The following is a 69,617-nucleotide window of genomic DNA, read 5'->3' as shown; positions in this document are numbered from 1 at the left end:
TTGGGTGCCCACCAGCGTGATGAAGTGCAGTGAACGCAGGTCCACCTGGAGATACTCTTTGAGGCCGTCCGGCTCTGACATGATGTCAGGACACCAGGCCCCGTCACCGTCTCCGTTGTCTAAGTCAAGTCTGAAGAGGGGGAGGAAATAAGAGAGGAGGCAGTGAAAGAAAAGAGGGGCAAAGAGTTCAAGTAGAGAGGAGAGCAGCAATTAAGAGGTGGAACAAAATGTTGCAAGGCATGAATAGAGGAGGAAGAGGTGGTGAAGAAAAGACAATTAAAAAGTGAGTTAATATATTTGCTGTGCATGGTTCATATTTGCATGAGAACATCTTTGACTACTCTATATTGCCACGGGACATGTTGTACAAAGGCACTATAATTATAAAACAACTAGTATGCAACTTTCACATATGCAGAGTCTCAAACTGGATTCTTGACCTTGGAAAAAGCAGTTGTCCAAACAATCTGACGTCACAGTCTAGTAGTTTAGAATAAACAGAAGAAGAATTTTGCATAATTAGCGATGGGGTACCAGTGAAGGAAAAGTTTCACTTAAAAAGAAACAGAAGTTTACAGATTATCACCAAAGAGGTGGACTGTAATATGTTGCTTAAATTAGAACTAAAGATAAGGAAACACCCTGCATGCTGTGTCATGACATGTTAAAGTAGAAACAGACAACTTTCCGCCCCTAGCGTCCGGAGTGGTAGTATTGTCGGCGCCACTGTCGCAAAGACGGCTGGATTACTTTCTGTTTTACTCAGAGCCAAGCAGCTACCACAGCTTTCACAGATAAGGCCTTTAGACACTGAGCCCGAAACTGTCATCTGTCATTAAAATTTTCTTAACAGGTTTGATTTTCTGTGTTTTTCGCATCCGTCAGAACCTTTTTAGAGACGTTTAACTAAGAATCAATGAAGAAAATGACAGAGGAACGGGGCGCACAGAATCATGTCATCACTCACAGACGTACAGCTCACTTTCAGCAGGTCAGATAGTTATATTCAAGTGGATGATGATGAAGAGGAGGGAGGACAGCTCCACCTCTTCATGCAGCTGCGGTGCCAAATGAAAGACAGTACTCAGTGTGCAAAGGCCTTCACTTGTTCACAGTTCAACTGGGGATATTAGCCGCAAAAAACGTACATTGATACTCTTGCTAACTGGGGATAGTTACTGACAGCTATTGGGAAAAACAAAAGTGACATTCACTTCCTGTTTTAGGCCTTGTCTACACCTATACAAATATTTTTGTAAACAGATATTTCCCTGTACATTTTCATCTCTTGTACAGAAAAAGAGTTTTAGGCCACAACTAAAACTTTTTAAAACACCTTTTTAGGTGCAGATCTTTTAAAACTCCGGTTGCTGTGTATCTGTGTGGATTTGTAAAACAGAGCATTTTGGGAAGTGCTAACATCCTCCCCTCAATTTGCACATGCTCATTGTTTCTTTTTTGTGATGAGTTTGGGCCTGAAACAGTAACATCAATGGCAGACTAACTTACTGCTTTGTTTATGTTACGTTAGCAGTGTTTGGTCTAATGACTGCTTAACACTTAAACTTCAAGGACGAACAGAGCCGTTTGCTGCACCCAGTGATATTTGGTTCTTGTCTGCAGTTTTGGATAAGACCAGGTCACTTTCCAGAGTGGGATTGTTACCAATGAGGAGCTGAAGGAATACTTTTGCATGTCCAGTGCGTCACTTGTATCTTTGAGTGAGCTCCTTTGTCCTTATATAGGAGGAAATTTAACATTAGCCTGTACACTAGAGTGCTGAAGGCATCTAATGCTGGTCAGCCTTTCAAGTCGTTTTTGTGTTCTAGTGTGAGGAGATATTTTGTAAAATGAAGGTTGTTTGGACAGAAATTTTTAAAAATGAAGAGGGAAAATATCCTTTTAAAAAACATCTGTATACAACTTAACAGGGCCTTAGTTGCACAATGGTTGACGCACTTTATTTGAGCTGTAATTTGAGCCTTTATTTTCCCAGATTGTAACCAACCACAACCAGAATTGCGTAGTGAGTGAGGTTTATAGGGAGCCAGTCTAAATGCAGATGGTGCCATTACTCTATAGCCATCACATTGTGAAAGTAACATAACTTCATAAAGCAAAAAAACTTGTCTATTTCCACTCTAAATTGAGAAATAAGACAAAAAAAGTGTCATCAAACGTGCCTGCCAAATCTTGCAGCAGTTGACTCAGACCACTGACTGGAGGCGGAGATGTCCTCATCCTGAATCTGCCCGCCGGTCATACCGAGAGGATATCGACACATTTCTGTAAACACACAAAGCATCACTGACACACATGCTGCTCACATCATGAATATGTTTGTGTGTGTGAGACCTGTGTGCTTTCACATGATCCTTTTTGTGTATATATATGCAGGATGTGAGGAGTGTAGAGTGGTCAGCTCTCATCCCCCCCCCCCCCACCTCAGTCCCCTTCCTGCAGCCCTGCAAGGCCTCTAAAGCCAAACAGAGGCATCACTGTGTAGGTGCCAGTCTAAGCAAAATGAGACGGGAGTGGCCTCTGAGCTGCCTGCTCTTCATTTTTCATAATCTATCCCAGAGCCACGTGAGGGACATTTTTGAGTTTTAATGTACTGGCATCTGCTGGGAATTAAGTCTTATGTAATAAAAATAAGTTTGGCAGCAACAGATGCTACATTATAGTGTGAATATGATCCAGTGACCGTAGTGTGCATCTGCTCCCACCAGAGCGCCTCTGTTTATTCTTACCAGCTCTACCTGGTAATTAAGGGACGCCTGTGTTTTAGTCACCTTCCCACACCGAACGCCTGACATGTACTTTGGGTGAGCAGCAGGACAAATAAGCCTTTTACTGTGAAAATATTCCAAGTGGGAAAGTCAAATGGGTGCATGTGTGTGTGTGAGAGAGAGCGTGTGTAGGTGTGTGTGTTACCTACAACTACACCTACAAATTTTCTAACTTTTTTTTCCACAAATGCCCCCTGCTTGTGAAAGGTCTGCCTGTTCTGAGGATATTTGCTGTCTGACCATTAGGTAAACCACATACGCACACTCTCACACACATACACACACACACTACATTCTTGCATTCTAAGCCCACCCACCTAAAATTGCTTTCCCTCTACATCTTGTCAACATGCCTATCCCTCAGGAATATGAGGAGGTTATTTTGAGCTTACATATCCACACTGACTGGCTCATACTTCAATCACACATTAAAAACTAAACATACATTCAATTTAACTCATCATTTTGTTGATTGTCAGATCGGCACGTGCATTTAGATTCAACACGTTGAGGTGTGGTCCCTGAAATTCCCAGCGCGTCCCACAAAAGTGTCTTTGAGCAAGATGTTTAATCTGAAAAAGCTATACTGTGCATATTTGTTAGGTTACAGTACTTTTTTTAAAGCATCTTTTTCATATTTTCACTATAATCTCTCTATTACATATTTATGTTCTTGAGTATTGCGGTTCTTTGCCTTTATTTTTTTACCTTTTAAAGCAACAGTGTGTAAGATTTAGGAAGATTTAGTGGCATCTAGTGGTGACGTTTGCACATTGCAACCAGCTGAAACTTCTCCTGATTAGAATTCCCTCTGTTTTCTTTGTTCAGGAGGTTTTCACAGGGAGCCGAATTATCCCCAGAGATCTCTTTCTCTCCAGAACAAACAGACCAGGTGATTAAAACCAGTCTAAGTCCAGACTAAAGCAGTTTCACGTTAAAAATCTGTGTTTCTTCTATGCTGTTTGGAACTTCGCAGACAGGCCACTAGCCTAGTGCCTTCCGTTTGTGCTCAGTTCATATTGACTTGGGTTGGGGACCAGAGGGTCACTGGTTTAAGTCCCTGTCCGCACCAAATATGGTGTGTGGACTGGCAGCTGGAAAGGTGCCACTTGGCCTCCTGGGCGCTGCCAAGTTGCCCTTGAGCAAGGCACTGAACCCCGAACTGCTCAGGGCACCTGTCCAAGGTAGCCCTCTTGTTCTGACATCTCGCCATTTAATGCATGTATAGGTCCTGTTTGTGCATGTGTGTGTATGACAACAGAGTGAAAACATTGAATTTCCCTGAGGGCATTAATAACGTATATCTTTAAAACTAGAATAAACACTGAATAAAATAGTTTCACGTTAAAAAAATCAGTGTTTTTCTGACACTGCTTGTCGCAGAGCGGCTGCTAACTATGATTGTCAATGCAAAAACACAAATGACCCTGTCTAGAGTGTTTGGTTTGTCCGTTCTGGGCTACTGTAGAAACATGGTGGTGCAACATGACGATCTCCATAGACGAGGACCTGCTCCCTATGTAGATACAAATGACTCATTCTAAGGTAACGAAAACACAATGACTCTTATTTTCAGGTGATTATTCACCAAAGAAATTATTGTATTATATTCCATTTCTGCCAGTATATCCCCTAAATCATACACACTGGACCTTCAATAAGTTTATTATATGTTTAATGTATGCACCAAAAACCAAAGCAATTTCCTTGTGAGTGAAAACCGTCTGATATTTAGTCCCTACCTGCTCTTAGAAATGCGGATGTTTGATACAAACATCTACTGTACAGTACCTGGGTTGACTTGAGCTTGTACAGTGGCAGCAGCCAGCAGGATAAAGACAGCATGGTGTGAGATCTGTTGAACCTTCATGACCTTCATCTCTTCTCAAGGAGCTGCGCGCCTGAGACGTTGTAGATGAGTGGATAAGATTAGTAGCACAACTTAAGCCATAAACATCAAGGTAATTCAATGTCAGATATGTATTTGGATTTAGGAGTCTTTAGGAGTTTTACTGCCACATACACAAACAATATGAGTACTGTAATGCAGGGTGGCATACTCTTAAAGCTCTGCTGAAACACTAGTATGCAGGAAATAATAAGAATGTGATTATCACAGTGAAATAAGAGTTAGGAAGAATGTAAGATAAAATATTTAATATATGTTTTACAGTTTCAGTAACATTTTAGGATGTTACAAATAGTGCTATAGAGTTGAACAGCCCTGAACCCGCTGCAGGGGCAAATGCACACAGTCCTCCTTGTGAGTCTCTCACCACAGTAGCTGCATTTTATTTACCTTGTAAAAGCCCTGTGAAGGTCTTGGTGACTTATGCCTCTAACACGCTCTACTACACCTCAGACCACAACAAGTTTATTATATTTACCTAAACTTAAAACTAAAGCTAGGAGTAAAAAAGTTTCAAGTTACCTGAAATAGAAATAAAAACTAAACTTTAGAAAAAAAGAAAACTGACTGAATATTGTGCACTTACAAAAGTAACTAAAATAAAGTAAAAGTGCACAGAAAATATTTTTAGTTTTAGTTTTTAATGTTTTTAAATGTTCATTTGGTGAAATTTGTCAACACAACAAGCATGAAGAGGCAATGCTGCGTATTGGGACTGGGATGTCGACATGACTGTGAGTCAGTCGTCTTCACAAAGCGTTGTGTTTGTGTTGTAATACCTATTCTAAATTTCTTAAATCTTACCCATGACAAATACCACCATATCATAATAATAAAAAAAGCTTCAACTAATACTGAAACTAGTAAAAACTAAACTAAAACAAAACATTTTTGAATAATAAAAACTGAAACAAGAAAACCCACTTTAGAAACGAAGCTGAATTAAATAAAAACTAAGGAAAAATACAAAACTCTGGTTCACAAACTGCACTTACAGTCCCTCACGTGGTGGCTTCACCACAGATCTGGGGGGACAATGTCGTTCTGTGTCAGTGTCATGTTTATAGAATGTTACTGTTGCGCATTTTAAGTGAAAATCCATGTCTGTAATGTATTTTTCAGTAGAGTTTCCACTTCTGGAGAGCTGACTTGATGATCGTTGACTAACTTTCTAGTGGAAATACTTTTTTCCCCTTTATATTTTTGAGGCACTGATTAAAAATGACAAATAAAATGCAAATAAAGCACAACTACTGTCGCTTCCTTCACCTTAATGTTTACAGATAGATCTTTTTCTCATACTCGCCTATTTTAAACCTGTGTCATGTCACTCTTTATACTAAGCTGACACAAACTTTCTTCAAAGTCAACATGCACACTGGAGTTAATAGCCACAAATTAGAAAAATATGGATTTGACTTACTTCTGCAAGTTCTTCTCGTTATTAGGAAACCATCTGTCTGTGGGAATATTCCACATCTACTGTGAGCTGATGCATTCAACACTGCAAGTCGCTGACCTCCTCTTCCTCCAAAGGACTTTCTGGGAATGGAAGAGAGAGAAAGAGAGTGAGAGGAAACGGAGGCTGATGTAAGACTCCTTCTGGCTGGGGGAAAGAAACAGAGAAAATAACACGCTTCTGGATTTTGAGGTGAGGCCAAAATCCCAGAATTCCACCTGATCCACAAATGGTTTCAATTATGGCCCACAGAGGCAGCTGAGAGCGGCAGTATCTGGCAGCTTCCACACAGAGCTACCGACAAAAACAGACCCGGAGTTCATTTTCCTGCAGAGGAGAACCTGCTAATTAGTGAAGCAGACATGATGTTTTAGAAAAAGAAATATCGCTGCATACAAACAAGATGAGTCACAGCTGGGATTAAAAGTGAAATGGACACAGTAGCTATAGCAGAAAGGAGCCAGAGGCTTGCTTTGATTATCATACATCAATATGTGAATCAGAATGGTATGGTAGCAGGGAAAAGCTCAAAATATGTATCGTAAATTATGCGCCAGATGTTTCTTTTCTCTTCCTGTACAAAACTTCCAATGCAAACAGTATTGTGTAACTGTTGTACAGGCACTTAGAGATCATGTTAATGTTTTCAGTACTACTGGCAAACTAGTAAACTGGCAAGATTTTAACAGCATTAAATCCTGTGATGGCCTCATCATACCGTGACCTCCAGCATGTACTGGGGCGGTTTCTCAGCCGAGTGTGAAGTGGTCGGGATGAGAGTCAGCACGTCCAAATCTGAGGCCGTGGTTCTCTGCCGGAAAATGGCGGACTGCCCCCTCTGGGTTGGGAGTTAGTTACTGCTTCAAGTGAGGGAGTTCAAGTATCTCAGGGTCTTGTTCACGATTGAGGATAGAATGGAGCGTGAGATGGATCTGTGGTTTGGTGCGGCTTCTGGAGTGATGCAGGCGCCCTACCGGAAGAGGCCTTCTGAGCCAGAAGGCCAAGCTTTCGATTTACTGGTCCATCTACGTCCCAACCCTCGCCTATGGTCATGAGCTCTGTGTAGTGATCGAAAGAAAGAGATTACAAGCTGCTGAAATGAGTTTCCTCCGTGGGATGGCTGGGCTCAGCCTTAGAGATAGGGTGGAGTGGAGTGGCTGGTCCTTTGCGTCAGAAGGGGTCAGTTGAGGTTGTTCGGGCGTCTGATCAGGATGCGTCCTGGGTGCCTCCTGCTGGAGGTGTTCCAGGCACGTCCCAGTGGTAGGAGGCCCCGGGGCAGAACACACTGGAGGGATTACATATCTCATCTGACCTGGGAACGCCTTGGGGTCCCCTAAGAGGACCTGGAAAGCATCCCTGGGGATTGGGAGGTCTGGGTTGCTTTGCTTGGCCTGCTGCCCCCGAGACCCGGCTTCAGATAAGCGGATGAAAATGGATGGATGGAAACCCTGAAGAAGTTTTATTTTCTGCTCACAAACTGCTGCTATAGCAACTCAGGTAACCATAAAAACACTCCTTCAGGATGTTGTGTTTGAAAACAAAGGGTGATGTCATGTCTTTTCATAGACTGTATAAAAGAAATTTAATACAGTCAGTGGGCGACGTAGGATGTAATGCAACAGAAACAGAAAAAAAGAGGAGTTAAGATTGTCATTGCTACGGTATATTCAAAGCTACACATTCCCCCTTTAATTTTCTTCAAACCACACTACTTTGAAGGGTTTTCAGGACATCTGATGACTGCTCATCATCATAAAGATGATAATGTAGGCAATCCAGAGTTATTATGGTTGTGGATTATTATCTGTATTTCTTTTAATTTAACTTAGTTCTTCCAGAGCAGTGTTGGGCAAGTTACTCTCAAAATGTAATATCTTACACATTACTAGTTAGGGCAGTTGGGCAATAGTGTCACTACAAGTGGCGCAGTTACTAATTTAGTTACATTTTTCAGTAGCGTGGTGGTAACGTCACTACTTTCTGACTTAAATATCTTTTCAGTAGCGAAGTTGATCAATTGACAAAGTAGCGGAGTAGCGTCTGCAAAAGTTACAAGCTCTTTCTCCCAGGAAAAGCTCTGAGGTGCAGCAGACCTTTTCCTGCGATGGTCTGGATAAATGTAAGGGTAATAAAACTGAGGACAAGTAATGTGACTGACACCTACATGCCTCGGAAGCATTTCAGCATGACATCACATACCCGCCCTCTCTGCCTCTGATTGGCTACATTGCACTTCATGATGCGTCTCTCTCGTGACTCATAGACTGTATATATTTAGTGGATTTCCAGTGGTTACTAGAGAAATAGACACAGCATGGGCCGAGAACAGAGCTGAGAGACAGAGAAGGAAGAGAGGAGAGAGACAGTGACATACTGACGTCATGTGTTATTTGCAGGACATGTTCATGTTCTCATGTCCCAAAAAAAGAAAAGTTTTAATTTAGGTCTGTTATTTTTATCGTTTATATTACTGTCTTTTATTTATTATGGTTTTATTGACTGAAAAATGTGTTTAAGAATTCTGTTTTTGAATTACTGACTGAGCCAGTCAGCCGACTGCAAGAGGCCGAGACAGAGAAATGCACAAAGTAGGACAGTGGGTGTGAAGCATCCATGTTTTCACAGACATAGATGAGAGCAGTGAGGGAAGCTTAACTGGTGCACAGAGGCATACAGCGGCGGGGTGGTAATTCTAGTTTGAGACATGTAAAGGCCTCAAAATGTACGTGTTGGGTATTTGCTGATGGATAGTATGTCAGAATAAAACACGAAAGTCTCTTAGGCTTGTGTTAACCATAGACCTTATAAAATCCATTGTAAAATTGCTGAAACATTTCACGTAACACCACAAACCTCGTGGTGGTGCTAGAGGAAAAAAACAAAAAAGGAAATCACCAAAATCTTTGTCTAGGAATTACCAGTGTCTGTCTGTCTGTCTTTAGGCTAGTTTTATTAAATAAATAAAAAGTTTGACCAACTGGTGAAGCTAGATGAAAAGCCAGGGGATGATCAAAGTCTTTAGGACTCATCCTCCGAGCATTATGAATGTTGGTTCAACATTTAATGACAGCCTATCCAATAATAGTTGAGATATTTCAGTCTGGACTCAAGTGGTGGACCGACACTGTCATCCCATGTTCTAGTCTTTCTAAAAAGACACTTTACACTGCACGTAGTCTTTTGAATTTATTTTACCTGCAGAATACAGGAGGGGGTGAGCAGGACGACACCACAGGCCACTTTTTCATTTTAATCAAGCAAACAGAAGTAGAGGCCGTGTCCTGGAGGCCGCCCACTATCTGTGTCAGCAGCAGCTGCACTAGTGGAGCTGCAGGGTGTCGTGGCTGGATGTGGGTGGGTAATGGCTGATATTCTTCATATTTTCCAGCTTATCTGCTGCGTTACATCAAGCCGCTGCCGTCCGCACACACACTGAGCTTAATGGGAGATGACCCTGTTTAACGACCACAGCTGGCGCATCTCTAACAATAATAGAGAGCCATCATCCTCACAAAAGACCTTCCGCATGCTCACATCTCATTTTCTCAACCAGTTATAAATACTAATGAGAAAAACATTTTGAAAAGGTCAGCCCAGGAGCCGGTGCTGCTCATCATTATGTTAGAGACATATTTTCTGCACCCATGGATGCATTTCAGCAATTAGTAACTCACACCAAATGCACTGAACATACCATGACACCAGACGGCATTTGAGAAAGGGCATGTAATTCCACAAGGAGAAACATCGATGTAAGTGCACTTTAATTTTTAGTACACTTCATGTGAACAGACACAACCCTGGAGAGAAATGACAAGAGATCGACGGAGAAATACAGCAGACAGATTGTGAGTGCAGGGGAGCAGGGAAGAGGTGACAGGCTTCAGGGAAAAGAGGGGAGGAAGGTGAGGGAGGGAGAGGAAGAGGGAGCGAGGAGGGCCAGGAAGAGATTAATCGATTTTGGAAGGAGCTCAAAGACACGTCCCCAATTCGGTGATTCAGAGATCTGGCTCTCAGTCAGCGAGGTGGAGCTGGTGCGACAGCTGGCCAGAAGACTATGAAGGAGCCCGGAAGTCTCACACGCCTCCATCTTTCTCTGAATTGGTGCTCCAGGACATTCCAAGCAATTCCTCCGAAGGGTGGAGCAACAGTGACCCAGCAGTTTATGGCTGCCGCAGTACGGCATTAACAAATAGTACCTACAGCATGTGGTGGCTACATTTTTAAGCAGCAGCAGCAGCACCTGCACACAGTGAGATGTTTCCCTCTGAGACACAGCATCACCAAAGTGTTCTTCAATAATACAAAACAGGATAAAGAATACTATGAGCTGAAATCATGCCATGTATTTTGTGCAGTGCATATTAAACTATATACAGTGTACTTTAAAGAGGCAAAAATCAGACTATGAGAGATACATGCTCATTTTTAAACCCATGTGTAATTACAGATTATGTGTTTTAGCAAGCACAGTAAGATTTGAATTTTCACACTCTAAAAATGTGTTAGCATATCCAGACAGACTTGGCAATGTGGGTTTTTTCCACAAAGCGTCATTACAAAACAGAAAAAATGACCACACAGACACAACCACAGTGTAACAAACCCAGCGAGTCAGGGAACCAAACGCATGTAAGGTACAATAATCATCAAAGTGACACGCACACAATGTGTAACAAACGTACTAAGAGACAGCAGAGGTTTTCAGAAAGACAGAGACAGAAACACCAAAGTGTTTATACCATCTGACAGTCCAAGATTTGAAAGCTGTACTGTGCCAAATTCCTATCTAGAAATACGCCTGGTCTTATTATTTTTTTTTTTAGTTTTGGAGCTTCAGTGGAGTGAACTTAAAGCAATACTTCACCCCCCAAATCATCATCTGCACATCAATTACTCGGCTCGTGTTATTTTGAATTCTAGAAGAAAACTTTGTTTTTCGTGCATGCCTCCACGATAAACGAAGAATCCAAAAATAGAGAAATTTCATGATTAATTGAAGTCATAGGGGTCCATGTTCAACAACAGCAAAACTATATCAAAACTTACATTTACAAACTCTCACACAGCTCGTTCAGTATAATCCACGTCTCATTTATCCAGTCGCATGCTCAGCACTACTCAAACAGACGGCCCTTATTTATTATGCTTTCTTCAAAGCCAGACTCCATTGACAAAAACAGTAATTTTACCTCACTGAACACAGGAGCTGCTGGTCGATAATTTAGTTAGTTTGTGTTATTATGTGATAGTGGTGAATTAAACAAATCTTTTGAAATATTAAAGTCACACAATAACACAAACTAACTAACTGGTCGAGGCAGAGGTAGACCAGCAGCTCCAGTGTTCTGCAAAGTAAAATTACTGTTTTTGTCAGTGAAGTCTGGCTTATAAGAGAGCATACAGTAGATAAGTGCCACTTTTAATCTAGTTCCCTGTTGGAAAGGACTGTCTGTATGAGAAGTACTGAGCATACGACTGGTTAAATGAGACGTGGATAATACTGCACGAGTTGTGTGGCAGTCTGTAAACAGGTGTTTTGATATAGTTTTTCTGTTGTTAAACGTGGACCCCTATGACTTAAATTCATTAAGAATTTTATTGGTTTTTGGATTCTTTGTTCACCGTGGAGGCATGCAAGAAAAACAAAGTTTTCTTTACAAATTCAACCTAACACAAGGTGAGAAATTGATGAACAAATGGTCATTTGGTGGGTGAAGTATTCCTTTAAATATCAAGATCAAATTATATAGTTCAATTATACTTTATGCATCTTCGCTTCTAATATTGAATCTCCCACTGCTCATACAAGTGGGACATTTTCTCAGTGCACAGGAAATAGCAAATGAAAGCAGAAAAGTGATGCTCATTGTTGATGATGCAGTTTACCAATATCACAATACATGATTTCTGTCTAATGAAGTTCTTCAGATTCTAAACTTCAGTTGTTTCCCATTACGGTGGTGCATAAGTGACGTGTTGCCTTGTGCAGCTTTAAGAGCACCACTACACAGCCATCTCATCCCCTAAGCAGTCTGACAGACTTTCTGCATTCAGGACATTTATGAGTCGAGCGGCACCGTCAGCCCCCACTCCCTCGCCTTGCCCCCAGCTGTCCCGGTCATCGCTCTCATCCGTGTTCGATTCATACTCCGACCCGATCCCTGACTCCCTAAACCGCAGCAGCTCCAGGGCTCCCAGGACCTGCTCCCCAAGCAGCGAGCTTTCATCGGGGGCTCCATCGCTGGGAGTCTCCCCGGTGTCCTGGCCATGCTCCTGGCTGTCCGGCCCGCGGGAGGAGAAGCGGAAACACTCGAGGCGAACCCCACTGCCGCTGAGCCCCAGAGGGCTGGTGTCGGTGCCCATGGTGCCTGGAGAGCAGGGCCCGGGGAGGGTGGAGACCCAGGGATTGTCACTAATCTGGACCTGGGATTGAGCTGCAAAAGCGCCTGTAGATGAAGAAGTGCTGGGGGGCTTGGCGCGGAAAGTGATCTCCAGAAGACTGTCCTGTGAGCCCACTAAGGACAGACAAAAGAAAGAAGATAAAACAAAACACAGAAATAATTGGTAGTTATCACATGTAAACAGAGATGCAAGACACTAGAGGAGAGGTTTGAGCACAACCGACGTGATTATACAGAGAGAGATGTGCTGAAAAGATTTGATAATTCATGACTATATGGCAGGACTGCCACTAGCTAAATGCAGGGAGGGGAGTGCAAAGAGCAGTACTGAATCCTCTGAGAGGGCTGCCATCGGATAATTAATTGCGTGCCAGAAGTGGATAAGAAAGGAAGCCATAGCGGCAGGAAGGAGGCAAGAGAAAAAGTAATGAGGGGAAAAGAAAGGAGGGCAGAAAAGGATGATTTTGTGACAGAAATTTGTTGAGAAAAAACATGGAATTAAAGGAAGATTTGAGGCATCCAAACAAAATAAAATATTTACAGTAAATGAAAAAGAAAGCAGACAGAAAAACAGCAGATTTGCCACTCACTAGATGTTAACTGGCCGGCAGCTTTGAGCTCCAGTTCCTGGATCTGTTTAACCAGCAGGGAAATGTGTTGCAGCAGGTCGGTGTTCTGCTGCAGCAGCCTCTGCACTCTGGCCTGGGCTTCAGTCCGTGCACACACCTCCACCGACAGCTGCTCCTGCAGCACATGGACCTGGACAGGCCAATAGATATACATAATTAAGAACACACACGATTCTGTCATTAAGAGGCAACCTGCTAATTAAACTCCGCAGTGGCTCCTAAGTTTAGAGTTTGCTCAGTTGAAAGTTTCACCCCATAGACAGTCATGGTTTTGGTTTCTCCAGAGGCCATATGCTAAAAGACTGGCTGAAACCAACACATCAGCATTTTGAATCAACTTCTGCTAATGAGATTGGCCTAAGTCCTTGCAACCATGGCTCAGGCATCTTTAATTTGATGCGAAACTTTTCAAAAGTTAATATGAAATTTTAGAGGAATGAAAGAATTTAATAACACAAAAAGCGTCACCACATCCTATTTAACACTCCACTGATTAAAAATGGAAATAGCGCATCACTCTATTATGTGCTTTGAACGTTTTGTTCCATCACAAAGTTTTTCAGTAATCTTAATTAGGGGATTTTGATGTGTATCTTAATAACCACTTGAAGTTATAATTGTTTCTTTGGTTGTCATGGGCTCATCAAACAAACAGGCTCTCAGAATTTGGTTCATTTTAGATTTAATCTTCTCTGTGAGTAAAATGTTTTCAGCCAAACTAACAGCATGCCTCCAGGGATGGCAGTGACGGTCGGTCGTTGGTTGGCCCACAACTTTGAAAAACCTCAGCATCTCTTGGATGGATTTACCATTAAGTTTTGTACAGATATTTAGAGCAACCAAAAGATAAATACCTCTGATACTGGTGATCCCTTGACCTTTCCTCTACCACTACCAGCACACCTGATGGGGATGTTATCAGCCTACTGTGGTTATAGGCCTCATAAGCCCCATTTCCACCAAGCAGTCTGCTACGGTTCAGTTCAGTTTGGGATGCATCCGTTCTGTACCGTCCCCATTTTTGGTCCCCCCTCTGTTGGTGTACCTAGCACACAGATCTGGTACTCAAAGGTGGAGCTGTGAACACTGCAGTCTGTTGATTGGTCAATAGCAGACGGTCACTCTGCTCAGGGCTGAGTTGTGGATGGTTTTGAGGCTAATCCTCACTTGTAGGAAAAAAAAAGCTTCACAGAGCGTTGCTCCTGTGGGCTACGGCAAAACTAAACCCCTGAGCTTGCCTGAGAAGGACTAAATGCACAAACCCACAATTTAAAATATCCCATTGTTCTGTGGACGATAAATGAGGTGCAGACTTCAATCTGTGTCACCAGTAATGAGGAAATACAGTGAGTGCTGGATGGAGCGCTCACATTTAGGAGTACTGTTTGCAGTGGAAACACTAAAAGAACCAAGGGTCTGGGTACCATGTCTGAAGGGTTACTTTTGGTTCCAAAGGTACTGTACCAAAAGTGCTGGGTGGAAACGGGGTTATAGATAAGGGTCAGTACGGGCTACATCTAGTGGTATGATAAGAAAGCCATTATCAGCCCATTCTGTGGCCTTCACCAGCTTTTAAGGTTTCACTTTCCTTAGGTTTAAGTGCCAAGACAACATGGTTAGCTTTAGAAAAAGGTGATGTTTGGGTGTAAATATTGGTTTAATGTGGGACTCAAACCCCAGTTTCATGGGTAAAAGCTCTTTCTGGGAGAAAGTTTAACTTATGGCTTCCCCAACCTAATAGTAGGTGTGATAATGGCCATTTAATGATCTAATAACAGCCAAATCGGCTGACAAGCAGGTAACATTTGAGGTTCTTTGTGAAATGTTTCAACAACTATTGGATGGATTACCATTAAATTTGGTACACACATGTATGTCCTCTTTACGATGAACTAAAATGACTTCAGTGACTTTTTATCTACCGCCATCATCAAGTTGTTATTTCACTTCGTGACAGTGAATGTGCATGACTCTTTGCTGCTGACAGCAGAGCTTAATGGCTCAACTTTTTCACCATGGCAACCACAGAAACCACAGAAACTGCATCTACGTAAATGATACTAGAGGGGCTGATTTTATTGGTTTTTGCAATCCCTGAATTTTACCTCTCACCAGCGGAGAACAGACAGATCAATGAAGAGAAAACAGCCTGTGACAAACATCAGCTCTAAAGTTTGGTAATTAGGTCTGGGACAATAAACAGCATTGCCAGGCGGCGGCCGCTCACTGTCTGAAAGCACCTTTAGTCTTGTTGATCTAAATGAGGTGCACTTTATGTTCTGTGCAGATATGTTTGTGGTCTATTCAGTAGGGATGAGAGAGGAGGCCGACACCATTATCTGTATCTGTATCTTTTCAACAAACGAAATTATCTGTATCCATACTTGGAAGAGACTGGGCATGTGGATGGACTTAACGAGAAGAAGACATTTGAAATCTGATATGGCTTAATCAGAAGTTGCTATAATTATTATTTATTAGAAAACTATTAACAAAACAGCATCAGAGTTGAGCTTGAGGATTTTCCTTTGTCACAAGCATGGATATTGTCACATTTTACACCGATGATACCCATAAAAAGTACTTGTGTCATCCCAGTTTTTGGTTCAACCCACTAATTTAGATGTGTGACTTGTGTTGTAGTCCTCAAGTTTCATCGGGAACAAGAGAAAAGAAAAAAATACGTGTGGTTTCACAGGAAACAAGAACTGCCATCAGTACCTGCTCTGAAGCTGCCAGTGCCTGTTGTTCCTGCTGCTGCAGTTGTTTCTGGAGGAGCTGGACCTGGTGCTCTGCAGAGCAGGGAGCCTCTTCTGCCGACTGACCCAAGACGGAGGCTCCACGGATGGGGGAGCCCAGCAGGAGAGATGGGTCGTCAGACACCTAGGACAGAGATGACGGTAAAATGAGCTCAGCTACTTCTAACGGCATCAGAAAGTTAAAGTGACTGTGTGTTTTTCGTTCCTTGAAATGTCTGTTTCAAACATATAGAAACATGACGCACCACCCACAGAAATTCATGTGATTGCGACATCAATCCTGAAAGGTGCAGGGGAACACCTTAACAAACCTTCAAAGAAGTCAAAGTTACTTTTTCCCATTATTATGTAGTCGATTCATTCAGACTTTATGTTTCAACAGAGCTGTGGTTAGTGTGTGGTTATGTTTAAGCACAAAACCACTTGGTTATGGTTAGGAAAATACCAAGTTTTGCTTTAAAATACCCAGTTTTGGGGGGCACAATCCGAGGAGGAGAAGCAGCCATGTCTCTGTAAAAAACATCGCTTCCCATGCAGATGACAGATCGCTGCAAAATACCCACGTTTGGAGACTTAAAAGCTGCAGGAAACACAGCAATAACTCACTAAAACACAAATGGTTTTGTTGTTTGTTGGCCAGGAAGAGTTTGCAACTAGGCAGCCAACCATAGGCGAGTTGGCTCATACATTACGTCACTTTAGAGTATGAAATGTGCAACTGGAACATACTGGTGGTTTGCAAAAACGTACATTTTTTCCTGGCGGCCAGGCTGAAGAATCTTAAATATTACCACTTTAAATAAAGTTACAAAATACAATATAACACAGCAGGAGCACACATGGCTGTGGGGAGTAGATGGAGGAGAAAAAAAGAAGAGAAAAGTATAGGGTAGGAGAGCCAACAGTCCTAAATAATGGTGTAACAGTGGAAAGTAAAACACCATGCAAAGCTTGTGTGTAGTAACACATCTAAAGAAGTGGTTGAAAAGCTGCCAGTCTGAGCTCCTGAGGGAGCGGGAAGACAGTGGAGATAGGCTGCACCGGCAGCAACAAGACTGTCTCCTTTCATTCTGGAAACATCCACAGATGGACCACCACTAGAGATTAGTAACATTATTTAATTTATATAGAAATGTTGTGATGAAGCCTTCAGACTTGCCTATAATCCACCATCCAGTGCTGCTTCAGTTGGTGATTTGATTTCTAACAGTTTCCAAAAATAACTGTGAGTAGCACAAACATTGCGTTTCTTTGTGCTGCTGCTGGACAGGGTGACGTGTGTAAAGCTTTGAAGGAGGCAGAGGGAGAGATCTACCCTGTCAAATTGTATAGATAAATAAAAAAATAAATAAGACAGAGTTATATTTCACACCAAAGGAAGATCAATAAAGACGCTGTGGTTACTCTATTGAGGCTGCTGTTGATGGGAGATTGTGTGCTGCTGCCTGTGTCTGTGATAGATTCACACTTAAATAACAGGTGAGCTGTGAGGTGAGTGTAGAAAGAAAAGTTTGGTTACTCTTACGTCTGTATGAAAAGTTTTTTTTAATGTACTTTTGTATATATAAATTAATATACAGTATATGTAGCTATAGGTACATTTCTTTTTACTTTATACAGGCCTGCTGCTGGGCACCTTGTGGATTAAATAAAAAAAAGACAAGTTCAGGTCTTTATTTAAGCCAAATGTCTCAACTGTTAAGAGTATGAATGCAGTATGCCTTTCTGCAGAGCGGTGAGTTGACTATATCATCATCTCTTGGAGAGGGCACGTTTTTTTCTGCGATTTGTTACACATGATGGATCTTATCTTTAAAATTCAAAATTCATACATGTTATTCCTATGGTCTAAGACAGTCCCAAAATATTTTAAATTGTCTCCCAAATCAAAAATTAGGAGTGCTTAACTCAAATTTATGATGTCATAGGATATTAAAGTCTGGAGCTGCTCCATAGACACTGAATTGGGAAAGGTGTTGTAGATCAGTGGTTCCCACACTGGTGGGTTGTGGTCCAAAGGTGGGTCGCAGGTGAATTTTGAATGGACCTTAAGTGACTCACAAGTGTGTCAAGTTTGTAAAAACCACACTTTGCTTTTAAGAACCATGAATAACTGTGCATAAGTACATCCAGCAAGCAGCAGCAGCGACCCACGATTCAAAACTGGCACACGTGAGGACAGAAACTTAGGGCTCGGTGGGGACGGAGCATCTGCTGCAGCAAGCGAACACAGTGTCTGTGGTAATTTTGACTTGAGCAGCGGACTTCACACAGGTGACCAGCCTTACGTTCTAAAACCAGCCGGCAGCGATTTGACCAGCTGAGTTGCAGGTGACTCCATCAGCCGTCTGGAGTCGAGCTCAGACGGCCACTTCGCACCGCTGTAACTTTTGTGTGCAGGTTTCGTCTCGTCATGAATCATTGGTCTGAACTGGGTTTGAGAGCACCCAGGGGAATGTTCTGAGTATATGGGTTCATTGTCTGTTTCATCACTGAGAACACTTTGGTAGAATGAAGCTCATTTAAGGAAAACTTATAGACTCACTTCGTGGTTTCTGGCTTTGTGAGAGAGTGGGTGGTGTTTCCCTTTAAGAGATATCTGTGTTTCCTGACTGTGGTGCACTGGGAGTGTGGCACTGACTGTGGCACCTCCCAGTTGTGAATTATCCAATAGATTTAAAATCCTGTTCAACCAATTATCCAATGAGAGCTGCTCACCTGTGTTGGTTGACTATATAAGAGAGTGGCTGTTTGTCTCTCTGTGAACTCTGATGAAGAGGCGAAGTGGTGTTGAAATGTTTTCATGTTTAATGGCTGTAAATTGATCAGTTTACTCCAGTTTTTCTCCTCCCTGTAAAGCTTTACCTTCAGTTAGGTGTGTGAGGCTTTTCTGCATTTTTTGACTGTCAATCTCTGTCACACTGACAGATAAACATGTCTGAAAACTCTGAGGAGTGCGGTGTGGCAGACTGGGACCGGTTATACTGGGACAATGAGGCTGAGAGGACTGGATATATGACGCCTTGAGAATGAAGGATCAGAGAAGCTGAACATGGAGCAGATTGTGGAGGACTTCAGAGCTCAATACTCACTCTCAGACAGGTGAGTACAACATACTCGCTGTGATGGTTTCAACTCTCTCCAGAGGAGAACGTCAGCGTTGCCAAGTAACGTAGTGATGTGTGTGTTCTGTGAAAACTGTGCAGTCTTTGTTGTAATATGTGTGTTTGTGCCTACAGCCGCTGTGGAGTTTATACCTGTATGTATCTCTGTGTTGTCTGATATGGAGGATGAAAAATGACTTAAATATCAATAAATAAATAAATGCATAAATACAGGCATGTATGTAAAAAAATGGAATTAAATAAATCAATGTAAAAATAAATACAGGAATAAATAAATTAATAAATAAATTAATGAATGAATAAATAAAATATGGAAATAAAATACATTTATTAAATAAAAAAATAAAAGTGAAATAAAATAAATAAATACAGGAATAAATGAAAATAAATATCTACATTTATAAATAAATCAAAATATGGAAAAAATAATAAATACATAAATAAATTATTAATAAATACAGGAATAAAGGAAAATGAAAATAAATAAAGGAAAAAATACTGAAATAAATACATTTGTAAATACAAAAATAAATCATAAATAACTCCAGGAATAAAGAAAGAATGTGAAAATAAACTATTACATGCTAAAACTAATACAGAAATAAATGCCTAAATAAATGAATAAATACTGAATAAATATCTTAAATTTATTTCTTTAATTGTACAACTACATTTATGTATTTTTGTGTTTATATTTTATTGAGGCCCAACCTCTGCATTTATTATTTATTCCTGCATTTTTACTCATATATTTATCAATTTGTAAATACTTATGTCATTTTTCCTCCATAATCTGCCTGTGACATTTTATGCTGCTGCTGATTCTATGAGCAGTGTCTGTTTCATTTATGTGGCTTAATACTGTTTGTTGCACCCGCTGTGGTGTCTGCGTGTTATTTATTTCATTTTGTTTGATTGTCTAAGTTTGTCCTTCGTGGTTTATTCTGGTGAGGTAACACTGACGAAGGCAGCTGTAATTGATAAACAAGTTGTACACACAGGCTGCAGAGTGGCACCTATAGAAGAAGAATATGTTGTTGGTTTGGCTCTGTGGTGTGATGTGTATGAGCTAACTGAAATGTTCATGCACTGTTTTTTGTAGTCAAGATGTGTTTTATTTAATAGGTATATCATTTATTACACATTGTTACATATACTGTAACACAGTAACGTTTACTCAGCGTACATTTCAACTGACCTACTTTCTATCTGACTTCATTTTTACACAAGATGTTTAACTTTTATTTGAGAATAATTTATTTATAGGAACTTGAGAAGTGTTCTAGTAGCGACCCTTACTTGGAGTCCTGTTTCGTGTGATCTGATGAATGCAAGTCCGAGATTCACTCTGTATCTAATATCTATAATATTTGGCCCACTACTTTTTTTTACTGCTGTGTTTGGCAAATTATTTTTACAATTTCATACATTTATTTCATTTGAAAGTAATGTGACTTTACAATATTACTGTCCGTGTTGAGGAATGCATTACTGATTACACTACTTTTGTGTTACTTTAATCAAATAAACTTCAGAAGTGTGACTACAGGCATTATAAAATGGAGGAGGGTCACGTTGTTTCATAGCGGGTAATCAAAGCACAGAAGCTCGAGTTTATCACAGTTCAATTTAAATCTGGCATTTTTCATATTAATCCAATGTATTATTATTGTTGTTATTATTATTATTATTATTATCATTATTAGATTAAAAAAGACGATAGCTGATGTATTCTGAGATAACATTTCAGCCAATGCGTTCCATCTCTCCTCAGGGACTGTTTACTTGCCACTCAAATGTGATTGGTTGATACTACTCAGACTACAGACAGAAACTAGGACACTTCAATTACCAAAATCTTGTCCTGTTGCCTCCAAGTTCTGCGTACACATCATGATTTGATCAATTTGTTAATATAAAGATGTTGATTATAGCAGCTTTAAGTTGTCATTGTTGAGAGTTACATTTAATTAGATGCACTTTGAAGATCCACAACGCACGCATGACAAAAATAACATATTTTACTGTAACCATGTAAAAATAATCTCTGGTCTAAAACACAGAGTAGCGTCATTTAATCTAATTGTGACAATGTTGTTTTAATGGCGATTGAATCAGCTGAATCTATAAATAGATCTACAGATTGACTGGACGGGCTGCTGTGCATACAGGAATTATGACTCACACAATCATGTTAGAGTGCTGCTGTGGGAAGAGCAGCCATGAAGGACACGACTTCTCTCTGTTACATCAGAGACGGGAGATCAATATGGTGGATTCTCCTGTCATTAATACGTGACTGTGACGGACACCTGACCTTCAGATTACACACAGGAGAGGAGAAACTGCATTTGACATGTGGACATGTGAAATGCTGCTGTGCTGTTTGACTGTGGCAGAATTGTGCTACATAATTAAATAATAAATGAAAATGTTATTGCTCTCAGGTAACCATGGAATTGGATGTAATATTCATTCAGTTCAAACTAATTAACTCCTCCTAGAGTTGACAGCGCCACAGAGACTTGGCTGAAAAATGAGCTAACAAATATCAGAGAGCTGTTTGTTCGACATCTCAGGATTAGCCGAGTGATGCTAGAAAACCTCGCTCTGTTTTCATTAATAAACCATTTGATCACATCAATATTGAAGAGCCGCGTGGAGCATTGCTTCACAAACGAGCCTTAAAGACGCCGCCGCTCGCTGTGCATCAGCTCAGATGTTCCTCCTGAAGGAATCAATCACCAGGGATAAGAGACTGATCTGATAAAATGTTTGTGTCATGTCTGGGTTTGAAGGCAGGACTTTCATAAAGCAGTTAAGTAGCAAGACTGGAGCTGGTAAGTTCCAGGAATATTTAAAGTGGATCAACATGAAATAATGGGAATAAAACAGAACTATAGGGGTCATTTGCTCAGGCTGTATTTATCAGATCTGTGCAGGTAGAAACAAACCTTTTACTATCTCATGAGCAGACATGATACATTAATTTGTCAAATACATACGATGCGAAATGTCCCATGTGGTGAGTTAGCTGAGTAACCAAGCGAGGAAGTTAACTAATGGAAGAAGGTGCTTTAAAAATTCAAGCTGACAGCGCGGGCTGTGTGAAACGTAGGGTTTAAAGTAAACACTATGTCATATAAACACTTAAATCTGCCTGTATACATATCGTTATACATATCCTTTATGTTAATATTGTGTAACATAACAGCACAGTTTCCTATCCTGCACTTATTGTGCAATAATGTTTATATATTTCTACATTTTTTTTTTTACAGTAAAAATACTACACATCATGTGTGTATTGCATCTATCCTGTGCACCTGTCAATCATGGACATACAATACTTATGTATATGGATTTTATATTATTTTATTTGTATTTTTGTTATATTTTTATCCTTATTTATGACATTCTTCCTCTTCTTTCTTGAGTCTTGAGCTGCTGTAACGTGTGAATTTCTGCGGTGTGGGATTAATAGTCTTATCTTACCCTAAAAGGAATGTTTTTCAATAAAGACGGAATGGAAATAGGTAATTAAAACTCCTCAATTAGCATGCTCAATTAAGCTACATCCCATATATATACACATCATTTTTATTTTATTCAATTAACTCGTACTTTATACTGTCTGTCTACACCAGGGCTGTCAAACTCAATCTAGTTCATGGGCCACATACAGTCCGATTTGATTGCAGGTGAGCAGTAAAACTATTGCAAAATATCCTAGAAATAACAAATTTTTCCCTTTTTTTGTTTACATTTTAAAAACGCTAATCCATTTACAAAACAGATGACAATCAAATAAATGCAATCTCAACAATATTTCTCAGTTTTCCTCACATTTAGTCCACTTCTCACAGTCATTACATGTGCATTTTTCTGTACATTTCCACTCCTGTGTAGTAATCCTGACGTCACCACACCAAACTCAAGTGAAAGAAAATAACTGTATTCTGGTCAAAAGCCTCTGAAGCAGCATTTTACTTGAAGAAAACTACTCACTGTTCAACTTGCTGCTGAAACCTGGCACCTCTAAGCCTTCACAAGTGCATCACTGTTAGGTGTGCAAGGTCATCCATTGGGCCGGATTGGACCCTTTGGAGGGTCGGTTCTGGCCCCCGGGCCGTATGTTTGACGCCCCTGGTCTACACTGTAGGGTTGCAACGCTATGAGATTTTCGTGGTACAATGAAAATATCGCGGTCTCACGGTATCACAGTATTTCAGAATTTATATTATTATTAGTCAGAATGACCCTTAAAAGAATGAAAACAGAGGGGTTATTGTTGATAAACAAACGTTTCATTACTATAACTGATAACCATTTTGTCAGTGTAAGTATGTGTATAAAGTCTCCCCTTTACATATAACTAAAATAAAGGGGAGATTCCTCGTCCAGTTGCGTTTTTTTTTTTCTTTTTCAATTTCGTAGATAAGCAAATGTACACAGTATGATAACCATCAACTTTTACATCACAGTATACCTTAAAACTGGTATATCACTGAAACCCTACTACACTGTATTCTTGAATATTTTTTTTTACATACTATTAATACTGTTCATACTGCTCATGTGGTTTATATCTCAGGTATTCATGTCCGCCCCTTTCTGCCATTTATTCAATTCAATATTTATCCTATCTATTACTGTTACTCTTTACATTACTCTTCATTTTACTGCTTCTAGTTTAAATACTTAACATTTTGTTGTGTAGTACCTGTACTCTGAGCAACCTAAAGCATTTTGTCCTTTGGCTCAGACAGTGCAGCAGTGTTAGCAGCAGTGTGTGCTGCACATGTGATGGGAGAATCACTGTGCATTACGAGGGTTGTAATTTTAATGGATTCTTTGTTAATGGGATGCTGGCAAATTATCTGTATGAGTGATGGAAGAGTGCGCTGGTGGCAGTATTACCAGTTGCTAGCAGTATTGTCTTTTTAATGTGTATTTTCCCCCTAAAATAAGTTCATTATTAAAAGGTACAGTTTCTTTTAATTGACATTATGTGAAAATTTAGGACTTAAGGACAGGGCTCAAAATACGTTTTTCCATATATATGCAGCTTTTTCTAACTTCTACATACAATTACATGCACCAAAACATTTCTTCACAGCAGCATTTGGTGTATTTGTCCTTCTTCCTGTGCACTTCTGGCGATTGAAGTGGCAGGATCCAGTCAAAAGAAATTCAACATTGACTGCTGCGACATTTTCTTTTTTGTGACAGTTCAAATATGAGAAAAAAAGTCCCTGGCTGTTATGTAATTTGAGTTTCCCTTCAATTTTCTCAAAGCCTGTGCAGTAAAATAACTTAAAACATTTCATGCTCACATTGTCAGGGTTAACCTGAAAAGGGTGAGATTGAACATTTCAGCAAACATCTGATGGAAAAGATTTTTTCATTTGATTTATCAGTGTTTAAAGATGAGGATGTTTTCAATGTTATAAAAATAATTGGAGCTGACTTACCTGTACAGTGATGTGCACTGAAAATATTTCAGATTACATGTGGTCATAGTCAGGGATATTTTGGGCAGAAATTAATTTCACAGCAAACCTATTAAATTGAAAAAAAAAAAAAAGTAATAATATTAGGACTTCTCTGGTGATGTCACATATCCAACAGGACTCATTTAATGTATGATGTGAGATAAATTCACGGCTGCGCTTTAAAATTCATGCAGTGGCTTGACTGCAGTGTTTTACGATGCTGCTTTGTCTTGTCTGTCTGTGTCCTGTTTTCGCACCACTAGAGTTATTAATATACATTTTTTCGCTGCTTGAAAAAATGGACATGTGGCGTGAGAGCATGTGAAAGAGTCATGTGCTTGAGTCTCGCAATCCTGCCTGAGAGTTGGCAGCCCTGCTCAACATACTGTCTGTAAAAAGTGTGCATGTAGAGCTGAGAGTTACATGTACAGCTGAAACTTTATGCGCGTGGTATTTCGAGCCCTGACTCGGCATTAGAGCTGAAACAAATAGCGGAATAATTAATTAGTTGGTGAACAGAACTGTAATTGATTAATCGTTTAAAGGAAGACTCCAATCATTTAGTATTTTGCATGGGGGACCACCTTTCTGCAGAAGAGACAATATCCTGACTTTTAGTCCTTATCGTGTGGGTCAAACTCCAAAAATACTGCATCCGGCACTTCCCATAATGCAACCTGATAACATCTTTCATTAGACCGTCCCTGCCTGGTAAACTCCACATCCTCCGTTTGTAAAACAATGTGTACTCTCGTGATGACATGATGATGACATTATTTGGGTTATTTGATTAAATTTGGGAGCGCTCCTTCCACATCCACAGACGACATTATACAACTGTGTGAGTAGTGCGCCTCATGATGAGTAAAAAAAACATTTGATGTCATTATTTAAACTTCATTTTTTTTAAACAAAGATGTTAACAATTCACAGGTTGTTTCCTCCTTATGACGGATATTGAGGGAAAAAAAATCGAGAATAAAGTCATATTATTGCGAGAAAAAAGTTGTAATTCAATGAATATAGACTCATACTATTTCAAGCAAAAAAAACTTAAAAATAATATGTCAACTAAGTCTAAAAATAATAAACCAACATAATAAATAAACCTCCGATTTCCCCAGGTTGGAGACGACCCCTGGTCTCGAGGGAGAAAGTCCTGTGCTTTAACCACTCATCCACGGTGACTCCTTTCTATGCGGACTTTGTCACTCTTTGTAGTATATACCAGGGGTCCGCAACCTTTACTATTAAATGAGCCATTTTTGACCAAAAAATAATAATTAAAAGAAATCTGTGTGGAGCCGCAAAACATATTTTAGGCCTTTAACAAAGGTAAAACATCCTATTAAGCCTAAATTAGCCTTTACTAACAGTCTAAATGAGCGTTCATTTGTGTTTACCACAAGGTGACTTATGATTTTGTGGAACTTTAACTTTGCAGAGCTGTACTAAATGCTCCACTAAATTCTCTATTTTATTCCGAGACTTATACTTTTTTGGATTTGGCATCCATAGCTAACCAGCTAGGAACACTCTAGACTTGCCACGGCCATCGAGGTTTAGCAAAATTTTTTGAAGGAGAAGGTGCGAGGCAGTAGATGTCTCTCACATTTTAGTTGCTTAAAATTAGTATTGAGGCCTCACATTTTTACAATTGGAGAATGTAAAAAACTTCTTTAGGCCTACAACATTGATATATAAAAATTTAAATGTTAAAAAAAATAGCCATTATTTATTTCCATGTAAAAGCCACAGGGATTTTTTTATTTATTTTTCTTGTAAATTTGAGAAATGAGTTTATTCACATAATGACTTTTTTTTTCCTGAAATAGTGCTTTATTCTCATGAAACTGTGACTTAATACATGTAATATTAATTTTTTTCTCAGTATTACAACTTTATCCTCGTAATATTATGACTTTATTCTTGAAATCTCAATTTTGTTTTTCCTCATTGTGGACCTATTTCTCTATTTTTCTTCTCAAATTTGAATATTTGCTGTTATTTAGTCTTCCGTGAAAGTAAATTAAAGATTTTTGGCTTTTGGACTGTTGGTTGCACAAAACAAGTGATTTGAAAAGTCTTTTTTTTAGAGTTTGGGGTATAGTGCCCCCTCACTATACCCCAAACACTAAAAAAAAAAACCCCTCTTGATACTGTCGAGACCATATGATTCATTTATTAATTGACAACATAAATGTCAGATTAACTGGTAAGAAAGATGTGTTAGTTGCAGCTTTGTATTTTAGCTGCTGTGTGACACAGAGAGGAGCCATAAGCATCCATAAATTGCACTTTGCAGGGTTGGCTTCGCCTCTGCGGGGTTTACAAAACCTCTGGTGTTCCTAATGGAGTGAGAAAATAGTGTGGCTTTTATGAGTGATGTTGAAACTATCAAGGACTCCTGTACCTTCTCGGTTTTACCAGGGTCCTCGTCCTTTTTGCTTTTCTCCAGGTCAGAAGAAGAGACGCACTCAATGCTCTCCTCAGTAGTGGCTTCAAGGTCGGTCTCCTCTGACAATGCAAACCTCTTCTTTGCTGCAGAGAGACCAGACACATGAAAGGAGGAACGTTCATGCAGTTTGTACTTTGAGCTTTATAATCCACAACATATCTAGAGGCAGTGACAGTGGCAGCAGCCAGAGAGATGGAAGAAGCCCACACACAAGCAAGGCCTTTGATCAATGGCTGGCCTGGCTCATCAAAACACATCTGCAGCTGCAGCAGGGCAAGCCGCTGAGAAAAAATTATCGGCAGTGGTGGATAATGACATCTTTACTCTGGGTTTTTGTTTGTGAGAGAGGAAGACGAGGCCTGGGGAGTTTGTGTGCAAGATGAAGGAGAACGGGAAGGAGAGAGACGGGAGGGAGAAGAGGGCAGGACTTGTGGAAGCAATTTTGTGTATGTGTGTGTGTGAGTCACCTGGCACTGCCTCTGATTCTTCCGCCTTCCCTTCCTCATCCTCCTGGTCATCGCTTTTCTGCTGCAGGGTCAGCTGGTGACACACATCGAATGCCTGACCCACCGTCCGCACAATCCTCATGGCTTGAGACTGTGGGAGGACACAGAGGAAAAGTGCGTTTCTGTGTGTGTGTGTTGAGAGCAGGGGCGGGGGGAGCAGCAGCAGGAGCCCAGCGAGGGAGGATGCAAAAACGAAGGGGCACAGTAGGGGAGAAAATGAGGTGCCGGAAGAGTTGCACAGGAAGAATGGTGGATAGATGAGTGAGTGTGTGCGTGAAGAGAAAGAAGATGAGAAATAGTATCAGGGCGAACACACGGGGGCAGAACGGGAGGTGAAAAATGAAGACAGAGGGAAACAGGAGGCGAGATAGAGACCAAATTAAAGTCAGAAGATATTACGAGCGCGGAGCATCACCTGCTCGTCCTTGTCTATCTGCTCTGCATACATTCTGCTGTCACGGTGATGGATTGGTCTATTTCAGAGGCGAGTAACTTTGAATGCGGAGGGAGTGAAGATAAAGTTTGTTGTTATTGCAGGAGGCTCAGCAGGTGTGTCAGCATCATCAGGTCATCTATCAGGAACAGTTTCACTTGCAATAAATCAAAAATGAGCAAACTTTTCCTTTAAATTACACAAAACCCACCTTTTCCCAAAATGTATTGATTTTTGATCAATTTATTTTATAGTTTGCCTTTCTAGTATGGCTTTAATTTAACTTATTAAGTTGATGGTTGAATAATTGTTTAAAGGGACAGTTCATCCCCATATCAAAAATACACATTTTCCCTCTTACCTGTAGTGCTATTTATGAATCTAGAGTTTTACTGTGAGTTGCAGAGTGTTGGAGATATCGACCAGGGTCCATTTTTGAAAACCCACATCCGCCCATATCTGTAAAGCTCAGTACCAGAACTGAATCGTTACCCGTCATCATGTCTGCCTGTTAATAAAGTCCTGCGACCTGACCCGCACCGGTGATTACACACACACACAGGTTACAGTCACTCACATTAATCTGGGTTCTCCGTTCTTTAATTACGAATCCAGCGGAGGAGACGTCTCTTTCACTGGCTGCGCTCAATGCTGGGATGTCGAAAACATTCCGTGCAATCACTGCCAAGTTAGGAAACATTTAACATGCTCCTTCCCCCACCATAAAACCTCCAAAGGATCCTCACTGGGTGTCTTAAGCTCGATAGAGGCTGCCACGTCATTCTCGGGCTGCAAAATTTCATCGCTGGAGTCCTCCACTTTGGTGACGAATGTGACGACGGGGTCAAAGGTTCGACTTGTATTATTGACTTTCAATGAAAGGTTTTGTGTCTTTTGTGTGTGATTTTAGATGTAAAAAATTACATGTATACTGCACTTCTTTTTATTCGTTTTATTATTAAAAATAAAAATATATTTTTGTTCTCACCTGCTGCCCAGCCACCCATACTTTTGAATTTATATGTAAATATATTTTGACCTGTTACACAGCTTTTGCGGGCACCCGACCCAGTGCAGAACTCTCATATCGACCATAGACAGACTAGATAGCACACCCAAAAAAAATACATTTGAAAAACTCAACAGCAGTGTCTCCTTCCAGAAATCATGACCCAGTTACTCAAGGTAATCCACAGACCTTGTTGTGAGCAGTTTATGTAGGAACTATTTTCTTTTAACTACATCCACCAACCAAATTACTGCACAGAAGGAAGCATGCATCTACTCACGTTCAAGACGCTCATGCTGGCGACAGTGCCAGATGTAAACATTAATGGCGTCCTCCTGGGCTGAGCTGTAATGTTAGCTAGCTCAGTGGTGCTAGGTGAGCTAGCAGTAGATGCACGCCTCCTTCTGTGTGGTGATACAGTTGGTGGGTGTAGTTCGGTAGAAGAAAATAGTTCCTACATGAAACTGCTCACTGAAAATGTGTGCTGATTGGCTGGGTTGGATGGGGCTTGGGCTGTGTTTTTTTTTTTTTTTTAACCTAATATTTATTTAAAATGTAAATCCAACATATATTACACATATTAAATATTGATTGATTGACGGAACAGCTCCTTAACTAATTCATTCGTGTTAGCACTGGACAGCTGCTCAGTCTCCTTTTCGCTATACAGGCAGGGACAGAAGGATAGGAAGCAGCCAGACTCCATGCTAGAGCAGGGAGCTTCTCTGGTGGGGAGTCAACGATACACTGAGCTGGTGTGCCCCAGGCATTTGAAGCTAACTAGTGCTTTTTGGGGGCCCGTCGGCTTAGTTCGGATGGGGCTCTGTGTTTTATGTGATCTCTGAGGTTTTCAAATGTAGTTTTTTGGCGTTTTGAGCACCACAAGCCGAGTGTCATCTAGTTCCGTTATACCGGAGAGAAGGCAGATGGCTGATATCTCCAACACTCTGAAACTCACACCAAAACAATCTATATTAATTAACAGCACTACAGATAAGAGGGAAAATATGTATTTTTGATTTTGGGGTGAACTGTCCCTTTTAAATCATTTCTCAGCAACTGTGAATGTTTGCTGCTTCGCTTTGTCTTATGTTACAGTCAACTAATTATCTTTGTGCCGCTGGTCAGACAAAATAAATGATTTGAATCTGTGGACACTGTGACTATTGATCAGTGATGAAAATAATGTCCAGTTGCAGCCCTAATGTGTTTTTCCTATTATCTAAAAAGGCTTTTAAAAGTTATACAAATCAGGTTATCAATATTGTTATTACAAAAAGTAAATATTCATTTTTATACCGGTTTAAACAAGGTCATCAGTGTTTCTTAAGCTGAGCACACAGGCAGGGAGATTCAATATGGCCTTAGAGACACCGGCACTTCTCTGATTTCAAGGTTTCTTCTCTGCCCTAAAGCCCTTATATGCAGTCTAGTGGCGGCTTCCTAAATCCACTGGAATTAAGCTTTATCCACCGTGTCCTTCCTCAATCTCGCTAAAGGTGTGTTTTTGTATTTTTTTTTATATTGAATGGTGGAAGCAAGAGTTAAAATAAGTGTGTTGTCACCTGCCTCTGGAGGATCATCCTGCCTCATTTAGTCAATATGTCAAGGTAACTCAAGCCTGAAAGCATTTCAATAAAGTGAAATAGCCCCAAAAATAACACAGGAATAAAGTCCTGAAATTGATTATTGTGCTCCATCAATAGAGAAAAAATCATTTTGGTTTTAAAACTGTCAGGTTAAACTACCAACCCTCCCAAGGCCAAACACAAAAGGCTGCGCTGATGCACTGAGCTGACATCTAAGCCCTGCTGGGCTGCAACATGCCGTGATGAAAATAAATCAAATCTCTCCTTATCAGCTGGCCCATCTCCTCCTACTCAGCACACATGCTTGGTCTGCAGCACCCAGATAAGGCTCTGTGGCCCCGGGGAGGGAGTCAGGCACCACTCTCCGTGTCCCTGACAATGTTGTGGGTGTTAGTTCGGCAGTGGTGAAAATGTCTTTAAGCCCAGAGTGAAAAAGCCCCTCTTCTTTTCTCTTCACACCAGGATGATTAGTATTCAGCTTCACTAAGTCACTGTCAGTCTGGTATCCATGGTGAAGGGATGGGAGTCAACCTCACTGATGCTCTGTCTTTGTCATGGAGGAAAAAAATGCCTCTGCTTGATATGCAGATATGTGGAGATGCATTTTAGCACAACACATGATGGATCTGACTCAGATTAATTGGCCATATGTGACATCCGACGGGACAATACATCATTGAGACAACAGGCATAATATCATCATTAGAAGCTATGTGCAGAGCAAAACGAAACAATTGACTGGGTCATAGTTGTTTACAGTTGAAGTCGGAGATGTTCTGCACTTTTGTTTAAGTCAACAAAATCCACAATAATACTAAAACCAACAATGTGTTTGTCCGTCTCTTAATACTCTTTCTGCATCCTCTTTGGTTGCACTCACCACCAAACACAGTCATCGCCAATGAAGTTTGACATTTTGAGAAGCATGCTTATGATTTATTCTTGAGAGTTAAATTGGAAGATTGATCGTGTCCCATGGTCATGAAATCCCTGGAAAAGTTATGAAATTAGAGACCTGTTGTCCAGGCCTGGAAATGGTCTGGAATCAAGAGAATGTTTTGGAAAAGTTTTGAAGATACACTTTATGGATATTGTTTTGTAGGGGTGTGCCATATCATCACATTCACAATAGTACTGGTATAGTTTTTAATATGACATGAAAAATTCTTGTTGTGATACTCGCATTATTTCGACTTGTTGACATGTTGACATCATACTGTTACCCACGGCAACAACAAGCATGGCCGAAAGCAAAATTATTACAGACTCCGCGGTGGATCCAAAAAGAGGAGCAGCTTCAGTAGTGTGGAATAAACTGTGGCGTCCTGAATGTTTTATGAACAGCCCTGAACTTCTCAGACTCTTTTAGTGACTTGCCGCTCAGAGGGAACTCATTCAGCGGCTCCTCTGGCAGCAGCACAGCGTCTCTCCCTCTCCTCTCTTGCTGTACGCGGTGTTGTTAAGTCATTTTGTCATAAACCTTTGGTAATGTAAACCTATGTGACGCTCACAGCTCGACAAAAAAAACCCCTCCATATATGTGAATGTGTGATAGTTGTGGTATCATGACAGCCTGTCACAGGTTACAGCTTGATGATTAGAGGAGAAATGGCAGAGCATAAAGGTCCAGGTGGGAAAAACAACAACTGAATCATTTAGGATTTTACTATAAGAAGGAAATCACCTGTTGATTTATATATATAGATCCCAGGGGACATTTCTGTATTTGAGAGCTGTTAACATGTAATTTGTGGTAGATTTTATTCAGTTGTACTATTGATATTGTATATAGAGTGGTTAGCTTAGCTTAGCACAAAGAATGCAAACAGTGGAAAATAGCTAGCCTGTCCAAAAGGTGACAAAATGGTGTTGCAAGCACATCTAAAGCTTAATTATAATTTAAAGCCCCCACCCCTGACATGTTTTAAAGTATGTTTATTCTGTGTTGCCAGATCAAGCAAGAGTGTGTTGCTGGGTCTTAAAAAAAGTAAATTTTCTCCTTATTTGTGTCTCTGAAAAATGCCATTTTAGTTTCAGAATGTTCAGAACATATGGGGCTCCTGAAAACTGGGTCCACCATTTACTTCAGTGACTATGTGCCAAAGAATTGGTTGTACTCTGTGCTCACGTTCACTTTTCCCAGTGGAATGAATAGACTCGGGACCATCGCAAATTTGCTTAAGGGGCAGGGCAGTGGCTAAAACCGCTGTGACACAGATACAGGAAATGAATCTAAAGTGAGCCCTCTGGGTTTATTAATGGTCTCTCATCTAGCTTGACCGGTGTTGAATCTCAGATTTTAGAGAAGAGCTCAGGCGCCGCCCCCCTCAGTAGAGGAATGTTAAAACACCTCTCTAATGACAAACTTTGACACAAGTCAGTTAAGCCAAGGTCAGTCAAGGTCAGACATTTTACAGGACAACAGAAAAACATTTTTGAGTGGAGGGGGACTTTACTGTAAATATAATTTCCTAAAAAAGCTGGGCACTGTAGTTTTTAGAAAACATTACTTGGAGAGTAGGCGACTATTTTCAGTCAAAGATTTGGTGGTGTAGTGAGTTCTGAGGTGATGTTAAGATGTACGTGGGATTGTCTCAAAATAAACTACAGTGCCCATGTTTATCGTAATAACAGAGCATGTCACTCAGTGCAGCAGTGTGACTCATTGATGAGTTTTTAATAGTGTGTGGATAATAATGGAGGTCTAGATGAAGAGGAATAAAATGCATCAGGCTTCAGCTACACAGACAAATCCGTATTCATCAGCTCATTATTTCTTTTGGACTTTAAATTGGGTTTGTTGACAATATTAAAAAATGTAATATCACTAGACTTGTCTGTTAAAAGAATACTTCACTCACAAAATGATTGTTTGTACATCAATTACTCACCCTGTGTTATGTTGAATTCATAAGTAAGCCTCCAGTGAATGAAGAATCCAAAAATGGAAATCATGGGCGACTGCAGCAAAACTATATCAAAGCACCCGTTTACTAACTCTCACACAACTTGGGCAGTATAATCCAAGTCTCATTTATCCAGTCGTATGTTTAGTACTTTCCAAACACATGCACTGTTGCTATTAAAAACTGACTGAAAGTGAAACTTATCTATGCTCTCTATGACAAAACCAGTAATTTCACATTACTGAACACGGGAGCCGCTGGTTTACCACTGCCTTAATCTGTTAGTTAGTTAGTTTGTGTTAATCTGTGACTTTGGTGTTTTAAAGGGTTAAATCGGATTTAGGATGGCCACACAATACGACACACACTAACCACAGATCGAGGCAGCGGTGGACCAGCAGTGAAATTACTGGTTTTGTCCATGGAGTCTAGCTTTGAAGAGAGCATAGTGTAGATAAGTTTCTGTTGTGTTTCCACCAAATGCAATTAGAATTTTCGCGTCGTGTTACTACAAGTTTGAACGCCAGAATATTTTATGTTGACTCGCATCATACGCGCATGAAATCCCTGAATCGATGAACTTCTGCCGGTACATCCTTGGCGTCATGTGTCCTTAGAGAATCTCAATGCTGATCGGCTATTGCGGTGCAAATTGGTTGCCCACGTTCAGATTTTTTAACTCCTGTGAAGAAGTGTATGACGCGGAATCGTGCTACTTGCTTCATTTGCGCTGCTTAATTTGCATATTTTGCATCATTCGCGTTGTGTCCATTGCCCCGCCCAGCGGGAATTGATTCTAATCGCGTCTTTACGTTGACTTTACATGTAATTCACTCGCGGTAGTTGTTTCATTTGTGCCCCATGTGAACACTACATTAAAGTTTAGTTCCCTGAAGAAAAGGGCTGTCTGTTTGGGAAGTACTGAGTATACGACTGAATAAATGAGACTTGGATTATATGACTTCTGTTCATCAAGAATTTTCTTTGTTTTTGGATTCTTCGTTCGCTGTGGAAGCATGCGAGAAAAAAAAAGTTTTCCCCACAATTTCAACAACAGGGTGAGTAATAGATATACAAATGATCATTTTGTGTGGGATATATTCCTCAAAATATTTTCAGTTAATCAGGAAGTGAACCTACTTTCCTCTTCGACTTGAACACGTTGCAGCGGAAAATGTTGCTCTGTCCATCTCTCGCTATGTAACTGAAGATCTTCAAGTCTTGGGCATCATGTGAGACGTAGAAGATCCTGTCAAAAGGAAGATGATACATATTATTTCATTGGGTTGGTTACAAGCTGCTTGGTTTGGTGTCCTTCTTTTTGATTTAAAACCTACCTGTAAATGGGATCCTGTGTCACCAGGATCGTGTTCTCATCCCATGACCACCCTTTTCTCTGTAACAACACAAACCATATTAGGTTGACATTGACAAATTGTTACTGAGGAGACAATAAGATTTAATTCAAATGGTGTCACATTTTAAAGGACTGACCTTCCTCTTCTTGCGCAAAATGACTTTGACAGAATCAGTGGACACAACAATGTTGACCTTCTTCTTCTTAATATTTTTCAGCTTGAATTCATACTGTGAAGGAAAAATTAAATTAACATTCAAGGTTGGCAAAAAAGTAATCCAAAAGTTAATTCAAACCAAACTGATTATTATGCTACAAGGTGTGACCAGCATTTAAAATCACACGGGCCCGCTGAGATGGAGCTCTTTACACAAGATAAATGATATATTGGAATAGTGGGAAGAGATCATGCAGACAGAAAGATATTTTTGACAATCTTCTTTTCTTCTGGAAAATGTGAGATTGAGTAAACACTGTCAGTTTCTGTTTCTGGGAGCTGTTTAAGCTTTCAAAGGCAGACTTCCCAGAGGGAGGCAGACATGTGTGGGACACTTTCATCCCTCTCCGTGATTAATGCTCGAGCCTGCACCCTCTGCCTCCACTGCAGGCTCACACTCCAAATATCAGGGCCCAGAGATCTAAGAACAACCAGGATTTATATGAAATAACGTGCCTTGCTTTGAAAACACAACGTCCACCATCAGATGATTAATTGATCAGATGGAGTTCTGTGGAATCGTCTCTGTGAACGGGCCGTCGCTCCCTCTGCGCTGACAGGCTTAGCAGATATTCTCTGTCATCTTTTCTTTGGTTTGTGTAAAAATAACAACCCAGTGGCGTTTTTTATTTTCGGCAGGATTGGAACTGTCCTCTCACTCTTGTATTGACACTTCAGAATAAAAATAATGTCACAAGATGTAAAGAAAAGGTATCATTGTTACCGACATGAAAAGTCATATCCAGTGAATTTTAGCCCTGATGAATCTGGAGCAGTTTGTCCCGTGTCACATCCAGCAGAAAAACACCTCATTAGAGGACTGAACGGGCCCTTATTCCTTCTCATATGCTCTTATCTCATTGCTCTTATCTGTTTTATAATTTGTCTTTCGGACTGGGGGAACTTTTTCATAGCTCTGACTAGGGCTGCCCCCTAATAGTCGACCAAATGTTAGGTGACCAGAAAGGTCATTAGTCAACAAAATGTCATTGGTCGCTTAGTTGCAGAAAAAAACACCCCACGAAACTCTATTAGGAGCTGCGCCTTGTCAAAATAAATCAAACCCTATATGACTGGACCATGTGGGAATTTAATTTGAAAGGACAGATACAGGAAGTGGCCATGCTCAGCAGTCAGACAGGAGTCACGTTACAAACCAATCACAGCTGACAGATATCTTTCCCTTCTTGTGTAAATATTCAGTCTGATAAATACAGAAAAGTTGATCATGTTAGTGCAGGGCTACCCAGAGCTTTACATCTGTCCCACAGACGATAGGCCTACACACTTATGAACAGCGCCTGGAAGAAGATCAGCTCTGCACTAAGGATTTCAAGTAAATAGGCTACACGATGCTTGTTAAGGTTGCTTAGTGATGACAATTGGTCGACTAGGACAATTCTCAAATAGGGGCAGCCCTAGTTCTGAGAACCCCCGTTGTTGTTGTTGTGTCTGCACTGCAAGATCCAGGAATGATCTTAGTTTTTAGAACGCCATTTTGACGGACTTTATAAGCTCCTGTTTCAGAGTAGGTACTCCCCTAGCATAAGAGGGACCATGAGTGAAGTAAGTGTACGATGAGTGGTCGAACACAGCCAATGCAGCACTGGCAACCACCACTTTTAAATAACCTGTTAGCTGTGTGAACAACAAAAAAATGGACTGACAATGAAGTCCAGGCTTTACTGAGCATATATGGAAATCAAACACAATTGCGACTCGTCAAAGCCAAAGTGATGCTGTTCTGGCCGTCCATCTCTGACACAGCATCAGCATATTTTCACCTTGATGACTGCCATCAGCCTATAGACAAACACGATGACGTTCATTGGTGGCAGTTGCCGATAGGGCTGTCAAAAGCACCATGAAATTGAGTTAGAATATTTTCGAATTAATTTAGTAGAGTTAGAATAATATTTGAATTTATTATTATTATTATTATTTTATTTATTTATTTATTTTACAAAAAAAAAAAAAAAAAACCCCACAAAAAATAAGCTGCTTACTGCTGGCACAATATGAACCTGACACTCTGATGATAACACCCATTCTGACTGCAATGTTTGGATACTTAAGCGCGCCTGTAGTTTTCCACCACAAGAGTGGATCCTGGTCGGCTTGTAGTGGTGTCTCATTCTGGTAACGTTTCATCTCTTCTTCAAAAAGGGTAGGCAGGGAGGCAGCAGGAGCAACACTCTCCCTGTATGTCTCTCGAACAGGTCCTACATCGTGGACAGTGCAGTGGGTGGTGTTGGCGCCGTCGGCGCCTTTCCCTCTGTCACTGCGTCCCTCTCTGGCCCGGCTTGTGCGCGAGCCATTTCTGCTCGAACGGGATTCGCCGTGATATACAACATTATTAATAGTATTTAGGGCTGCCACTATTATTATTTTTATTTATTATTATTTATTTATTATTTTCATTGTCAACTAATCTGTCGATTATTTCTTCAATTAGTCGACTAATCATTTCATTGAAAAATGTGTTAAAATGTTGAAAAATGTCGGTCTGTCTCGCCCAAACCCCAAAATTACGTCATCTAATGTCTTGTTTCATACTCACGCCAAAGGGTTTTAGTTCACTGTCACGGGAGAGTGTGTAAAGCTGCCCATATCTGAATGTAAGAAGCTGCAGTAAGAGTATTTTGGGGGACTTTTTTAGTACTTTTCTATGAAAAATGACTCAAACCGATTAGTCGACTACTAAAATAGTCACCGATTATTTTAATAGTCGATTAGTCATCGATTAGTCGACTAATCGTGGCAGCCCTAATAGTATTAATTAATTATTAATGATATTCGAATTATCAAAAAAATATATATATTCAGTTGCCGATATTTATCTGTTATGTCGCATTATTTTTGTGCTGGCCAAATGTTGTGTTGGTTATTTGGGGTCGGACTCAGGAGTAACCAATGTTGTATACCAGTCTGTTGAGTTGGTCAGGCCCAGAGAATGGGCAGAGAATCAAAGCTTTACTAACAATCCCTTAAATGCACCTCTAGGAGATGAGCGAGGAGGATTCTAAGGAGCTCTGAGCAAGGATATACAGGTGTATTTTATGTGTCTCTTTCTCGCATCTCTCTCTCAAACCCTGACTAAGACCCAAGGAAGAGACACAACTGAGGGAAGTGAGGAGACACGTTAGCATTGTGAAAAATACCCATGGTTATGGGTGCCAATCAAGCCCAGAAGCACCCCACAAAAAAGGCCGAGCGCCCATGTGCGCCAGTGTACAGTTGGGGCAAACTGAAATCAGTGTCAGAATAACCGCCAATGTGTAGGCTTTGTTCTGCTTTGTCCCGCCCTACTGACTTACCAATCAAACCACAGAACCAAAACATCTTTGGGAGAAAAAAAATTACGCCGCAACTCGTTAAGTTTAAAGCACACAGCTGCAAGGGGTAACACTTTCCTCTCAAAGAATTAACGTCTGTTTTGAGCACCCACTGGCAGAAATATATATCAGCACCTGTGCCGATGGTGTTTGTTTTATGTATGCTAATGCATTCCCATGCAGGGTTTGAAATACCACGTGCATATGCATGACAATACACGTAAAGTTGGAGCTGTGTATGTAATCCTCAGCTCTACGTGCACTGGTGCATGTAACTTTATACAGATAATACTTGGTGCAGGGCTGCCAACTCTTACGCCACATGTCAACTTTCTCTTGCAGTGAAAAACAAATTTACAACTGCTAATGTCATAGCGTGAAAAGAGGACACTGACAGACACGCTGCAACAGCAGCAGCACTGTTAAACAATGCAGCCAAGCCAGCTTGGATTTTGATGGCCGTCTATTCGTTGTCAGGGTGCCGGCACTTGGAGCCAAAAAGAAAGAAGAAAGTCTCACATTTCAGCAATAATTTATGACACATCATCTATTAAATAAGCCTTGTTGAATAAGTGACCAAAGAAGTCCTAATATGATAAAAAACTGTTTCCATAATGGATTGCTGAGAGGCGCAATTGATTTCTGCTCAAAGTCGTCCTCTGACCATACACAATTTAAAGTAGCTTTACTGCAGCTCAAATGATATTGTATTTTTGAACTCTTATAAATTAAATAAATAAATCTGTCCTTCAGACGTTTACTGAAATGTTCAAGGTAATCCTGTTCAGGAAGGTCTGAAGTTATTTGACTGCACAGTTTTAGAGAGAATTAAAGGTAAACATTAAATATAAACTGGGACAAGAGGACCATCCACCTCCATGCACACTGCTGTCAGAGGGCGATGAAGTGGAACGCACAAAGTTTTCATGCTACATTTTCATGCTCATCAGCCGCCGCCCCTGGGCACAACTAATGCTCTACAGGTAGTGTCAACTCACCTCTTGTCTTATCTCAAAGCCACTGCGAGTGCTTTAAGGACAACACGGCTTTTGAATATTCAGGGTCCGTCTCTCCAGAAGTAGAGACTCTTAATTACTGCACCATTACAGCGCTCTCAAAGAGCTCCGACTCTTTTACAGACTGCTTTTATGCTATCAACTTTAATCTTTCGCCCCCACGTTTAATACCACATTGTTTATTGTGTTTGCATTCACATACTTATTTGTCTCTTTATGCATTTTCTTTTCTTCTGTTTTTATTTAATCTCCTTTCGTTTATTATTTTTGCTTTGAAGCCTTGCAGAGGAGCATTCTGCAAACCGTGCTTTTAGATAAGAGCGACGTAGCATAAAAGAAATTTAATTAAAAATGGGTTGTTTAAGGACAGATGAAAAAGGTACAGTACACAGATTTGGCCAGCGAGGTCTTGAACAGCCCTTGAGTTACCTTGTACTACCTTGTGCACTGTGCAGATAGTTTTTCTTTTCAATTGAGCTGCTAAATCAAAAGCTCTTTTTAAAATGCATTATGAGAGAAATTGTAAGAATCTGAGAATCAGAAATCCTTGAGATTCCTGAATGATGTGTCAGCGAGGACACTCAAACATGCAGCATCACTAAATCTTCAGCATTAGAACCAAATGACCATGATACTGCTCTCACTGTACATGAGGGATCAGGATTAAGTGCTTGCTGGGTGTAACCGTGGCCGAGCTCCGAGTGACTCAATAACTTGGTTGTGAGATTAGATCCAACATCTGACAAGCGGCTAAATCCTCTCCTCCCTGTGCTCCTCTCTAACACTGCAGTGATGTGTAATGACAGGGCATCACTGCGTTTCCAGCGGGCCTGTGTGGTATAAAGGGGGGCTGTTGGTTTTCCCAGTGGTATCGCATATAAACCTGCGTGCCGTGTCTCTCACCAGCCATAAAACCAGAGCTGCCCTGTGAGTCCTGCTTTGATTTAAACTGCTCCTGACAGCCCACTGAATCTGCCGAGTGTGTAGTTTTACGCAGACCAGTGATTTATGTGTAAAGAGGATGTTGAGGGGAGTGAGGATCCTTCTGAGCACCGTGCACAAGGTAAAACACAAGACAGAGAGTTAACGTGCATGCACCCGCATCAGTCGCTGGGTCATTGTTAATGGAGACTGCTGCTGTCACAGAGGTCTTTCTCGCTCAGGGAAGTCACAGATTTAAGTTTCTTACTCTGATTCTCCTCATTGCAGCGACTATCTCCATTCGGCTGCCGGGGCGACCCACCTCCAAACTGCCGATGTACTGCAAAATGTAAGAGAAAGGTTTAAAGAGAGGCATCTTGGGGGAATGAATGCTGCTGATTACTCAGGGAGTGCTGGGCTGGCAGATTGTTGAGTGCCATTGTAGTTTTGACAGCTTTTTAAATACATTTCTGGAACTATTCCTGCTCTTTGAGGAAATCACTAAACACTAGAGCTGTAATGATGAGTGGGTCCACAGAAATTGAATTAACTTTTTTGATCAGATAAAGGAACAGTGTGTAAGATGTAGAGGGACTTGGTGGCAACCAGCAGTGAGGATTGCAGATTCCAACCAGCTGAAACTTCTCCTGGTTAGAATTCCTTCAGTGTTCATTGTTCAGAAGGAGCCAAATTATCTATAGAGGTCTCTTCCTCTCCAAAACACACGGGCCGAGTGATTTAAGTCGGTAAAAACACTGAATAAAGCAGCTTCACATTGCAAATCAGTGTTTCTCCGATACTGTTTGGCACGTCAGAGATGGGCAGCTCGCCCACCACATGCTAATGTGTGCTCACCTTTTCTCTCTGATGATTTAAGATCCAGACATTCAGGAGGTTTTTACTGGGGGCTAAATTATCCGCAGAGGTCTCCTCCTCTCCAGAACAAATGGACCAGGTGATTTAAACTGGTAGAAACACTAAATGAAGCTGTTTCATGTTAAAAATCGCAGCAGAGGGGCTTCTAACGATGGTGGCTGATACAAATGTCTCTATCAAGACCCAGTGTTTGGTTTGTCCATTCTGGGATACTGTAGAAACATGGCAGTGCAAAATAGCGTTCTCCACAAATGACAACCTGCTCCATATGTAGATATAAACGGCAATATAAACATATTTATTATGCATATTCCATTTCTGCCAATATATCCCCCTAAATCCAACACACTAGACCTTTTTAAGGCAATTTTCCATTAAAAGTATAAAATATTTGATGTTTCCAGCCTCTAAAATTTGAGAATTTGCTGTTTTTTCTATCTAACATGATAGTAGGGGACACCAGGGATGGGTATAACACGGGACAGTTGTAACACTTTAAGTTTCTCTAACCAGAAACAAGCTATGAATCACTTGATGTACTCTGCACATGCTCAGTTTAGTCCTTATTCTTCATGTGATTAGTTAGCACCCTTTAGCAGACTGAGCCGAAAGTAATTTTGTGATAAGACAGTAAGTTGTTCACTTCATTTGTTGTTCCTGTTTAAAGAAGAGATTACAGGACAGAGAAGCAAGAAAACACACACACACACACACACACACACATACACTAAATGCCTAACCCTAACCCTTACCCCAAGGACTCATTTATACACAATGTTACATACTCTACTCAGTTTTAGTCTTTTATTTTATTGTCTTCAATAAAGATTACTGTGTTTGTTATCCTACTCTATATAAAGCGTCTTTGAGGACTTCCAAAAGCGCTTTATAAGTGTGATGTACCATACGTATAATGAGATAAATGGAGCCTTTTGTCGAGTACGTGTTAATTTTGCCCATAGTTGTACATGTTTTCTGAAAGCTTATGGATACAGATAAAACAAAGAGGCACCACTGGAAACTGTGGGGGCAGTGTAGCGTTGTTCAAGGGAGACATTACCATGGGACTCAAAGAAGGCTTTTCAAAAATGGCGAAAATAAACAAATCTGTAATATAGTTTAAGGAATTTTCCATCCACATGTCGCAATGTTTTTAACGGCTGTACAGACCTCCGCCGTCTACCACGCTGTCTCCGTTAAAAGTCACATTATTACGACCTTCTACACCTTCACCTTGTTTAGTGTTGTCAGAAACTTTTGACACTGCCCTCTAGTGCCCTCTATTAGCCGTAGCTATGCCAACATAAAGGACTCATGGAAGTATGAGGGCAGTGACGTTTACAGCATTTGAAATGAATGGACCTATTTTCATATGTAAAGAGAGTTTAAATGAGCTGTAACCCTAATCTAAACCTAATTCCTAAATGTCTTAACCGTCAAACAGGCCTTTGAACATGTAAGGACCGGCCACTCTGTTGCTCAAATACGTATTCTGGCCCTGACTATGAGGCAGTAACTCACATACTTTGCTCACACAGAGACACATTCACACACACGTTAAAACAGTTAAATTTTAAGTGTTGAATAAAAAGCTTTCAATATGTAAAGTTTTTGTCAAAATCCTTATTTCATGATCCGTGACTATGGGGAGAATTTTAAAGCCCAGTCCAGACCAAAGGTTCACGACGAGACGAATTGAAACAGGCAACTACTTGCAAAAACCTGCTGGTTCACACCAATGCAACTAGATGAAATGGTGTATCATCTCTATGCAACAACTCTCTGTGCTTCTGTTCTGATTTCCAGCTTTTCAGGTTTATTTTGTGGCTGAATATGATTTGTAGCTTCTTAAAATATGAATGAGGATAGTGATAGTGAGATACTGGCCACAGCTGCATTTGTAGTAGTGATGAAACGGCAAAAAACAAACAAAACGAGCATCAGATGGACTGTATTCATGACACCACAATAATATAAGTAAGCTGTGCCAATTAGTCAGTGAGATTGTGTATGTGTGTGAGGGGGCATAAGAACATATAGCGAGCAGCAGCAGCGACCCACCAAACAACACCAGCACACAGTGAGGACAGAAACAGAGGGCTCGGCAGGGATGGAGCACCTGCTGCAGCAAGCAAACAAGCCCTCTGCGGTGATTTTGACTTGACCAGTGGACTTCACTACAAGCTGACTGGCTGTAGAAACAGGTGACGTGATTTATGTTCTAAAACCAGCTGCCAGTGATTTGACCAGCGGAGTTACAGGTGCCAACATCAGCCAGCTTGATTCGAGCTCAGCGAGCAGTTTGCACTGCTGCAACTTTTCTCTGCTGTACGTTCTAAAATGGTTTCGTCTCGTTGCGAATCATTGGTCTGAACTAGGCTTATAACATTTCACTCCTTGTGTTTGAGACTATTATTGTTACAGAGATAACTCTACCATTTAATAGCAGACACATGTAAATAGCTTGTATCACATTTTGAATGTACTGGCTTAAAAGCTCTTGAAGATACAGATGTCAAAAATGTTACAACTGTACCCGGTCTCCCCTGAATGACACATTTAGGGGTTTTGGACTGTTGGTCTGACACAACAAGACGTTTGATGCCATCACCTTGAGGTACTGCAAATGGTGATGGGCATGTCTCTCAATTTTCTGATGTTTTATTCATGATTAATTAGGAAAATGATCAATCAATGATGAAAATAATTGTTAGTTTTAGCTCTGTTAGACTCAGACTCATTACGCCGGGTGCCAGAATCCAAAGGCAAAGTATCTTAGGATTGTTCTGCACTTATCATAAATTATAATGCAAATAAATGATGTCAGCATTCATCAAGTTATCAGTTAAAGCGACACTTCTTCATGCAAGTAAGGTCAAAAATCACAAACATTTCAAAGTCATGCAAAGTGAACAAATATCTAAAGTATTCGAGGGGTCATTAAACATCACATAAAGCAGTGGATGAGAATCTGTACAGTGGTGATTGTTGTTACAGTAGCAGTGACATCTCAGTGTTACAGTGAAGACCCAGTGCTCTCATCGCTGCCACCCACAAAGTATCTGTTGCAGAGGCTCCTTACCTTTGCCTCGAAGCAGACCCCATGCTTAAACACCTCGTCGTTGTGCATGGGGATCCTCAAATCGTGCGCGTCATCCACTAAATTGTACTTGGTTACCCCTGGCATCGCTTGAACGATTGCTGCCTCGCTCCCGACTCCCGTTTTACGACAGCGCTAGAGTACCTGCAGATATGCGCATCTCCTCCGGCGCTGCTCCCCCCGTCTCCGTCTCCGTCCGCGCTCTATCTCTCCCTCCGTCACTCCAGAGGTCATCCGGGTTGAGGCGCCCCGGTCCCGACGGATTGGTCGGCTGATTGATTCAATTAATCGCACTAATCGGTGGTCGGTGTGTGCACTTACTGACCCCCACACTCCGGTCTGAGACACGACGGAGAAGCAGTGAGCAGTACGCACCGCCACCGCCACCGCCGCTGCCGGGGTCCCGATGACGCACGGATCTCAACACATGATTGTTTTTTCCTCGAAGCACCGCGGCACCAAACTGAGCTCTAATTCATCACAGTGAGCGATCAATATTCAGGAACAGTGGGCGCTTGTTTGGCCCTAAACAGGGTGTAAAATCTCACAGATGAAGATGCTTGGAAAGACTCAGTCAGCAGCTACAGCCGGTGTTTGGTTGTGTGACATCTAGTGGCATCACAGGGAACAAACAGTTCCCCAAATCCCTGACTCCTGGTGGATTCCTGGAGCCCCCAGGGGTCCCTGAAGCGCGCCTGGTTCCCTCCAGCAGTATGAGAATTAATGTGACCATTAATTTAAGAGGAACAGCAAAAATAGACACCAAAAGTGATGTTTCTCAGACAAATCAATAAATGACAGAATGCTCCTGTAATTACCTGACAGTGATTTTCTCCATCATACAAAGGCACTCTGAGGTGTCCATGGAGTCTTCTGTAACTGCTGACACACTGACAGCTTTGACCTTTATTATTCTTCTAGGTCTGCTCCTGTGGATGCATTATAAGGGGTGAAATTATCCAGGAGCAGAGCTGGAATAGTGCAGCAACTTCTGTCAGGTCAAATGATATGAAACTACCCCTGAGGTAATTTTACAATATAGATAAAGATAAGATATAATTTGCTGACTGGGCATAGATTTGGGGGGGAGATGAATTCTAACCTCTTGATTTTTAGTGTATTTTCACTGACTCTGCACTTTTAGAGGAAGATACAGGATTTTACTATATTTTGTGCTCAGATGAAAATTCAACCCCCCCTTCTCTATTGGGTTTCTTTACCGCTGTGTTTTTAAATGCAGTCTAATAACATGACATCAGATTTTAATTTTGGGCTGGTCACACCGTGGCATGGGGAACAAGCTCTAAATGAGGCGGCAGTAGCTCAGTCCATAGGGACCTGTGTTGGGATCTGGAGGGTCGCTGGCTCAAGTACCCGTTTGGACCAATTATGGGGGGTGGACTAGCTGTTGGAGAGGTGCCAGTTCACCTCTTGGGCACTGCCGAAATCTCAGCTGCTCAGGTTGCCTCACTCTGACATCTCTCCATGTCTCCATGCAGCTATAGGCCTTATGATTAGGCTTATAGCTGCTTTCAAATGTGATCGATTAGACCTTGTAAAAGCCAAAGGTGTCGATTCACCCTATGTTTGGTGGTGTGAATAAATACATTGATTGTACTGCAGCTGTGGCATCAACAGCGCAAAGCCCGTCAGCCAGGTCAGGCCATAATATATGTGTCAGAAGTCAGTGTGTGAGAACAGTGTGATTATATGAACAGGGTTGCTCATAGTGATGAACCTGCAGAGGCCTGATTCTGCAGCTTCCCTCAGCTCCTCATTACGGAGCTTTATGGTGAGTTTCAGCTCGTTGTTTAGCTGTCAGGTCACATAAAGGTCCAGTGTGTAGGATTTAGGGGGGATGTATTGGCAGAAATGGAATATAATATGATCAGTCTGATTTCTTTGTGATTTCTGGTGTATAATCACCTTAAAAGAATAAGAATCCTTGTGTTTTTGTTACCTCAGAATAAGCTGTTTATATCTACATACAAAGCAGGTCCTTGTTGAAAGAGATCACTATTTTGCATCGCCTAGAACAGAAACCAAACCAAACACTGGCTCTAGATAGGGCCATTGGTGTTTTAATGACTGACACCATAGTTTTGAAAACACAGCTTTTTTTTAAAACATGATCTGCTTTAGGCCCCTATCACGCAGAAAGTGTTTTAGCAGCTGGAGGTGGCTTTTTGTAATTGTTTTTAAGGAGAATGAAGCTTTTTGCTCGCTGTTTTTGCATTGCGATGCACCTCAAGTTTCTGCACTCTAGGTGCCGGACGTTTTTGCTGGAGTATTCTGAACTCCTCATGTTGAAAAAACTTCAACTCAGAGCGGAAAAGTGCCCCACGTAAATGCTGTTTTCCCCCATTGTCCAATCAGATGATTTGAGAGGCGGGCCTTCTGTGATGGTCACGACCACCAGTTTATAGTTGGTAAACAGTGGAGGAGAAACTGGTGGTGCTCAGTCGCTCAGCACATCCAGCGGTCTCCCAGTAGTTTGTATTCACTTTTGTTATGCTAGGCCTGACGATAGACAGCAGGTTGTCAAACTGCCCCTGAGTCATCCTAAAATCTGCCTGGAAACAGCCATCATGGAGGTGAAGCTCCTGGACTGACTGGTGGTACTCCCCATGATCCACCCTCTTTAGTAGGGTCTCATGTACCCACACAGATCTCTGTTTCACTGTGCCCGACAAACTATTTTCTGACAGCCTCTCACCCTAAACCAGAGCTACAGCAACTTCCCTCTGCCTCAACATTTTAGGAACTAGATACTAATTACTGTGAACCTGCAAAATGCTTTCTGTGTAAGATCGGGGCCTTATTCAGTGCTTTTGCTGGTTTTAATCACCTGGTCTATTTGTTCTGGAGAGGAAGAGAACTCTGTGGATAATTCAGCCCATGTGAAAAACCTCCTGAACCATTAACACTGAAGGAATACTAACTTTTAGTTTGCAATCCTCACTGCTAGATGCCTCTAAATCTCCCTAAAACACTGGTCACCTCTCTCTTCTGTCATAGCGTCATAGGCAGCTGTTTTCAGTGCCAAAGCCCAAAACTCACTGTACTCCATACCAAACAGCAGACTGACACAGTTCGTGGTGAGCTGGTAAACACAGTGGAGGATTTAGCAACTGAAGAGACAGATATTTCCCTCAGGACTTTCCTCTGCCCCCAAGTGGCCAAAAAAGAAAAGAGAAAAATCAGTTATTGCAGGTTAAAACGTGGAGTCTGCGATTCTGGAGTAAGATTGTTGATATTTGAAGTCAGCACCCAAACAAATACATCCCTCCAGTCAGAGCTCCCTCAGAAGCTCTGTTTTACCATCACACTCGCTCCCACTGTCTTTCTCTTTATACATCCATGGCCTTTCCCCTGCCCTGTGCACGACTGCAGCATGATAGTGTTGTTTGGCTTGGCCCAAACTGCTTTGTTTGTTTCCCATTAACAGAGCCAGGGCTGTGTATGAATACAGAACGGATCGCTAGCAGACTGTGAAGAGATACTTGCTTAGTTTGAGAAAAAGTGTATTCGATTACAATTGCTGACTGAACTTTTGAATCGATGTGGTGAACTTGTTTGCAAACAGTTACACATCCACAGATGTGCCAAATCAGCTTGCCGACACTGCCATTACTGGGATATAAATGACTGGGAACTAACTTTTTTTTAAGGTTATTCGACAGCACATGAATGCTGCACAAGCTGCAGAGGTAACTGAGACGTCTGCTACTTCTTTCTTCCTCAAAGAAAAACAGATAATGATCGTTACCTGGCCTACCTACATACAAGTGGGATGCTTATGCATGATGACTAGCACCACCAGTTGTTGAATGTGCATGTACTGTAACGCATATCATGGAGAAACTGACACCATATTTTGCATCATCTAAACTCAAAAGGTGTGATATATTTATATGAATTAACTTGAAGGAACTGATACTGTGAAAAGAGTCCATCCACCCATCACTGCTGTTGAGCCCCTCAGCTGGGGGTTGGGTGGTATAAGTTCATATTTACTTACTTGATTCAGTGTTGGCATGGAAATCTTGATTGTAGCAGTCTCACTAAGTCTAAGTATTTTCTTTCTGTCATAAGCGCATAGCTGTATGCACATTTCATTTTTCCTTTCTGACATTTGCCCAGAGTATTAATTTAAAAAATCAGTTTTGTTTTCCTTCAGATCTGAAGTGTAACCTTTGTTTTCCTCTCACCTGTCAGTATAACACATTTTGTTCTGTCTCTGATCACACGTCAGTCATGCCATCTCTCCAGCAGGTGGCAACAGAACTCTTTGCATTTCACAGACAGTAACCAAGCAGAAGACACAAAGTCAAGCATCCACTTTTATACATTCAGCATGCTCCTTTTTATTCTCCCTGTTCTTCTTTATCATTGTGTGCGGCTGGTCTTCTCATTGACCTGTGTCAGGAAGCACTCAGTGTGATTGTTGCTCCCTCAGTGTAAAGCACAGAAAGACTCCATTAAGCCTCAAATGAACAGAGTGCTCCGTCACATCAGAAAACCACCCCCATAACTTTTTATTTTTCGGGATATGAGTGTCCAGCTGCTGTTGTCTCGGAACAAAGTGTCCTCTGAATTCATACTTGAACAGAACAGAAATACTGTGCTTGGTGCTTGAGACCTTATTCTGTAAATCGCTTCATTTGACATCTTGCTCAGGGCATTCAGTTCCCACAGCCTGTATGACGTGCCATCTTGGCCCAGCAGCTACAGTGGCTGGTAATACGGCTTTCACGTGTTGCAAGTTAATTGAATTCATGTGTGTTGCAGGGCTGCTGAAGACGAGTCAAAGCTTCTTGTGTCCAAGCCTTCTTACGAGATGAGAAGGAGCGGATGCACATGCGTCACATGTAGCAATTATTTTAACACACAGCATCAGGTAAATGACTCATCTGCTGTTAAGTTGGTGCACAGTGAGGGTCAAGTGTGGCTCCAGGGCATCTACTTATCTCCATCTCAGCTTCCCACTCCTCACGTGTGGAGAGAGCTGTGTGTGCTTTTAATCTTTGACACTGTGCATCTGTACAGTAGCGGCACACAATGGGTTTGCATCATAGACTGCATTTAAAAATGGGCAACGTATCTCTACGTCCAGCCTAGTCTCACTCCCGTGGGAGAAAATGTGCTGCTTGAGCACCTTTTATTGTCTCTTTGAGACACACTGTACTTTCAGCCAACTACAATGTAAACCCCTTGTATCATTATTAGATGTGCAGAGCAATGAACGTAGATTTAAAAGTGTGAAACTCTTCTTTTGGCGGTGGGAGTAGAGGTGGATGGATCCAACAAACAGGACTTTGACCCAGGAGACTGGTGTTTGTGTCTCTTGTCAAACTTAAAACCAACAATGATTTATTTTGTTGCTTCAGTCGTTACACACCTGATCCAGTCGTCAGCCACCATCTTTTCCTAACCCTAACTAGGTGTTTTTGTTGCCTAAACCTAACGGCCGACCCTTTTTAGTCAAGAGAGTTGACTCACGTAATGTGCCGCCGACCCCTTCTATATCAAGATCTACTGACCCAACAACACTGTGTCAAGATACAACACAAAAGGATGCTCAAGTTTCAACATTATGATGAGCAGGGGTGAGATTATGACTGAGAAAATGATATAACTCTAGCAGGCTGCCACCCGAGATGGTGCTGGAAATGATTGATCTTTACTGCCATTGTAATTGTTTAGAAACCACTGCCAATGTGCATGTTTTATTACACACTAAAGGCTGACGCTGTGTTCTGTTACATGTCACGCCTCTTTTGCTTCCCTGACGTTGGCATGCTATCTAAAATCAAACACTTGGATGGCATGATGCTGCGGTCGTGTGTTTTTGAGTAAAAAAAAAAGCAAAGGGGGTGTCATGAAAGGACTTGGTAGTGGCCCTGTAGCGCAGTCTCTTTGTAGAAAGGGCCACAGTATGCTCAAAATGACATTGCTAACAAGCTGATGTTTAGCAAGTGTAACGTGTACCCTGTTCTCTCTTAGATTAGTGTGCTAGCATCTAATATTTGCATTTTAGCACCACACAAAATACAGCAGAGGCTGAAGGTCATTAGCTTTGCAGGGTTAGAAAGCAAACCTGATTTTACCTGATGATGGTGCTCGATTAAAAAGACAGGATCACCAAAGTCATAGATGAGCATGAATGGTTTTACCAAATTTCATGGCAGTCCATTCAGTAGCTGAACAAATTGCATGCTGGCGCTAGAAAAAATGTAAGGGGATCACCTAAGCCTGTATGCTTCATCCTCTGGGGAGCAGAGTTGTTGAGACAGTTTCAGTCTGGACGAACTGACTGACACTGCCAATCACCGAAAAAAAAAAAAAAAGAAAAAGTCATGTTTTTGTCAGGCTCCTAAATCAGTGTTGCCTTGCTGATAATTTTTTCCCCTTTGTGCCATATCAGAGAACCAGACATGGATTCTGTATCTGTACAGTCTGACACTTCATAGCAAACAGGAGTCAGGTGTTGTTTTGATATCTTCAAACTCAAACGTGACCGAGTGCAGACTGGCACGGGATCAGCTGCTTTTAGGCATTAATTGCTCTTCATAGGTCAATAAACAAACGGCCTGCTGTGTTTGCCAGAGCGGCCGAGTACAAAGCTGACCTTCTACAAACCCAATTACTTTGTCACGGTGAAAGCCACACAGCTATCGCCGCGCACACTCCCCAGTATTCCTCACTCAGTCACGTGGATGTGGTACAGCTACCTCACACGATTCTCTGTGTTTCCTGTGCTTCACATCAACTTTGTGCACTGACATTTTCAGAGGCAGGTGCTTAAGGAAAAAAAATAAAGGGAGGTCAAATAAAGTTGCATACAGTAAGACCTTTTGCTTACATACATATTTATTTTAATACACATTGAGTGATGTAGATGAGTATGTCATTTTGAGCCTCAAACACTTCATTTCCTGCAATCTGGTGATTTTATTCTGCATCAGTTCACGGTGAAAATGTATTTATTTAAAGGTTCAAATTCAGGTGGCAGGTGACGAATCAAAATAAAAATATAGTAGAATGTAATGTAGTCACACTCTCAGGCATGCTGCACTGCTTTCAAATATTCATTCTCCTGGAGATTAACTTGTTTCATTTCACATTGTCTGCTGATTGAACACACGTGTTTTACTGTGTATGAATGAGGCAGCGTGTCCTGCGGTGAGGTTTAAATGGCTCTAGATATACAGAGTATAGGCTGCTCTGACACACCAACACACAAAGGATGATTTCTGCCTCAAAATTCTTCAATTAAATATGAAGTTAACAGAGCGCTGAAGAGAAAAGAGTCTTTCGGGGGTGTAGTGTGATATATTTACATCAAATTCAGCGTCCTGCAAATATGGTTCTTTTCTTCAGGCTGTACATGTACATGCTGTATATTTTCTCTTCTCTTCTTGTTCCCTTCCCATCAGAGCCTTTTAATTCAGCTTGTGATCCAGCTAAATGCTTTATTTCCTATTGGTTCAGAAATAAAATTAAATTCACGTTTTTTAAAATTCAATCCACCGCCCAACAATTTTTAAACAATACAGTTTGTGTGTACGAGAAAAGTGCTGTGATTTCATTAAATAGTAGGGGTGAGGAGAAAATGGACATTTTTGGGTCAATACTGTATCGTCACACAGTGCCAAGTATTGTTTTTTGAATTATATAAATGATTAATATTACAAATTTCGGTTGTCTACTAAAATAATATAAGCTTTTTCAGTCCACTAGATACATTTTGCTGCTGCCAAAAATGGCTGAAGTCAGATGAACAGACTGACATCTTAATCTTAGATTTTTTTATTAGATTATTTGGGACAGAATTTGCAGTCAAAAAAAGTAATAAATTGCAATATACGGCAATACTTAGCGTATTGCAACGTATTTTAAAATCACAATAATATTGTATCGTGACTTAAGTATCATGATAAGATCATATCATGGATCCTCTGGTGATTCCCACCACTATTACATAGTCATTTACTAATACTTGAAATTATCCTCTAAATAAATAAATAATCTTAAATATTCTTAAAGAATCCCAGAGACATGGTGCTTGCAGCGGCTGCAGCTTCGCACTCCTCTTCTCCTTCTCTGTGCTTTTGGCACAAGGCATGTTCAGCACCAAACTACATTTCAGATTTATTTGAGTTAATTTTCGGAGCCGGAGCGTTGGAGGTCTAAACATTATTTTGAGTGGAGTTTTGTTTTTTAAATACACGTGAAAGTGGGGGAGCAATTTGGCGTCTGTCTCCGCCCGCACCTGGCAGTTGGTAAATCGGAATCAGCGATATTGTTGGAGCGAGACGGTGTGATTTTATGCCCGACTAGCTTACTTGTTGTTAAGCTTAATGGTAGGTTATTGCCTCAATTAGGCTGGCTGTATGGGATGTTTTTATAGTTTTATCTCACAACAGTTACAAACAGTACTGAGGCTGAGGGCAAACCCTATCGTTACCAGGCTGCCCATGAAGGCAGGTCACAGGGGGGTCACTCGATCTAAGTGGGTTAACTGTGCTGACTGTGACAATTGATGAGGAGGGGCTCTTAAAACTCAAATGCAGTTGTCAGACATTACAACACACTTTAAATGGAGAATTGATGCCATGGGCCAAATTTAAAAACACAAATATTAAATTAGAAAAAGGAATATTAAAGAAATGTCTCACAAAAAGGGCACTTATCTAGGCAGAGGGCAAAAGGGCAGGTGCTTGAGCACCACCTGGGATCTATCTGTGCACCTGTGTGCTTCACATAGAGAGATGGACTGAAGAATTGTATGAGGCACTTAACCTCATAACTGCCAGCTGATTATGAAAAGCTGCAGCTATTATTGTAGTGGAAAACTGCTGGTGGGGTCGGGAATCATGAAAACTACTTTGTCATGTATACAAACATCTTCTTTGGCTCATCACTGCTCTTTCCAGAATTCTTCATGATGAACTTTGACTTAAAAGAAATTCTGCAAAGTCATTGTAGTATGCATTTGCCGGGGTGGAACAGAAATCAGCTCATGGATATATATATATGTGTATAAAAAAATCAGAGCTATATGAGTGTCTGGGCAGTCTGGTGATGGTGAGTAGGCGGGAGGTGACAAGTGAGATATTTTCCATCCTTAACTGACAACTGTCGCCTCTGTCTGCTGGTAATGACATCTTGAAAGCACTTTTTACACAGAGATTACGCTATAGAACACTAGAGGCACTAAAAAGTCCCTTCTTTATGCCTCATTTGCATTTTTACACACAACTTAGTGACTATAGTGTCATTCCACTCCAATGTTAGGGATGTCCCGATCCAGCTTTTTCACTTCCAATCCGATACCGATATTCCAGCCTTGAGTTTTGGCCGATACCGATACCGATCCGATCAAAGCACGTATTATACATATTCACTTATTTTGTTGTCAGTCATGTTAGAAAAGGTTTGATCAAGCAATATTACTGTAACAAGAACAACTACTTAATCTGGTTAGTTAGAATGATCCACAACAGTTGGTATGAGAAACTGACCCGTTTATTGTTAACAGGGTTAAATAAACAAACTTTAAACTTGAACATTAACATTAAATAAAAAATATAGCTGGTTTGCTTTGGCTGCTTTGGCCCCTTAATAAATAGAAAATAAATCAACACAAGAAATCTTTAAAATGTCTAACATTGAAATTAAAATAGCAGCAAGACTCCACACACTTGTGCTTTGGCCCCCTAATAAATAAAAAATAGATTAACACCACAAGACATTGTTGACATTTAACAAACAATGCAGCCTTTCCTTTTCAGTTATTTTAGTAGTGTCAGTGCCAGCCTGGTGCTGCTGTTTCCTGGGACCAACAGAGGGGACAAAAAACCACACACAATATTGTACAACTGTTTAAACAAGCAATAGTCCATCCATGGCTCCAATTTCACTAATTGTGCCCAAAACAATGCCATCAGTGCTCTTTACTTAAACAGTAAGAGTGTAAACCAAATAAAAATATCACTCTCAAAAAACCAGAGCAGAAAACAAATAGTCAGTTAACTAAATTGACCGCTACTCTTCCTACTCTCCGTGTGTGTCTGCCATCTGCATGCTGGCCTGGTGGATTGATAGTAAGTGCTGGAACGTATCACTGGAATAGACTGCTTGAATCGCGGAGCGCTGGGCTGGCCGGAAAACCTGCATCGGACTCCATGAAAAACTGGATCAGAGTTCTTGGATTGGCATTTTTCCATGCAGTCCGATCCGATGCACGTTTTTTGCTAATATCGGCGGCCGATACCGATCCGAATATCGGACTGGGACATCCCTATCCAATGTGCACTGTGGCTTTGCGGAATCAAGAGGTGTGACAGGCATGACATGTAACACAACATCGTCAGCCTCTAGTGTGACGAAACATACACGTTGGCAGCACTTTCTGAACAACAACAATGGCATTAACGTGTCAATAACAATAATTTACCATCTGTGTTATATGGCGGCTGATCTTGTCCTTGTTTTCCCAGTTTGCGGACATTTACGGCTGCTGTTCTTCTTCATTGAGTAAGCTGCTAACTACTAACAGCTACTTTTTAAATCTACCCCGGTGGGTCGCACGCACAACACATCAAAACATCACACCTGTACCACCCATGATCCTGTCTTGCAGGCTGTCCGGTTGATCGAGACACTGTTTTGGCGGTGTTACTATGATTGTACCTCATAGAACGGCATGCAGCATAATGGCGTGATATTCCTGCCTTGAACAGGCAGTGTGAAAGGGGCTTAAGGCTTTCCTAAACTTGGTGACAGACAGGTTCTGTTTGAAATAACATACTTACATACTAGAATACCAAGTATGATGTAAATTGAGTATACAGTGCGTTCCAAATGCATAGTATGTGGATTTTGTTGGTCTATAGTAGAGCAGCAAGAATCTCTGAGTATGTGATGTGAGGTTATGACTCAACTGCCGCAAAATCCATTGGCCATTTTTAGACTGTCCAATAATTAATTTGATTCGGTTCACTTTCACACTGCACTTTTTAAAGCGGACCAAACCATCTGGACAACGTCACGCAGTTACAGCTGCTCATTTGGGGGCGGTATTGTCCGAAATGACCACTGACCAGGAAGAAAAAAAGCAAGAGGAAGAAGAAAACCCGGCTCATCGATTGGCCAGTTCCGAAAACGGAAACATTTTCCAACTTTTTCTTTTTTTACCTCTGCTTCTCCCGGTTTGCACTGTTTTTTTCTACCCAAAATGCACTGCACTCGACGTCACTTCCTCTCTTTGGTTGCTGGATAGTCTGTTTGCATTTCCCACTGTAAGCAAACCGCACCAGGGTTCACTTGCAAGTGAACCGAGACCCCCAGTTTTCAAGCGGACCAGGGTTTGCTCGTTTGGTCCGCACCAGAGTTCAAATGAGCGTTCACACCACTCCAAACGAACCGAACTATCAGTGGAAGCGGACCAGGGTTCGTTTAAAGCGGACCAAATAGCACCAGTGTGAATGTGTCTTAAGACACAATGTGACATTTCCCCACTGTTGGACACTCTTCAGTGGTTACCCACTGACTGAAGAATTGATTTTAAAATTCTCTCTTAATCACCTATAAAGCACTACAGGCTGGCTGTGCTTTACATTCCTGAGTTACTGTGTCCCTTGGCAGCGGTGAGATCACTGACACCCAAGACCTCCTGGCTGTCCCAAAATCTAAGCTAAAAACTAAGAGCTTTTGCAGTTGTAGCTCACACTCTTTGGATCAGTCTCCTCTATAAAAAAAGTCATGAGTCAGTGATAATTTTGAAAAGCTGTTAAAAAACTAATTTGCTTCATAAGCACTTTGTTCTTATAATGGGCATTTGCCTTCTGTCCCTTTTATATTGTTATTCATTGTGCAGATTCAATTTTGGTTTCTTGGCTTTATTGTTATTTTACATTTTTATAGCCAGAGTAGCATGCTGAAAAATGCATCTGGATGCAGTAGGACATCCTGGTATTGTTGCCATACTGCATTTGATATAATTTCTATCGGGACATACTAAATCTCTGTATTTTCAGGCTGACTGGCGATACACAATACATATCTTGGTATTGTATGAGAGACATGTTCAGCTGTCAAAGCTACATTTGAGATGTCACACACACTTTTATAAAAACAGACTGTGATCAAAATATACAGCTGCACAACATGTAAATGAAAAATTCTATAAAATAAATAGCAGGGCTCTACGTTGAATTTTTGCACACAGCACTGGACCTACAGAGGTTTAAAGGTTTGTAGCTCAGGACACAAAAATATAACATGAGTATAAAAGTATCAAGTAGGTTTGAAACAAAAAAAAAAGTCTTTGTTGGGGGGAGTTAAAAAATCGTTTTTCCATCTGTTGGTCTTTCAAATAAATCTAGTGCTGGAAAATGATTTAAATATTTTTATTTATTTAGGCTATTAATCTGATTTATGCACAAACCATCAACAGAGAGGCCGAGGGAGGGAACAAGTGAGAGACACTTTGTCCTCGTTATACACATCTTTTATATGAAACGTCTGTGTTGTCACTGCGTTTTTTAAAATACATCCTTTACCTTCATCCAGGCGCTGTCTCCATGTCACACAATAGACCAAAACTACCAACAGCGACGCGCTATGATCCACCTCACACACAAACTAGCAAACAAACACTCACCTGACGCAATCAAGCAGCTCTGTCTCCCACACAAGCAGCGCAGCGTTGTACTGCACCTGTGCTGCTGCAGTCATTTCATTCATCTCACAGACTGATTTAGCGTAGCACGTTCAACACGTAGACTGATGTCACAATGTAGACTAATTAACAGATGGATTAAACAGAGGAGCAGCTTTGTGTCTCTCTGAGTGAGTCAGTGGGGCGGAGCTGTGTGGAGGGTGTGAGAGAGGAGAGATGCACATTGGTATGTGATATGTAACGCGACTTGATCCTACATCGATATAAAAGGTGTTGTTTAGATCTATATCTTGCTTGCAAATATAACAATACATCGTACATGGGCGTTATATCGCCCAGCCCTATGGTAATATGGGCGCTGGAACATACCGGTAGCATTTTCTTGCTGTGTTCAGTTACTTGCTGGTGTCGACTTTTGTATGGATCAAACAAATAAGATAAAATGTGGTAATATGGTGATTTTGCTACCATTGGACAGATACAGGCAAGCTGTTTTCCCTTAACTGTCTCTTGGCTGTAGCTTCATATTTACTGTACAGACATAAGAGTGGTATTTTTCTTCTCCTCTAGCTCTTGGCAACAAAGAGAATAAGCACATCTTCCTAAATACCAAACTTTGTCTTTAATGAACATGTTGGCTTCAGTTTGACTGCACATATTTTCTCTCTGTCTGTTCTGAACTCTTTGACCTTTAAGTTCCCACTTAAGAAATCTGTTTGGGATCTTAATGCTATTAGCTGTATCACTAAATTAGCTTTAGATAAATGAGCAGTTGTCGAACATAATGTGATATGACTGTAAAGCTTTTAAATCCAGTTCCATCAGAGGAATGCATCCTACTAGAACAAGTAAAAAAAAACGTACAAACAAATCAGACAAAGTCATGATTGGAAGTGCTTTTGTGCATTAAACTGTCATATCATCGTAAGATTTACTCGCCTCACAGCATGCATGTTAATGTGGGAAAGAGGTCAGTCCAAAAATTTGTGGTCTCGTGTTTTCAAATGTGTTGTTAGCAGGGACGCAGACGATTGGCTAATTTTCCTGCTGGGGAGTTGGAGCTTTGACGGAGTCATGGGGAAGTTTACTGTAATCTCCAGCAGCAGAATATTCTCAAACAAATTAGACAGATGGAACATCTGATCGGGTCACGGTGAACACCGCAGAGGGAGTCTGTCATGGGACACGCTCTCACAAAGACACACTTAAACTTAATTGAGTTCACTATCTATGTGTTTGTTTCCTTTGGCCTCAAACTGCCTTTGTAACATTAAAAGGGACAGTTCACCCCCAAATCAAAAATACATATTTTTCCTCTTGCCTGTAGAGCTATTTATCAGTCTAGATTGTAAAGGTGTGAGTTGCCGAGTGTTGGAGATATCAGCCTTCTCTCCAGTATAATGGAACTAGATGGCACTCAGCCTGTGGTGCTCAAAGTGCCAGAAAAATCCATTTGAAGAACTCAGTGTGAAGGAATTTGTCGTGTTACAACCTTTAGCCTTGTTCAGTAAAAGAAGTGGATGATAGTTATGCTCAAGGTAACAGTCAGGTCAGCAGAAGGCCCACAAGAGACCTCGAGGTCAGGCTGCTTGACCTTTGTCGTGAACTCACTCCATCTGTCGTCTCCCAGTTGTGGTGTAGGGAGCACAGCTGCCCAGATAAGGGTGCCTAGCCTGCTCTGTTGCCATAGCTCCTAAGGATAAGTGGAAGGGAGATCGCCCTGTGCTCCAGGCTCAACAGACGAGAGTCTCTTTTTAGGTATGTGATTCAGAGCGAGCCAGGTGAGCGTGCTTGTTGTTTAAAGTGAGTAACCAAGGGAAACTTTACGAAGCCATAGATCGGGACAGAATAACGTTATTTGAGAATGTGGAGTAACTCGCACAGGAATACTGTTAGGGTTAAATGCAAGAAGTGGGCAAGGACACCCTCAGGATCTCTGGACGGCACACACAGTGTTACACTCTGTATGCTGAGCCGTTTGTATTCACCTTCACAGATAAATGAAGCACCCTTTATCAATGTATAGGGAATAAACACAGCAGCAAGCTTTGGGACAGACTTCCCTTTCTGTGTCAGAAGGAGGATTTGTCGTAACCATGGAGAAAAATAAAGCGTAATCAGATTTTATGTTCTTCATATATATTTGTAGCTCTGATATTTAATCTCTAAATAAATAACCTACATGATGCTCGTGGCTCAATAAAAACTACGGCGTAGAGGAGAAATGGCAGAGCTAAAGGTCCAGGTGGAAAAAAAACCAACTCGCTCATTTAGGATTTTACTAAAAGAAGGAAATCACCTGTTGATTTATGTATATAGATCCCAGGGGACATTTTTTTTGTATTTGGGAGCTTTTTAAATGTGTAATTTGTGGTAGATTTTTAGTTACTGTTACTGTTGTTGTTGTTGTTGTTGTTGCAAATCTATGTTCATAAATTAATGATAAAATATTTGTCTCACTAATTTGGCATATTGTCAAGAATATTGCTAACGCAAAAATACCATGAAATATCGCGCTATCATCACTTCTGAGGTTTGAAACAATTTAGAGGAAAACGCAATAGGCCGTATGACAGACATTTAAGTGTTGAAATGTAAAAGCTTAAACATACTCAAAGGGCTTATAGCCCTGTCTTTCCAGGCCCCTCCGTAGGACACTATTACATCAGAAAATAACACAAGTGTGTTTTTTATGTGTAATACAGAAGCCAGAATGGACAGATAAAGTAAATAATATAGGTATCAACCTTAAAAAAAAGAAAAAAACCTCAAACAAAAAATGAAATTCAACTCCACATATGAAACCAAAACGTTGGGGTGTCTTCACTATACAGACAAGAATGAAAAATTAAATCAATTAAAAATAAAATAAAATAACTCAGAATGACATAAATTCACCTTAAACAAAAGAAGAACGAACAGTTTTAATGTACACCATCCAATATTCCCATCTTTTCAAAAAACTTGAGTAAGTTCCTTTCCATCCTAAAGATGTCATATATAATGTCAATCCAATCATCCACTGTTGGTATTGCTGGCTTTTACTCAAGTATCTCTCATGAGAGGCAACAGTAGGCTACACATTTTTATGTTTTTGTAATATATCTGAAGAGGGGGAAAGCATCGCATGTGGCTCCAGATCCACAGGTTGCGAACCCCTGGTCTATCTATTCCACCCTACACTGGGTGTAAGAGAGGGAAACGCAGTGAAAAGGCTTCAACATATAGACGAGCACATCACACTCCCACATTCATACGTTTGGGCAATTTAGATAATCTGTTAGATCTGATTTGCACATCTTTGTGCATGTAGGATGAAACCAGAGGGCGCCAGTACAGGAACTACATTACCTCAGGCACTTCCTGGAAATTTAAACTAATAGCAAACATATGTGTCTTTACCTCGCAGAGGTGAGTCACCATTATTTTCTGTACATGGCTCGACTCCATGCTGTTTTCATACGGCATCATGTAATGAAACTAATGCAGGCCAGATGTTTGGTTCTCATCTCTCACACCAGTGTTGTAATATCGCCTTTAATCAGACTGAGTGTTTACTATGCTTTTTTCAACAAGTGGACACAAAGGAGTTTATTTATGGTAGCAGCCTATTTTTTTTTTACCTTGCAATCCAAATTAAGTGCATCTCTTGTAGTGTAATTGAGTACTTCAGAGTGGGACCACTCAGCTGTGTTGGCTTTGTTCCCTTGGTAACCCAGTAACCATGACTGCAGCTCTTTGTTTTTACACCGCTCTCCCGGAGTTGAAGCACTGTTGGCGACGCTATTAATCACCACTCACACGGCAAATATGTATTTAAATGAGAACGCTGACTCACTGCTGCCAGTGGAGTAGGTGCCTAGATCCACCGTTTAACAGAGCTCCACCTCGTCTGTGGCACATTATGTTTCCACCCTCCTGACATTCAAAGCTGTCCACTTAAACTGATCCATGCTTTAGAAAACACTCACGTAAAAACACACACAAGGGGTTTAGCCTCTCCCATGCCAGCTCATCCAGGTGTGGGACCTGTCTGTGTTTAGAGTTTGGACTGTAAAACCTAATCATCCTGAATGTTTACAAAAGGTGTATGCAGATAAACGTGATCGTCTTGATCTTCATGCGTAGTGTAAACACATCATGGTTATTTCTGGCCGGCCAGCATGGATTAACTACTCGAAAAGGGAGATTATACCTCTGTCTTCAAAAAACATCACAGTAAAACCCATCTGTTGCAGAAATTGGACGGGCAATTTGTTTATAATTATGCTATTGTAAGTGATAAGACCTCATTTAAGAGCAGAGCTGTGTTTTGCTTCTCCTTTATTGTATTTATTCAGATATTATGTATATTTTTAGATTTTCTTTTGGTATTTTTTAGGCGGGCATTTTGACCTTATTTTATTGAAGAAATGACAGGAAATAAAAGGAGAAAGAAAGAGAAGATTTATGATATGTAATAGAGGTCATTTCAGGATTATGGAAGGTAAAGAAAAGTTTTATATTTTCAGGTTTGGGTTTTGTAAAGATTAAAGGAGCTGTATTTATATTCAGAGGATATCTATGAGCCTGCTTACACCTGATATTGACTTTTGTCTTGAGTGATCTGACCACAAGTGGACAGCACTTCATACAAGTGTGAACGGCCACCAAGATGCATTGTGGTCCAATCGCGCAGTCACTTAGTTTCTAATCGTTTGCTGAGGTGGTCTGGGATGTCTTTGTCACATATCTTTTGTAGTGTAAACACTTAGATGTCCTGATGTGTCCTCAACAAGGACTAAGTCGTCAGCGCAGGATGTGGTGGTTGTTTTGGTAGCAGTGCACTTACCATAGATTTTAATGATAGAGATACTAGATACCAGATGCCAAAAAGTTTTATAGTGTCTAGGTTTAATTCCGTAATTCTGCTGACAGCGATATCTCCAGCTGCACTGACACAACCACTTACGTGTCAAGCGAGCATGCTAGCAAGCAACCAGTAAGAGTGTGGATGACTTTGACCTCCCAGCATAAGTGACGTGCACAGTAACAAGTGGTTAGCGGGAGACGCATGATAGAAACAGGTGTGAATGGCACTCTGTCTCGGCTGTTCAGATCACGGGGACGCATGTTAATTCCAGGTACGAACAGGCTCTATGTTTCAGAGTCTGAGTCGAGATTGTCTGCACATGGCTCTCAACATGGTGGTGGCTGAAACAGCAGATAGCAGCTGACAGCACTAACAACATTGCTGACAAAGCTAATGGTGTCAACATTTGGGGGGACTGGAGGGAGGGCCCTACACTCCCGCAACCAGACTCCGACAAAAAATGCTGGCCTTTCATGTCAGCATGATACACGGTTGGTCGTCATTATAGTTTAACGGGGCCCAGTGGCGTCACGGGGAAATGCAGCAGGACAACACCAAAAGCTAAGGCAGTGAGAGTCCGAGTAGGGTGAGTGGGAGCAGTGGTGGATGGGTCCAACAACCACTGACTTTCACCCGGGAGGCCAAACCTTGTTCTTACTTCCAAACCCAAACTGTACATTTCCTGTGAAAAAAGAAGTGTATTTTGAAAACAGACAATTCATGTAACAGGCAGAACTTGACACGGCGTCCAAGAACGTCAACATGCAGCACACCCAGGGTACCTTTCATGTCATATGTCGATGTGGAAACTCCATGATCAAATATTGATATGTGATTAGGTCAGAGTGAGAGTGTGTTGATGGAGCAGTCAACATTATCATAGGTATCCACCTTATAAGTGCAGTGCAGAGTGGCGGCGATTAGCTAGACTGGGATACAGATACAGGGACTCACATGCACTAACAAGCAGGAGCTTGCCAGAAAGTCTTAAAGAGCCCGACTTCATTCTCTAGTCAGGAGGCCATTACTCCACTATATCTTTACATGAGACATAGTTGTTTGCTGCTCTAATAAGGTTCTGAATATCTAATACAGAAGGATATAAGGCATCCTTAAACCATAACAGAACTGTAGTACGTGAGAATTTTAAAGAACCATTTCCATAGACAGGTTTGTTTCTTTAATCATCAGGACATCAGGAGTTTCCACGATAAAACTAAATTCTCTGTGTTACTTTAAATGGTTGTCAAACTCTCCAGTGGCTCCTCAGTTTGGTTTGGCAGATGGTTTCTTTTTCTTTTTCCAGAGAAAACCCCAAATGTTTAAAAATAGGCCAGTTAAGCTGAACTACAGTAATGTAGATTTTAGGAATTTTCATTTGCCTTTTAAATGCTGTTTTATTTCTCTTTTGGTAAGTCTTTATTAAAATGATGAAAGAGATTTACTGTAAGTCAACAGTGGAAACACTGAAGACAAGCATTGTCGTCAAAGTTTGAGTAATGGGGTGCGTAAGTGGACACGTATAGGTCACTCAGGTCCCTCACTCTGTTATCCACACATTCATTTTATCAGTTTAGCATGATGCAGATAGTATCTTCCCAAAAATGCCTTTGTTCATATCATAATAATGTCTTTGGCAGCAGTTTCGCCAATTTTGCCACTTTGTTTTCCTCATTTTGCCTGTGCTGAAACACCTGTATTCACCCTCTGTTTGAAACGCTCTGTTTTAGCGCCTGTCTCTTAAGGCCCCATCTCGAAAAAGCCCGGTCGTCTCTGATTGGTCAGTGTTTCTGGATCTCGATGGTGATACTTCCCAAAACTGTTTCACCTAGTCACGTCTCTGCACTCTCAATGTAGCCTGGGAATGACTGTAAAGGAGTATAGTGCCACTTTCTACCCTGAAAAAATCACCAGCAGAAACTTCTACACCAAAATATTCACAACATTCACATTCGACAGGAATATGATCCGATTGTGGGGAACTGTTGACAAAATCGGTAACCACGATTATGTTTCCCCCATATTAGCATGTTGCTACATGTAGCAGTGTACTTGCAGCCTGGGAATGACTGTATATAACAGCAGTTTCTATTGTAACAACAAGATTAGGAGTGCTACATCTGATCAGGTGCCAACTAGTCATTAAAACACACAAGAAACAGACAACGTAATTATTCAGAACTGTTTGTGAGTCTATTAGTGCGTGACTCTAAGTTTGTGACCCTGGTGGGAATAGTCTTTAATAATTTTCTTGGCTCTGCAGTGGAAGAAAACTTTGGCAAACCTTTAAAATGAACATCTGACACCGTGGCGTTATACAGGCTATGTGACGGAAAATAAGAGAAAGCATACAAGGTCCCCACAACATTGAAGTACTTGTACTTTACGTCATTATTTGCATTTTATGCCACTTTACATCCCTTGCAGATTATTAGTACAAAATATAAATCAATAAAGAAATTATAAAACTTTATTATAGATTTATCTATACTCAACAGCATATAAAGCATTTGACATTGGCTTAAAACAAATTGCACCTCCCAACCCTCACCTGTGGTCATGAGCTCTGGGTAGTGACCGAAAGAATGTGCCGAACCATCGTGGTGAAGAGGGAGCTGAGCCAGAAGGCAAAGCTTTCGATTTGCTGGTCCATCTGCGTCCCAACCCTCACCTGTGGTCATGAGCTCTGGGTAGTGACCGAAAGAATGAGATCGTGGATACAAGTGGCCGAAATGAGTTTCCTCCGTGGGGTGGCTGGGCTCAGCCTTAGAGATAGGGTAAGGAGCTCCGACATCCGGAGGGAGCTCGGAGTAGAGCTGCTGCTCCTTCACGTCGAAATTGGTCAGTTGAGGTGGTTCGGGCATCTGATCAGGATGCCTCCTGGGCGCCTCCTGTTAGAGGTGTTCCGGGCCTGTCCCACTGATAGGAGGCCTCGGGGCAGACCCAGAACACACTGGAGGGATTACATATCTCATCTGGCCTGGGAACACCATGGGGTAACAGAGTATTTCTACACTGTGGTATTGCTACTTTTACCAAAGTAAAAGATCAGAGTACTTCCTCAGCTGCTGATTGCATGTGTCATGGGATTTCTTCAGGGTAAGCTGATGGACATTTAATATTTAGATGATGCTCTTTTCAAATATTTGATAAACAGATTTAATAGAAATATCTCATAATGTCTCATAGCTGAAAAAAAGTAATGAAAACCAGCAATGGAGCGCAGGAAATGAGCTAAAAGTCCAGTCACGCTCTGACCGGCATCAAATTCAATATGATTCACCTGTAATTTATTCATTTCAAAGTCCTTTTGTCCACCCATCTGTATGCAGTTACACACATCACACAGAAATGCACAGCTGGCATTGCAATACGCTCATTTTCTTCCCTGTATTTGATCAGAATAGAAACCTCTTAGTCAGAAGTTCAGTCTTTTGAATTTAGTGTTTTTTTGTTGATGTTGTTGCCGCGGTGAACTTATTTTCCTCCAGGCGTGAAAAAATCCCAATCTTTTCTCTCTCTCTCTCTCTGTTGCCCTGTGGTTATTCGTGTTTCTTTATTCATCGCAAAAGTTCATAAAGTTCCAGACTACACCCTTGTGCTAACACAATATCCAGTAAGATAAGAACAAGAAGTCCAAACAAGTTCTGGCCACCCACATGCTGCCGCGCCTGATCATGTCTCTACACGCTTCTTTTTATTTTCCAAAGTATATTCTGATGTTTAATGCTTAAATTAGACATGAATCATGAACATCTGCCCAAACAAGCTGCTGCAGTCAACAATTTACCTATAACATCAGCAGGTACGGTAGAGAGTGAGTGATGATCAGAAGTCGAGTCCATCTGTTCCCTGAGGTGGAGATACTCTCAATAACTGCATGTCCAGTCGAGGCCTCATCACACATCACTGCTGGGTGAAAAAAATGACAAAGAGAAGGAGGGATAGAGGGGGAATACAGCCTCTGTCATTTTCTGTGAATCTGAGAGCGGTGTTAATGACTTCGCCCTCTCCTCTTGAGGAGCTGAGTGCTTGTACAGGAGTCGGCGGTTTCAGGGGGAGAGCGTAGGAGGGTGAAGAATGGTGATGATGGATGGCAGGAGAATGGAGGCAAGGGGCTGATTTACAGAGAGGAGGGAAAGACTGCTGTGACTCAAAGGCTGTGTGCTGCAGCTCAGGTAGTAAACAAACCTGCCTGTGGAGGTGGTCAGTCTCCATGGCAACCGGCCATCACACTCGGATGCTTCCCGGCAAAATAATCTTGTTTTTTTCTGTTGGACACACACAAACAGAATATGTTTCACAGCCTATAATTCTGCCTTATTACAGGAATAGTTTGAAATTTGGGGAAATGCACTTATTTGCTGTCTTGCTGAGATTTAGATGAGATGATTGATACTATTTTCATGTTTGTGGGTAAATATGTAGATACAGTCAGCTGCAGTAATCTGTTGGTTAGCTTAATGCAAAGACTGTAAACAGCAAGCCTTAAAGGGTGACTTTAATATTTTTCAACCTTGACCTGTTTCTCATGTTTTTGTGTCTAAGTGACTAATGGGAACAACAATTTTTGAAACTGGACCAGTACTGAGAGACACCGCTGCAGCCAGCAGCTGCAAAACAGGCTGTGATGTAATCACTCGGGGCAACTGAGCACCATCACTGTACGTCCACTAAAAGTGCTTGTGTCTTACAACATTATAGAAAGGATTCCTGAAGAGGTCAACCTTTGTGTTAGAGTAATATCTTTTTATGTTTAATCAGAAAAGCCCCGAGATTGTTCTCTCCAAACCCACCTGACTCCATTTAAACAAACAGTAATTTTATCATTGTAAAACACACTTCATTCAGAGTCAACAGAGACAAATAAACACCCACAAAAACCATCTTGGTTCGTCTTTGTACCGTTCCAACAATCACCAACTCTGGTTTGGTTTAAATAAATCCTTAACTAGTCGCTAAGACACACAAACACGAGGAAATGTTGTGAATGTTCTTATCCCAACTTGTCAAATATCGCCGCTGTATTAGTGCTGTTCATATCTACATATTGCACGCTAGGTATCCTCCTGTGTTTGTTGCTGACATTCTGGGACAGCGTGTCAATTTACACCTCTCTATATACTTCTATTTTCATAGGAAATATACAGGTTCTGCTTGTTACTGTACATGCATACAGTATTTTTCAAAATAAACTTACAATGCTGGTAAATCACCTCATATTTATGTTTATTTCATTGTGCAACAAAAGCACATGGTTAGGTTTAGAAAAAAACAACATGGTTTGGCTCTTCGTGGGAAACGAACACCAGGCTCCCGGGTGAAAGTCCAGGGTTTGTTGGTTGGTTTGTTTCTTATTTGTTATTTGTTAGTATGTCCATACTGTCAATATGTGTATGCATTAATTGGTGAATAACGGGATATATAAAGAACAAACAAAAAAACATGCATATCATACTAGACAGGTGACTGGCAGCATGTTATACCACCACCTAAGGTTCTGTTCGGCCATGTCACAAACCGTCGTATCATACTGCTGCGAAAGGTGGCTTTTGGCACCAGTATCTGATGCCGAAATCACTGACCAAGCGGCAGTATTTTACGAATTCGGAATAAGAACAGGCTGGAAAATAAAGTCCAGGTTGAAAAATACTAAAGTTACCCTTTAAACAGCTTGTTCTCATCACCAGGGCATCAAATACCCTTGTAACACCCCTCGGCCTGTGACATTGACGCCATAGGCACCCTTTAGAGTCTTTATAAGATGCACTAGGCCTTTAACTAACTCCAGTGTAAACCTACAGTATCTGTAGCTGTACTTGATAGTGAGAGCAACTGACATAGTTTAAAGAGCGTAAAACTCCATGTACGGGCAGGAAGGAGAGGAGGAGGTGGATGGGTCAAATAACACTGGAATTTCATCCAAGAGGTCGCAGTTTAAGTTAACAGCATAATTTAATAATGGTTGACAAATGTACTGTTTAAACCTAAATCATGATCTTTTCTCCAAACCTAAACATGAAGATTTGTTTCCTAAATTTCACCTCGACTGTTTCACAACATGAACGATGTGGTACAAAGTGTTTCAGCCGTGCGTCACATAGATACACTAAATGGCGCCCTGTGTGTTGCTATAAGACACCGAGGAATATGTGCACTGATGTATGACAGCTTTACTTCTTTGTTAAGGGCATAATAAGTTTGCTAGTCATAAAATAGCATTATGTGCTTTCATGACCAAGTATGGTCGGTATAATTTCACTGGGATTAAGTAGCAAACCTCTCACTAGCAATGTGTGTCAAATTAATTTCTGATAATCTAAACGACTATTAACTCATTATTACTCATAAATTTCTCAGAAAGCAATTATCCCCGCATTTTTCTGGCGATATAGAAATATGACTTTGTCCTGGGGAACAGCTGTTTTTACCGCAAGGCTGTTTAGTGGTGTTCATGTCATAACAAAACTGTTTCCAGTCAACTTCTTTGCTCGATTTTTACAGTATTAATACTATTAATTTATCGGCTATCGTTTTTGTCCTGCTTCAAACTGTCATTATTATATCGGCCTTTAAAAATCCGCTATCGGTCGACCTGTATTTGAAAGAGGTATGCTAGCTTTTCCCCGTTTCCAGTCTTTGTGCTAAGCTAAGCTAACTGCTGACCGCATGAAAGTGGTGTCGATCTTCTCATCTAACTCCGGTCAAGAAAGTGGATATATATATTTACCCAAAATTCCAAACTACTCGAAACTATTCTATAATTTATACTTTCATTAGTTTGTTAGTACGGTAGTTGTTGTCTTTCATATTTACATGTTGTCTATCTGTAACTGTAACTGTTGATTATTAAAGAAGTTGTCTGTTATCTAAAATCCAATAGCTACTATAATCCTGTATAAGTGAGCACCAGCCAGTGTGACCCACCCTTTACTGCTCTACGGGTCATAAACTGAAACTTCTTCAGTAGTTAAAAGAACAAGAGCTGACACACATTCACTCTCTCTCACCTCATATCTTCCATTCTCTGACTAAAGGAGTCATCCAGTCACCCACGTGTGAAGTGGAACCACCAAGGCCACAGATTAGTGCGCTGCTATAATAGCAGACATGACCAAATCTTCTTCCTTCCTCCTACATTTCTTCTGACCTCACTAACCACATCCACCTTCTGCGTATGTGAATTTTCCATTGTACAAAACAGTGATCTTTTGTCTGTGGAAATTGGTCATCTTTTATTTATACATTGCTTTTATTTTTTACATACAGTACGTCAGATAAAAAACACACATATGAAATACAGATCAGTCTTCACCACATCATAAAAATACTTTAAATAAATAAGAAATAAATAATCATTAATGCTGATGAGTCTCTCCCAGTGGTAGATTTGTTGTGTGAAAGCATTTCTGCCTGCGTTTTATAATTTATGCCACTGTGGCTGCTGTTCATGCAGCCCTGTATGTACAGTACTGGTGTCTCTTCTCAGAGGCAGACATCGCCCGCAGCTCAGTCTGTGTCTTCTCACAGCTTTGCGTGTCCTTCAGCTTCCAGCTCTGACACCGATCTGTACTCAACCTTTGGTCCCCAAAATAACTCCACAAGCTGGCGCGAGACTCCTTGGACTGAGGTATTTTGTTCCGTGTGAACCTTTCCAGTCTCCGCTGTGCGTCAGTAAGCTTATGTCCCTTTACGTCTGCTGCTCGCAGACGTAATTTTTTTTCTTTTTTCTTTTTCCAAAGTAAAGTTTCTTAGCCTGTCTTGGCCTTTCTGCTGAGCTCCAGG

At 41.0% G+C, this 69,617-nt stretch overlaps 2 protein-coding genes across 2 annotated transcripts in view; both read right to left on the bottom strand.

Annotated features, from left to right (window-relative positions):
• Positions 1-11,406: 11,406 nt before the first annotated feature.
• LOC126383025 (carboxyl-terminal PDZ ligand of neuronal nitric oxide synthase protein-like) lies at positions 11,407-44,791 on the bottom strand. Its single transcript, XM_050033397.1, has 10 exons — positions 44,275-44,791; positions 40,585-40,656; positions 34,965-35,057; positions 34,808-34,866; positions 34,611-34,719; positions 27,495-27,624; positions 26,983-27,110; positions 15,912-16,073; positions 13,152-13,320; positions 11,407-12,675 (listed from the first exon to the last, which is right to left on the bottom strand). Exons 1-10 carry the CDS (start codon positions 44,377-44,379, stop codon positions 12,164-12,166), a joined length of 1,539 nt encoding a protein of 512 aa, XP_049889354.1. The 5' UTR covers positions 44,380-44,791; the 3' UTR covers positions 11,407-12,163.
• Positions 44,792-69,041: 24,250 nt separating this feature from the next.
• rgs5b (regulator of G protein signaling 5b) overlaps positions 69,042-69,617 on the bottom strand; it is a 2,737-nt gene continuing 2,161 nt past the window's right edge. The window contains exon 5 of the mRNA XM_050033417.1: positions 69,042-69,617. This exon is cut by the window's right edge and continues 143 nt beyond it. Within this exon, the coding sequence (XP_049889374.1) occupies positions 69,584-69,617 (34 nt within the window). The 3' untranslated portion in view covers positions 69,042-69,583.

This window comes from Epinephelus moara, chromosome 21 (genome assembly GCF_006386435.1).
Source record: "Epinephelus moara isolate mb chromosome 21, YSFRI_EMoa_1.0, whole genome shotgun sequence".
Taxonomy (NCBI): domain Eukaryota; kingdom Metazoa; phylum Chordata; class Actinopteri; order Perciformes; family Serranidae; genus Epinephelus; species Epinephelus moara.
The sequence above is the reverse complement of the archived record's forward strand: the minus strand, read 5'-3'. Positions and strand labels throughout refer to the sequence as shown.

Bases quoted from the DNA above. Each gene is read 5' to 3' on its own strand.
- LOC126383025 (XM_050033397.1), bottom strand. From the start codon at position 44,379: ATGCCAGGGGTAACCAAGTACAATTTAGTGGATGACGCGCACGATTTG. The intron at 40,657-44,274 runs GTAAGGAGCCTC...TACATTTTGCAG, and splicing joins GGGTCTGCTTCGAGGCAAAG to TACATCGGCAGTTTGGAGGT. The intron at 13,321-15,911 runs GTACTGATGGCA...TGGCCTGTCCAG, and splicing joins CACTGGCAGCTTCAGAGCAG to GTCCATGTGCTGCAGGAGCA.